At 36.4% G+C, this 72,089-nt stretch overlaps 1 pseudogene; it reads left to right on the top strand.

The window, feature by feature from the left end:
• Positions 1-33,749: 33,749 nt before the first annotated feature.
• LOC123583043 lies at positions 33,750-35,204 on the top strand (annotated as a pseudogene).
• Positions 35,205-72,089: the final 36,885 nt, after the last annotated feature.

Raw genomic sequence — 72,089 nt, 5'->3', positions numbered from 1 at the left:
AAATCCCTGCCGATTTCTTGTAGAAATTGTTAAAAGTGATTCTAAATTTCATATGAAAATGCAAGGAAACCAGAGTGGCCCAAACAATCTTAAAATAGAAGAAAAAATTTGGAGGACCCACATTTCCTGACTTCAAGATTTACTTACAAAGCTACAATAAATAAGCCAGTGTGGTATTGGCATATGGGGGAAACATAGATCATTGAAATAGAATTGAGAGTCTAAAAACAAACCCTTACATGTACAGCCAATGGATTACAAGCAAGGGTGGAAGATCATTCAATGAGAAACGAATAGCCTTTTCTACAAATATTCCTAGAAAGTTTGGATATCCAGCTGCAAAATAACGAAGTCAGATCTTTTCCACGATTCATATACAAAAGACCAAAGGGATGATAAAGTAAATGTAAGTACTAAAATTATAAAACACATAGAAAAAAAAAACTCAAAGAAATAAATCCTCATTTTATCTGGTTAGACAATGTTTTCTCATATACATCACCCAAAAAGTACAACTGAAAAATTAAAAATAAAGTGGTGTCCATGAAAATTCATAACTTATGTGCTGTACCCAATGGCATCTCAGAAGAGAAAAGACATCTCCCAGAAAGAAAGAAAATATATGCAATGACTTCTGGATTTATGCATTCTGGAGTTATAAATTTATCAGAATACATAATTATTAAACTCAATAATAAAAAATCGCCTCTTTTAAAAAATGGGCAAAAATCTATACAGACATTTCTCCACCGAAGATATATAAATGATCAATAAGCATATACAAAGATGTTCAACATCACTAGTCATTAAGGAAATAAAATGAAACTATGAGATGCCACTTTGTATCCACTAGGGAGGCTTTATTCCAAAGGACATAACAATAAGTGTTGACAAGGCTATAAAGAATTTGAACAGTCGTATTTTTCTTGTGGAAATGTAAAATGGGGTGCTTTGGAAACTGTTTGATATTTCCTCAAAATTTAAGCATAATATCCACCTATGATGTAGTTTTTCCACTTCTAGTTATATACCTAAGAGAAATAAAAACATATCCATTTACCTAGTTATATACTTAAGAGAAATAAAAACATATCCATTAAAAAAAAGTTGCATAGAAATATTCCTAGTAGCATTATTCACCCTAGCTGAAATATGAGGGGGCGGGAACCCTGAACATATATCAACTGATAAATGGACAAATACAATGTGGTTTATACATCCAGTGGAATATGTACCCATACAATGTGAATAAAGTATTGATACATGCTGCAGACTACCTACTGTATGATCCCATTCAAATGAAATGTCCACAACAGGAGAATCTATAGAGACAGAAAGATCTCCCAGATCTGGAGGGATGTCAGATAAACAGCAGTAACTGCTGATGTCATCTCTTCACAACTCTGTGTATATATTAAAAAAAACTGAATTGCACATTTAAATGAGTATAATTTATGGCATTTAAATTATATCTCATTACATATGTCTAATGATTCAATTGAAATTGTTGTATTGATTTTTAAATCAATTTAATACATTTCCCTATGGGATATTCATCCTTTCTGTTAGATATGAGTTTACATATGTCAAATCTTTTTGACATAATTTACTGCAAAATACTTAGATGAGTCCCAGCAAGGACACTGGAAAACTGTGAAATCTTAGTGGTTATGGAAGTTAGGCTTTGATTATATGAACTCTGCTGCTTTAAAAATTCATTTATAAATCATACTGAAGAGAAAGAAAAGTCAGCACACATTTCTTTTTCGAGATAAATATTTTTGTATCTCTTTATCAGGGAGATAGGATTGAATGAAAGACTGCTAATCACATTAGTTCCTAGTAGTGTATTTTCATTTCACACTTGTTTATTTGTGCATCTGTGTTGACATACAGCAAACCACAGACATCTGCAGCAGGGTAAGTATATCGTGAGCTTCAGAGACAGGCAGATCTGGAGTGAAATACCACCTTTGGCACTCACAAGGCTGTGCAAGCTATTTAACCGATGAATCTCAGGGTCCTTGTCCTTATTCGTTAAATGGATAAAAGAGGGCATACACTGCAAAACCAAACCCAGACTCGTAGATACCGAGAACATACTGGTGGCCAGAGGTGGAGGGATGTTGGAGGACAAAATGGATGAACAGAATCAAGTACAAACCTACAGTTATAAAATAAATAAGTCGTGGGATGGAATGCACAGCATGGACAATATAGTCAATAACATTGTACTAACTTTGTATGGTACCAGATGGTAGTTGGACTTACTGTACTGATCATTTCACAAGGTACACAAATATTGAATCACTATGTTGCACACCTGAAACTAATAGAATATTGTATGCCAATTACACCTCAATTAATTTTTAAAAAAGAATGTATACACTGCAATATTGCTAGGTTGAAATTAAATGGTGAGTACTTACACAATATCCCCACACAGATCTTTGCCATTTAAGGAAGATTGACTTTGCAAGTGTGGGTGTGGCTATATGTGAATGTGTTTATACGCATATGTAAAGCACCTATATGTTTTTAATTGTATATTCAATTTTACATCTCTTAATTAAGATATCTAAGTATCCAAAACATTTACTGAAAATTTAGATATTGTTCTGAAGTCTGTTTAATTCTTGAAGCGTAAAAGCTTGTGACTATATTTTCATAGCTTATCGTCTGGTTTTGTTATTCTTGCTTTTGACTATTAAGGTAATGCTTTGGCTTAGCCAAAGTACAAATGTTTGAGAATTTATCACCATTGTATACTTTATCAAATAATCATGAGTTTATTTTTACCATCATAATTTATCTGAAAATAGAATAGCTTGTATCTATCTTAAATGGTTAGCTATTTAATGCCTACCACGATTTTAAACTGGATACAATTTTGCTTATTGATAAAAACGTACATGACATTTATTATGTTAATTAGCTAAATAATCTGAGTTAATATCTGAAACTTTAAGAGTTTTAAAGCCTGCAAAATCCATTATCAGCTGTTGATTAAGAATCATTTTACCTTGAATTTTCTAAAATAATATTTATTAGTCCAAAGTCAATCTTTTCAGAAGTAAGTGAAGCAAATCTATTTCCCAAGAGATAGTCCGTCATACAGCGTTGGAACACAAACACAAAAAACTGACAGTGTATTTACATTTGCCTCAGGAGAACAGGTACTTCCAAATTTTGTGACACAATCTAATCCTTTGAAGGAAATTTGATCTTTTTGACAGTTCTACTGAGTTATCATCTCAAAAGCAGAAAGAATTTTGCCACTTTCAGGAAGTCAGGGCAATTTATTTGTAGATAAGAAAACATGAATTTTTTTTTTTCTTCATGATATTCAGTACAATGTTTCTTTCTCTTTCGGACTTTAAACATTTCATTTGGCAATTTTGTTACATATTAAGCAGTTCATTTTTTTCAGTTAATGTCATTTAGTTATTATTATGCGGGTTTTTTCATGAGTTAGAGAAAGAAAAGAAAGAGAGGGAGGGAAAGAGAGAGAGGGAACGAGAAAAGTCATTCACAATCATTTAAAATGATGGCAAAATGCATATTTTTTCATGTATTTTCCATATGTAAAACATTCACATTTTGTACACTTCAATTTTCTTATGTTTTAAAGTTTATAAATGAAATGCTTGGGGCGCCTGGGTGGCGCAGTCGGAAGCGTCCGACTTCAGCCAGGTCACGATCTCGCGGTCCGGGAGTTCGAGCCCCGCGTCAGGCTCTGGGCTGATGGCTCAGAGCCTGGAGCCTGTTTCCGATTCTGTGTCTCCCTCTCTCTCTGCCCCTCCCCCGTTCATGCTCTGTCTCTCTCTGTCCCAAAAATAAATAAACGTTGAAAAAAAAAATTAAAAAAAAAATAATAAAAAATAAATGAAATGCTTATTTTCCATTCACTTTTAAATGAGATAAACCTTGTCATTTCCAAAAGGTAGAATTTCTAGCACATACGCATGATGTATTAAATGATGATTGCTCTTTGGATGTATTATAAATTCCCATTTTCCTGCATTCAGCATACTAGGGAGTAAGATAAGATCCTGTGGGTGGACATCCTGGGAAGGATGTATGCCTATGTATATGCATGCCTATGTTCAAGACAAAGTATCAGGGGACTCTAGAACAGGATGAAAAATTGTATGGAGCCTACAGATGTGACAAAAAAATGACTATAAAATATGGCTCCAAATAAAATTTAAATTGCAGTCTGGAAACATGCATAGAATACACCAAAAGAAAACAGTCTAGATGTGGTACAGACTAGAATAAGCCCTTGAAGAGACTGTTGCCTGAAAGAACTAAGTGTTCTTTATGTTAGAGACTACCCTTCCAATAAGTACCTTAAAAAATTAGACTATTAGGTACATGACGATGATTAGTATACATTATAGTATTTGCCAAAGAAGGAAGTGTAAAATAATGAAAAACATTTTACCCTTAGAATTAAATGACCTTAGATGATTTCCCCTTTTATTTATTTATTTTTAGTTGGGTTTCACTGAAATATGATTTTAAAATAGCCATATTTTTTGAATATACTCTATGATAATTTTTTTAAATGCTTGCAATCATTTAATTACTACTACATCATAATGGAGATCATTTCTGTCACCCTAAATGGTCTGTCACATCTTTTTCCAATCAATCTCCTCCCGATATCCTTTTACTATCAGCAGTCAATAAATTTATTTCTGGGGTGTCTGGGTGGCTCAGTCAGTTAGGCATCTAACTCTTGCTTTCAGCTCAAGTCATAATCTCACAATCTTGAGACTGAGTCCCATGTTGGGCTCCATATTGAGTAGGGAGCATGCTTAAGATTCTCTCTCTCTCTCTCTCTCTCTCTCTCTCTCTCTCTCTCTCTCTCTCCCTCCTGTTGCTTCTCCCCTGCTCACACACTCTCTCACAAAATAAATAAACATTTAAAAAGCTGCTTTCTATCATTATATTGAATAAAATACATAATATGTAGTCTTTAGGGGCTAGCTTCTTTCATATGCCTTTGAGATTATCTATGTCTTTTTGGATTCCTGGACCCATTCCCACACATGTGTGTATGTCATGGTAGGGGTGTCCTACAATTTAACTCAATTCAGACTACGTACACAGAGATTGGGTCAGATTCCACAGGCTGAGGGCTCAGTTACACAAGACTACCTTCCCTGCCTACCCAATTACAATGCCAGTCACAAGACCAAGCGATTACCTGTATTTTCGCCCAACTAGCTTATAAATAATAGGTTTGCACAACCCCCTTCCTCAAGTTTGATTAATGGCAAGAGTGGCTTACAGAACTCAGAGAAATATTTCACTTACTAGGTGACTAGTTTACTATAAAAGGATATAACTCGGGAACAACCAGATGGAAGTGATACTTTGGGCAAGGTATGGGGAAGGGTTGCAAAGCTTCATGCCCTCTCTAGGTGAGCCCCTCTCCCTGAATCTCCACCTGTTCACCAATCTGGAAGTTATCTGAACGCTGTCCTTTGGGTTTTTTATGGAGGCTTTGTTACATAGACAAGACTGATAAAATTATTAATCACATAGTTGGTTCTGCTCACAGCCAACCCCTATCCTTAGGTGGTGGCCAAAAGTTACCTTAGTGACATAACAAGAGACAACCTTTGTGGTTTTCATTACTTAGGGAATTCCAAAGGTTTTAGGAGCTCGGTGCCATAACTGGGGATGAAAACCACGTATATATTTTCTACTATAAATTACAACATAACCCCGTGCTATTGTATATATCAGAAGTCAATTCATGTTTGGCATTGATTTGGATTCCATTACATGTTTAGAAACAATTTATTTATCAAATTTTCCGATAGTATGAAGAAAGCCACTATAAATGTTTGCATTCTTGTCTTTGGAGTACACAGGTTTCAATTTAGTTTGGTAATTATCTATGAATGAAATTACTGGTTCTATGGTAATCATAAGTTTAACTTTGTAGGAAACTGTCAAATTATTTTTGAAAGCGGCCAGCCCATTTTGCGTGGCAATACATGAGAGTTCTTCACCAATATGTGATAATAGTCTTAACATTTAATTATTGGGTAGGGATGTAGAGGTGTCTTATTATTAATATGCATTTTCTAATGACTAATAACAACGAGTGCCTTTTTTTATGGGCTTAATTATCACCCAAATGCCTTATTTGGTGAAGTGTAGGTTCAACTATTTTATCAAGTTTTACTGCATCATCTTTCTTTTTATTAAAACCTTGTAAGAGGTTTTTATGTATTCTGGATGCAAGCTCCTTGTCAAATATTTGGTGTTCAGATAGCTCACTCCAGTCTTAACATTAAGTATAACGTTAGCTTGTAGTATTTTAGAGTATGCCTTAATTAGGATGAGAACGTTTTCTTTTTTCTATTGCTGTTTTGTAAAGATTTTGACCATAAATTAATATAGAAGTTTATCAAATTCATGAGGTTTTAATGATATTAAAACTTGGTTGCTGGAAAGGAATGAAACATTCATATGCCATCAGCCTCTGAGCTATAGCACTAGATTATCAAAGAGAATATTAGAAAAAGTATCTTTTTGTAAAAATTATTCCAACTGATAAATAAAAATAAATGTTTAAAATAAAACATCTCCCTTTTTAAAACCCCAGTTCATGAATAAGGAAAATAAAGTACTTTATTTTATTTCTATTTATTCTTTCTCTGACATTCTTTCTTTCACTATGTAGATCAGAGTTTCTCACTTCTATCGTTTTCTTTCTCTCCACAGGCCTTATTTTGACATTTCTTGCAAGGAACTCCTACGGGTGAAAAAGTCCTTCAATTTTTACTTGTCTCAGCGACTCTTGCTCCTTGACTTTTGAAAGACAATTTCACTGGCTACGAACTAGTTTGGTGAGAGTGTTTCTTTTATCACTTTAAATATTTCACACTACTCTCTTCTTGATTGCTTGGTTTCTAAAGATCAGTAGAATAAAATTCTTATTCTTGCTCCTTTGTAGATTCAGGGTTTCTTCTTTTCCCACTTTTCTCAAGCTAGTCTACACTCAGCCTCCAGCAACCCATCAGTTACAATCTAAAGTGTCTACGGATAGGAACTCCACCTGGAGGCTTCTGTCCCTGGGCTCAGCTCCTATAAGCCGTCATTTTCCGTATCTGTCTGTCCGTCCGTCCGTCCAGTTTTTTTTTTTTTTTTTTCAACGTTTATTTATTTTTGGGACAGAGAGAGACAGAGCATGAACGGGGGAGGGGCAGAGAGAGAGGGAGACACAGAATCGGAAACAGGCTCCAGGCTCTGAGCCATCAGCCCAGAGCCTGACGCGGGGCTCGAACTCCCGGACCGCGAGATCGTGACCTGGCTGAAGTCGGACGCTTAACCGACTGCGCCACCCAGTCGCCCCTTGTCCGTCCAGTTTTTAGGACAGCAGTTGCCCTTTTACGTCAATTCTCTGATGAATCTAGGAAGTCCTGCTGATTTCCAGTTTGTTCAGCTTTGTCTTGGTGTGAGCACAGGAGTGAGGCTCTCTCCAAGCTCCTTATAAGTCAGACCAGAAACTTAAAAACAAATGTAAAACAAAATTATAGAACTTATACCTGATAACGAGGAGAAAACTTTAGGTGACCTTGGGTTTGGCAATGAGTTTTTAGGTAGAAACCTTAAGCCATAATGCATGGGGAGGGAAAGACAACAACAATAACAAAAAATAAAACTGATGTTAGACTACATTAACGAAAACCACTACTCTACTAAAGACACCATTAACAGAAGGATAACACAAGCTACTGACTTGGAGCAAATATTTGCAAAAGAGATATCTGATAAAGGACTTGCATCTGAAAAATACAAATACCTCTTAAAATTCCACAGTAAGCAAACAAATAATCCAATCAAAAAGTGGACAGAGTTTCTGAAAAGAAACCTCATTGCTGAAGACAGGCAGATGGTAAATAAGAATATACAAATATGCTCAATATCACATGTCATTAGTGAATTATGGGTTAAAACAAGATACCTGGACACACTGATTCGTGTGACTGAACTCCAAAAACATGACAATACCAAATGCTGGAGGGGATGTGGAGCAAAAAAGAACTCTCGTTAATTGCCTAATAGAAATGAAAAATGGTACAGCCGCCTTGAAAGACGGTTTGGACGTCTCTTACACAGTTGAGCATAGTCTTACCCAAAGGTTCCTGCAATTGCACCCTTAGGTGTTATTAACCTTAAAAAGTAAAAACTGCCAGTTGTTTTACCGGCAGCAGATGGATTTATTCAGGAAGAAAGGAGAATTGCAATCTGGGACAAACAAGCTGTGGCAAAACCGTAGGCAAGAGTGGGAAGCAAAGGAGAGGTACGCTTTTTTAAGGAGAAAAGAGGTGACTTGGGAAGGTTGTTATGAACTAAAAGCCCACTGGAGTACATTGGAAGTTCCTAATATGGTGGCTTTTCATTGGCAGAGCCGTTGCCCTTAGGGATGAGGAGAATGTCTCTTCCTCCCACTGGAATAGTGAAGTAGTCATCTGCGTGCAAGGTGAGGTCCGAGAGCAGTAGGGTGTGAGAATTCCCCCTGCCGAAACATGCCAACTCCATCCTAGTGAGGTTTGCCATCACTAATGTTTGCAGTATTTAGCAAAAAAACAAAACAAAACAAAACAAAAAAAAACATGCACACAAATTTTAGAGCAACCTGATGATTGTCGAAAGCTGGAAGCAGCTAAGATATTAGGTGAATTGATAAATACACTGTGGGGCATTCATACAGTGGAATACTATCCATCAACATAGAGAAATGAGCTATCAAGTCATGAATAAACATAGAGAAACCTTCGATCATATTGCTAAGTGAAAGAAGGCAGTCTGAGAAGACTAAATACCCCGTGGTTCCAATGACATGACATTCTGGAAAAGACAGAACTGTAAAGAAAGTAAAAGAATCAGTTATTGCCAGAGATTGTGGGTAGGGAAAAAACAAAAGATAAATAAATCAAAGGCAGAAGAATTTCAGGACAAGAAAGTTATTCTGTATAATACTGTAAGTGGAGGGGCGCCTGGGTGGCGCAGTCGGTTAAGCGTCCGACTTCAGCCAGGTCACGATCTCGCGGTCTGTGAGTTCGAGCCCGGCGTCGAGCCTGTTTCCGATTCTGTGTCTCCCTCTCTCTCTGCCCCTCCCCCGTTCATGCTCTGTCTCTCTCTGTCCCCCCAAAAATAAAAAAAATAAAAAAAATACTGTAAGTGGATACGTGACATTACACATTTGGCATAAACCATCAAGTGTCAAAGACAAATAGTAAACCTTAATGTAAACTGTAGAAAATTTAGTTAATACTAGTGTATCAATACTGGTTCATCAACTGCAGCAAATGTACTAAACTTATTCAAAATCTTAATAATAGGGGAAACTGGATGGAAGGAGGAGTAGATGGGAATTCTCTGTACTTGTGTTCAATTTTCCGTAAACCTAAAAATGCTCTAAGCAATCAGATCCATTAATTATAAAGATAAACACATAAACGTCCTGAGGCCATAAATATTAAGAAGACAATTGTGTTTTTTTTTTAATTTTTGTAAGCATTTATGTATTTTTCGAGAGACAGAGGGAGACAGAGTGTGAGTGGGGAAGGGGCAGAGAGAGAGGGAGACACAGATTCCGAAGCAGGCTTCAGGTTCTGAGCTGTCAGCACAGAGCCCAGCATGGGGCTCGAACCCACGAACCAAACTGTGAGATCATAACCTGGTGAAGACGGATGCTTAACCGACTGAGTCACCCCAGCACCCTAAAGAAGACAATTCTTAAGTTTCCTAACCTTGAATCTTCTGACCAACAGATGTATATCATAAATGAGGTTTAAGACATTGACTAAATCTCTGGATCTGTGTGAAAACTTCATATCCGTGTAATTTAACATTTGCATGACATTCTCATTATAGACATTGACCCCCAAATTTTGAAACTCATATTAAAGACAAAAATGTTAACATTCATGTTAATTCTGAAGTCTATAATTATTATACCCTTATATTTATTTCTTAAGCTAGTTTTCTCATATGTAAAACATTTTATTCACCGATAATTCATTTTTAAAAGTCTTGGCACAATAATTCAATTATAGAAATTCCTTCCAAAACATTAGTAACTAATACAGAAAAAAAACCCACAAAACTCTTATCCAAATTTTATACAGTCATGTATTTACCACTGTTTTCTTCTTTAACGCCATTATCAGCTTACATGGCATTTTTTACTTCTTCAGTGATCTTTGCTGAAGTTTATTTTATCTCAGTTTGATTTTTGGTAGACATATTTCCATCTAACCCTTGGTATTCATTCCTTGAAGAATCCTGGCAGCAACATCACGCTGATTAGACTAGGAAGTTCATTTCTGCATCAGTTGGATGCACCAAAATCTTGACTTCACATTTGCTGTGGCTGTAGTGCAATGAAGATAGATGGTTCAAGCTATTTCTATTAAAAGTTCCGATTAGAGTTACATAATGGTTTGGCCACTGTAAATGTGAAAAAGGCTAAATGAATTACTACACATGAACTCCATCAACTTCATCTTGTTTATATCCAGGCTCCTCTCCAACTCATCAAGGTCATTTTGAATTTTAATCCAGTTCTTAAATGTGCTAATTGTCCTACCAAATTGGTGTCATCAGCAAATTTAATAAAGACACTCTGGTTCATCACCCCAATCATTAATTTTAAAAATGTTTAATAGTAGCAGACTAAGTAATGACCCCTGCAAAACTATACTTAGCACTTAAATTTTCAAAAGATAATACTGTATAATCAATTTCCTGACAAGTTGATGCTTTAACCACAAGTTGATGGTGGTTAAAGGCATTGTATATATATTATACATAGTAATGTATAGTGATGTATAATAATGTGTATATATATATATATATATATATATGGATATTATATACAGAAAAATAATATATCAATTTAGGTTTATATATGTGTCAGTGCTAGTGTCAAACATTTTGACCTTAGAGCTTGAAAGTAGGGAATATGTCTATATCACTCCTTCCTGATATTTTGAAACAATATCACTTTTATTTGAAATTCCTGAAATCAAATTGTACCACCTACCATGTTTCCTACTTTCCTTCTTAAGCGACCTCACTTTTACAGCTCCCCATGCCCATCAAAACATTCAGCAGTTTGTGTTTCACCATTGCACCTGCTTTAATTGTCCCAATATCCCATTATTCTCACCTTCCAGAAACCTATGATTGTTCACTTCATCTTTCGCAGACAAAACACGCACATGGTCATACTTCAGAACTTGCCATTAGTTATTGATTAAATATTATGGAAATATACTAATATCTTAAGAAATAAAAAGGGATATATAATTATTAATGTGATAGATATTAGAACAAAACCATAAATCCATGTATACCAATGAATTTGCAAATGCACAAATACGTAAAAATACAAATATTAAAACTGACTCAGGGAGAAGTGGTCTACTTCTATACACTTAATCGTTGATGCTAAATCAGTCAAAAACTTCCTCCCACTAAAAATTTAAAAACATAAAAAGATGGGTATTGAGGAGGGCACCTTTTGGGATGAGCACTGGGTGTTGTATGGAAACCAATTTGACAATAAATTTCATATATTGAAAAAAAATTAAAAAAAGAAAAAAAAAGAAAAAAAAGAAAAAGATAAACAAAATGCATACACAAAGCGAGCCTGATGATTTTATAGATATGTTCTATAAGATATTCAAGAAAAAGATAATTCAGATGTCATTAAACTTTCTCAAAGAATACAAAAGACAGTCTTGCTTTGATGATTACCTATGAGACTTCTGTAACATTAATGCCAAAATTACTGGTTACTGTAGAAAAGCTGAAATTAAATCCTAATCTTACTTCTTGAGCATATTTGCAAAAATCCTAAACAATATATTATCAAAACAAACACAATCCAAAAAAGCATTTTCTAATATAAAACAATAAAGTTGAGTAAATTGTAGGCATAGACTGGTTCATATTAGAAAATATATTAATATAATTAACCACATTATTGATTGAAAGAGAAACCTCATATGATCATCTCATTAAAAATGTACTTACATGATTCTACAACTGATATTTAGAAATTAAAGGAAGACACGGTTTTACATTTCACCATATGCATTCCTCGGCCCAGAACTACCATAATTTGAATGACTAGAGATCCGTAATAATTATTTAAGAAAATATAAAGTGGCTTCAACTGCACAGATACTTTGAATTTCACTTTTGAATCCAAAGTAGGAGAACTCATGATTAAGGGATGCTCTGGCAGGTATATGTAACAGGTGTTGACTACGATGCCAATCATTACACAAGGGTTGGCACGTGGATTTTATGTTACCTTTAGACTGGCTCTCAGTCATGTTGATAATAAGCTGAGGATAATACAAATACATACACTTTACCTCTCCTCTACCTCTCATTGAACCATGTTCTATCTCTATCTGATCAAAATTATATATCCACAAACACTAACTAAAAAAAAAAAAAAAAAAGGCTATACGTCTAATAAATGGTCCAGCTTTCTGGATTGCCCAAATGAGAAGCTCTTAAAAGCAGTAAATTGAGTACCTTATCTGCAGTTCTAAAGCGGATGCTATGATAATTTTATTTCTTAAAATGTGAAAAATTCAAAAGTAAAATATGAGCAAGGACCCACAATGAATTAAAGTATTTACCTACTTAATAGCTGCATTTAAGTCAAGGTTCTGGACAAAAATGAATGAAACACTCAAATTTGGTGTTTTGTGTAACTTGAGGGCGATTTAAAGGGGTTATTTACAGAGACATGAGTTAGTTGTAGAAATCTCAAAAAAGAATATAGCAGCTTGTATGATAACTTGAAGATATTAACAGCTGTGAATCATATCTAATATTAAGCCTGAAGGGTAAAAAAGGCATGGAGCGACTGCCTGAAACGATTGTACTAGAACAATCTAAAGACAGAGAGAGCTGTGAGGAGGGAGGCATCTCTTCTCCGGTGGAAGAGTATATCCATATCTCATTGCCATCCTATGACCATCCATAGACCACTTGTATGGCCTATAAGACCTGTACAAGATGGCCTTATAAAGGGCACAGAATATAGCAGAAAGACCTAGAAGGGATCACAGAAGAAATCTACCACTTCTGAAAAACCCTATTTGATAAAATTTATATATATATATATATATATATATATATATATATACACACACACACACACACACACACATATATATGTATGTATATGTTTATATATATGTATGTTTAAATATTTATATTTATATTTATTTTATATATATATATATATATATATATATATATATATATATATATATTACAAATGCTTGGAAAAATAGAAATTGATGAGCATTTCTTAATCGTGCACATGCATGTGAGTGTCTGTATGTGTGTGTGTTTGGAGCATGTGTGTATAATCAGGGGTAGGTCAGATGATATTAACAGTCAACAAGACTTTCTATGCAAATTTAACTTCTGTCTGTTCCACTTTTCATTTTTTTTGTATTAAATTAGAAAAATTGAAACTATTCTAGGGGTGAGGACATCTCTGTCATGGTCATCCTTTCCCTGTCACATAGCTTAGTATGTATCTAAAATAGTTCCCCACATCATTATTGGGCATTTGCAGATTGACCCTTGGTACTCATTGCAAAGACTATTAAGGAAAAAGTTGTTTGAGGCTGGACACCAAGGGAATGCCAGTGTAGATGATGCATATTGAGAAATAGAGGTCGTTGTAAGAGCTGATTGCAGGGAGGGAAAAATTTAAGATTGCACATGGCTTTGTTGGAATGACAATGATTTTGAACTTTATCCTAAGTATAAGAGAAACCATTGGATGATTCTGAACTGTGAGGTGACCAAATCTGACACATTTAAAAATGATCCCTTTAGTAATGTGTGAAAACTAGACTTAGGATAGATCTAAAGTGGAAGCAGGGAGATTAGTGAATGGCTATGTCGATATTCTAGGAAAGAGATGGTTGGTGGCTTTAAACAGAGTGGTTATAGCAGACGTGGTGAACAGTGGTCAGATTTGGTCATGGAATAGTATGGAGTTGGAAATATCAAAACAATTACTGATGTTTATATTATATTTGATGCTATTAAACATTTATATGAAAATTGAGTTTAGGAGTGGTAGTTGTATCTGGATTTCCTACAAGAGGTTCTGGCTGAAGCTACAAACTATAATTTATCAGCATGTACGTGCTGATGAAAGAGGCTAATGAGAGAACTTGGATAGAAACTAGAAGAGCTAATACTGTGCCCAGAAAATCAACAAAAGTTCAAATTTGGGGAAATTAACAGGGTGCACAAGGAATCCTGGGAAGTAACAACCGATGAGGTAAGTCAGTAATTGAAAAAGGAAATAATGTCCTGAAAAATAAGGTAAGAGCAGTTTTTCAGGAAGGATGAAGTGATAGACTTATCTTACGTACTGGCAACAGGTTAACAAAGCTGTAGACTTAGAATTTTGCTTTATAAATGTCAAGGGTGATTTTGTCAAGACACGTTTTGAGGGAGAGTAAGAACAAAAGTTGGACTGCAAAATATTTGAGAAGGCATGAGAGAGAAGAGGAAGCTGAATGGCATATAAATTTAGGTGAAACAAAATTTCCAGGTAAAACTTTCAAAAAGAGGGGCACAGTAAATTAAGCTGTGATAAAAGAGCTTAAACTGGACTTGTCAGCCATGTTCAAAAAAGCAAAATATGAATATAGCATCTATTTGACAATTACTTTACTGCATTGTTTATAACAAGATAATATATAGATACAGCTCTACTTTAAAGAGACCCATTATTTTTCATTCTTTTTAGAGAGAGAGAGAGAGAGAGAGAGAATGAGCAGGGAAGAGGGGCAGAGGGAGGGGGGAGAGAGAGAGAGAAACAGAGAGAGAGAGAGAGAGAGAGAGAGAGAATCTTAAGCAAGCTCCATGCTCAGTGCAGGGCTGGATGTGGGGCTCCATCCCAAGACCCTGAGATCATGACCTGAGCCAAAATCAAGAGTCAGATGTTCAACCAATTGAGCCACTCAGGCACCCCTAAAGATTTCCATTCTTTTTTTTTTAATGTTTATTTATATTTTTGAGAGAGAGAGAGAAAGAGAGAGAGAGAACCAGCAGGGCAGGGCAGAGAAAGATGGAGACAGAATCTGAAGCAGGCTCCAGGCTCTGAGCTGTCAGCACAGAGCCTGACATGGGGCTCGAACTCACAAGCTGTGAGATCATGACCTGAGACAAAGTCAGATGCTTAACCTACTGAGCAACCCAGGTTCCCCTAGAGATCCATTCTTGAAAGCTACTCAATGTTATCTTTTTTTATAGATGATGTATTAATGCTTATATTTTTGAGTCAGACTAATAATATATATAAAATTACTATTTATGAGGAATCCTTCCATTATTTAATCTGAGAAAACTGCCTACACTTCTACATATTCTTTAAAGTACGGGCTTAATCTTTTTTTTTTTTTGTTTTTGAAACTTAGCTTGTAACATACTACTTGATACATAAAAGACATTTAATATTGAACTGCAAGTAAATTAATTTTAATATGTTACAGTGTTAGAAAAAAAATTGCATGGAATATGATTATTTAATTGAATTTTAGTTGTTTTATAACGTAAGTGTTCCTTGAAAGAACTGAGCAGATATCAACAATATACGTTCACAGATAAATAGACCAAGAATGAGACATACAGGTATTATACCTTAATACATTTAATGGGGCTACTGTTTAATTCCTAAACCTCATGGTACTTTATAATATAGACAATTATACTATAACAATGGTTCAGTGTTTTTCATAACCATCTTTTTTCATAGAGAACCATTGATATAAATTAAAAGTCAAGATCATCTGATAATGGGTGCCATTACTATGTCAACATTTTAATGTAATAAATCATAAACTAACTCAAATTTTAAAATTATATTCAATATGAATTATATACAACACTTCCATTTAGCATAATACTAAGATAACTACTTTATAAACCTTAATATGTGATAGTTACAGATTTGTTTTTTTCTATTAATTTCCACTTAGAAATACAGACGGGTGTTTCTAGATATATTTTATCTTCCTCTATCTGCTAAAACCGTTTATGATAGATGGAGAATTAGGCACGCTAGTTTCTATGGCATTTCTGAAAGGACCAGCATTCTCATTATTTGACTAACTAGGACTTCACCTATCAACCCCTCCTGGCTATGTATATATACAAATGACTTGTTTTATATTTAATTGTACTCATGGGAATATATTAGTGGTTCTAACTTTAATAACTTCTGATCCCCAATAGGTGACTTTTTCTATTTTATTTGCCCCTTTAATCATATTCAGTGGACATAATGTATAAAAGAAATAACATGTCTTTTATACTGGTGCTAATGCCTACCATTGTGAAGAAAATAATATTCTTAATTATTTCAATAAATACGCAGAAATGTATAAACATACAAACACGTATACACCAAAAATGAGTAATCTTTTCAAACTGAGATGTGCAATTTCATAAATCATACCTATGTTTATTTTTTTCTTAATGTTAAAGACATATAAGTAAGTATATTTTAGCAGCAGCATGATGTAAGTTCAATCTGGTCAAAACCTCCATGCACATACACATACATACACATATATAATTACATACAATTGATGTGACCTCTTTGTTTTCTCATAAGAAAGTATTTTACTGACCAACAAGTATACACACACACACAAACATAACTGGAGAATCTAACTATATGAAATAACTTCTGAATTACAGAATAGAACAATGTTTGTTCCATCTATATAGAGGTTTGTTTTTTTTTTAAGTCACATATGTTTATTTCAACATATCCTCCAACAAAGCTATTTGTGGCCTCAGCATTACCCAAGGCAACAATTGTGTTCACCTGCTCCCCTACTCTGTCCCTTCTTCCCAGATGTCTGATTACATCTGGAAAGATACTATTTTTGTTAATGTACAAAAGGAGGGCCACTGGAAGGCAAGGAAGTGAACAATGGTAACTGCCAAAGTTCTAGTCTTTTCATCCTAGAAAGGTTGCCCGAGCCACTCCTGGCCCTCCTGTTATATTCCTTCATGGTTGCCAGTTAACTTTTCCCAGTGCTCAATCAATATAGAGATTTTTATGATGAAAAATTAAGAACACTATATGAAAGCTTTCTATCAAATATAAAAACAAACTAAAAATAATTGTTTTATATTACACAAATACAATATTGGATGAAACATTAATAAAGAATCCCCCCTCCCCTAAAAGAAGTTGCCGAATGATATACATAGTGCACAAAAAATAGGATTTTGAAAACCTACATTAAGGAAATGAGTGAAAATATATTCAAGAATTTGGGGATTCAGTGCCTAAATCCTAAATACTAAATCCTACTACGGTACCTAGTGACGTTACGACTTTTTTTCCAAGTCGCTTAATTGAAAGTTACTTTTGGTATGATCAAGAAAGAGAACAGGAAGATAAAATTAGAGGAAATTATTCCTTTTCTGATAGTCAACTCCAGGAAAGATGGAGTCAAGCCATAAAAAGAACAAATTCCAGATTTGCATTCCTCTCTTGTGAGGAGAGTCAGTAAGATATTAGTGATAAGGCTGATTTTGGTAAAAGGCCCAAGCTTATTCAAGATAGAGCTAAAATTTCATCACATGATATTTTGTGGAAATTGTAGGTAATGGAAAGATACAGCTTTCTGTAATGCATGAAGGAATTAGGTTTCTTTCAACGTTTATTTATTTTTGGGACAGAGAGAGACAGAGCATGAACGGGGGAGGGGCAGAGAGAGAGGGAGACACAGAATCTGAAACAGGCTCCAGGCTCTGAGCCATCAGCCCAGAGCCCAACGCGGGGCTCGAACTCACGGACCGCGAGATCGTGACCTGGCTGAAGTCGGACGCTTAACCGACTGCGCCACCCAGGCGCCCCAGGAATTAGGTTTCTTAAATTCAGTAAGGATACAGATAATTATCACATTTTATTTATTAAATAAACTCCAAATCTGATGTTATGGCTATTGAAGTGAAAGAGATTACTTATACTCATCCTTCAAGGTTTAAAAAGTTATATACAATATACATATAACTACAGAAAATAAAATGTTGCATACAGATGATATGTTTTACATATGAAGAAAACTAAAAATCATCTACAGAAATATAAATAAAATAAGTACATTGGACATTTAAAACTGGTCTCTAGTTCCAATTTGGAGTATTTTTTAAATAGTAAAATTAATTTATTCCATATTATAGTGCTGGCATTAAACTTTTTAATTGTAATGTTTCTGACATTAAACTTTTGGTTGCAGAAGCATCCATTTCTAGACATCCATCTTGAATGAACATATTGCCAGCTGTATGACACAGCTACTAACATAAAACTAGATCAGGAATCAGGCTGATAACAAAGTTATCACTTTATTTATCAAGTTGTTTATCACCACTGCCAATAAAGTTCCCCTACTCAAGAGCCCTGGATAACCTAGATACTCTTGAATGACTTGAACCTCAAGGTTATTTTGAAGAGTTGTTCTTCAAAATCACCCGATGGTTTTGCTGAAGTACATCGCTCAATCATAATAAAAACCACAAGGACGAGCCATCCACGACATCAATGCCATGGTGGTGGGAGAATGTCTGTGGGGCTTTCTGTGATTAAAACGGGCCTAGGTGAGTGCACTTAGGCATTTCTAGTCAAAAATATCCATATCAGTAGTCTGGGAGCCAAATAACACACATATATAGGAAAATACATTTTTAATGCATCTCTGGGATCAGAAGCAGGAATGTATGGAGGTCAACAAGCAAATGAAAGATGTTCAATATCACAAATCCTTAGATAAATGCAAATCAAAATCAAATGATACATCATTGCATAACCATTAAGATGGCTACTATCAAAAATACAACTAGAAAATAATGTGTTGTTAAAAATGTGGAAAAATTGGAAACGTTATGCACTCTTGATGGGGATGCAAAATGGTGTAGCCATTATGTAAAAACCATATGACAATGACTCAAAAAATTAAAAAATATAAGTATTACATATTCCAGCAATTCCACTTTTGGGTATATTTCTGAAAGAATGGAAACAGAATCTCAAAGAGATATTTGCCCAACCCTGTTCATAGCAGCACTATTTATAATAGTCAAAATATGAAGCCAAACAAATGTCTTTCAATGGGTCAATGAATAAATAAAATGTGGTATACACATATAATGGAATATTATTCAGCCATAAAAAGGAAGGCGGTTCTGAAACATGCTGCATGAATGAATCTTGAGGAAATTATGTTTAATGAAATATGTCATTCAGAAAAGAAAATAAAAATTGTATGATTCCACTTATACAAAATACCTAGGGTATTCAAGTTCATTGAGACATTTCCCCCAGAGGTAGGGGGAAATGGGGAGTTGTTCAATCAGTATCGAGTGTCAGTTGTGCAAGATGATAAAGTTCTACAAATTGGTTTCACAGCAACGTGAATATTTAACACTACTGAACTGAATGATTAAAATGATTAAGATGGTAAATTTTGTGCTATGTTTGATTTACCAATATTTAAGAGAGAAAGAGAGATAAAGGAGGAAAGAAGAAAAGATAGAAATGGAAGGAAGGAGGAGAGGAAAGAAAGAAAGAAAGAAAGAAAGAAAGAAAGAAAGAAAGAAAGAAAGAAAGAAAGAAAGAAAGAAGGAAAGAAAAAGAGGGAGAGAAAAAGAGAGAAAGGGAAAGAGAAGAAGGAAGGAAGGAAGGAAGGAAGGAAAGTAGGAAGGTAGGAAGGAAGGAAGGGAGGGGAGCCTACAGTAGTGAATAGACATAAAATCATGACTTTAGGCTTTAAATGCACAATGGGATAGGAACTATATGTCAGAATATTTGGGGCATATTGAATAGTGCTCAGAATATAAAGACAATAGTCTAGAAAGGGTGATCCCTTTAGAAAAAGTAAACCAAACAAACAAAAATTAAATTACATTATTTTTAAAAATATAGTATGATTTATGGGTATTCATAGGCTCACACTTTCGTTTGAAAGACACCAAATATTTACAGAATGTAAGTTATTTTTTTATAATTTTATGTGGAAATACTGCAATGTATAAAATTATAATTTTGTATACAGAGAATCAAGTTTTTAAATGTTCATATAATTGTCCTTTTTTACAAGAATATACCCCCACTGAAATGTTGAATTTTATATAGACATTAGCTATTGCTAACTTTTAATATTTTTAAAAATCAAAGCATTAAAAATATTTCTATTATTTGTTATTGTTATGCATTATTGAGATACTCTATTTAGAACAGAAAAACATGGTTACAAGAAAGATTATATATCACTGTTTCTTATGCTGAAATATGAACTGCTTCCATTATTCCTGTTCTGCTATTTTTTTCACTTTATAAAAAGTGTTCTTTTTATATACATGTGTTCTGAGGAAACTTACATAAATAAAATATTGACTTTTTTGCAAATTTAGAAAATAATATGAATGAATCATAATAAAAAGTCCTCTATATTCTGTTAAAACATGATTCATATTTGGGGATTTAATGAATGTTGGGTGTGATTATTTTATAAAATGCTCTGCAAGATTACATGTTAATTCTTGGAAATTTAAGAATATTTCTACTTTATAATTAAACACTTCAAAGTGGTAGGAAATCACTAAAGAAAGCAACTGATCCTTTTTTTTAAATTAAATTAAATTTAATTACTATTTTTTTTATATATGTATATGGTTTATTGTCAAGTTAGCTAACTTACAGCGTATATAGTGTGCTCTTGGCTTCCGGCCAAGTAGATTCCCATGATTCATCGCTTACATACAACACCCAGTGCTCATCCCAGCAAGCGCCCTCTTACAATGCCCATCACCCATTTACCCCCTTCCCTACCACCCCATCAACCCTCAGCTTGGTCTCTGTATTTAGAGTCTCTTATGGTTTGCCTCCCTCTCAGTTTGAAACTATTTTTTCCCTTCCCTTTCCCCATGGTCTTCTGTTAAGTTTCTCAAGTGTCACATGAGTGAAAGCATATGATATCTATCTTTCTCTGTCTGACCGAAACAAGGACGCTGCTTCCCCTCTCACTCCATCTGCCCTGACAAATTCCACAAAGTAAAACGATGAAGCCGTAAAAAAGGAAACGTTTCGGGTCATGTCTTCACAAAATGTGGCATATCGTTTCACTGATGTGCAAACAGCAATATCAAATTCCATTCATGCCAAAGTGGCCTTTTTAAATAATTTTAAACAATATGCTTCTAATCCTTTTAAATGGCACATTTCATTTAATAACTGCCTGGAATACTTCTCTCTTAGTTACTAAAACTCCAAAAAACAAAGACTTTTTTTTACTCATCCTCATTAGAGTATCTCATATGTAAGATTTTTGATTGATTCATTTTTGCTTTTGTTTACACTTTTTGCACGAAGTTTCTGTTATCAAACTTATTTTCTCTTATTTTCAAGTAACTTTACTATATTTTTCAATTGTAAGATTCCTCGAAATAATAGAAGAGGTAGAATTTCCCTTAGGACTGAAAGACTATCAAAGTAGGGCCTCTAGTTCAGTTAGTTCAGTTAAGAAGCGTTGTACAAAATTTAGTTTAAAATGTCTGAGGTGTCTGAAGCTTTATCTGCTATTTGCACATGTGGTATCTATGCAAATTTCTCTGAGCAGATGTTGAGAAAGTAGCAACATTCTTTTCAATAGGATCATTCAGAAGTTCAGTCTGGTCTTTGTAAATATAATCCAACATAAATGATGCATAGAGTCCTAGCTCTGTCCCTTACGTGCTGCAGTCAGATCAAACAGCCCTTGGGACAAGACATCTGGAAGTATGTGCCATTGTATTTGACTAATCTTCCTCCTAGATTCCACCTGAAATTTGCCATGTATTCCAAGAAATTCAGCAGAGCGTGCACACACACACAAACCCAGAGCTAGAATGAAGAATACCTTATATTGTAATATTGTGCATGTCATGTTATTATGTTATGTCATATTATATACAATAAACAAATCTATATTTACATATATTTTAATGTATGGTGATATACTTCTGTTCGGTGAATTGCACACACATGTATAGTTTAGATATGACACTAATTTTCTATTTTATATAATTTCCTATTCAGACCATAAAGTAAAATATTTACTGTGGAATTCTAAGATATGAGCCATGTTAGCAAATGTTTATAATATTGAAAAGTTAGGGGCACCTGGGTGTCTCCATTAGTAGAGGATCTGACTCTTGATTTTGGTTCAGGTCATGATCTCAGGGTCATGGGATTGAGCCCTGCATCAGGCTCCGTGGTGTACATGGGATCATGCCTGAGATTTTTCTCTCTCTCTCTCTTCCCCTCTGTCCATCTCCCCCACTATCTCTCTGTAAAGTAAAATTTAAAAAAAATTCAAATATTGAAAGCTATTTATCAAATTCACAAAATGACCAGAATTTCTGTTGCTATATTTTAGATGCTTGATTTTTTTTGATTTTTTCCTTTAAATTTTATAAAGCTTCATCTGTCAATCAGAAATAGCAATTAAATGTATCCTTACATAGATATATTTGGATAGATGTTACCAGTGTTCACTACTATTGTGTTTCCTTTCAATTTGGATGATGTATGGGGGTCCTTACTTCCCAACATCATTTTAGTTAGCAGAACTGCTATGGATAGAATTTTTGTGTCCCTCCAAAATTCATATGTTGAAATCCTAACTGTCAGTGTGATGGTATTAGAAAGTGGGGACTCTGGGAAGTAGTTAGGTCATGAGGGTGGAGCTCTTGGGAATAGGATTAGTGTCCTTATAGACAGAATCAAAGGAACTCTCCCCTTATGTCTTTGGAGAGGTTAAGAACAAGGGAAGCAATCACTGAGGCTGGCAGAGTGTTTTAATGTAATGCTGTGAACAAAATATTTACTAATTTTGTCGTCTGATCAAGTTGCAAGAATCATATAGGACTACTAAAACTAAAATTTTAGAGATAAATGCTGGAAAACAGAAGTTGAGGTGGAAAAAATGCTGTCGCTGTTGGCTGCGTCTGGCAAAATATTACAAGAAAGACATGACCTCGGGGTGGGGGGGGGAATGGTACAATTTGCAAACAGAAGGCAAAGGAAGTAAAGACAAGTTACACGGCTAACTACTTTTAGCCCCCAGAAGATAAAAGGTTTAAGTGAGGTTTGAATGAAAAATACTTCAGGGGCACCTGGGAGACTCAGTTGGTTAAGCATCCAACTTCAGCTCAGGTCATGATCTCATGTCTGGTGAGTTCAAGCCCCATGTCCAGCTCTGTGCTGACAGCTCAGAGCTTGGAGCCTTCCTCAGATTCTGTCTCTACCTTTCTCTCTGCCCCTCTCCTGTTCACTCTCTGTCTCTCTCTCTCTCTCAAAAGTAAATGAATATAAAAAAAAAAAATACTTCAGTCTAGTATATGCCTAAATTGCAAGGATTATTAGTCCAAGGACTGGTGCTAAATGAAATTGCTTGAATAAAAATACTTATGACAAAGTTTAGGTCAAGGGTATTATATTAGTTTCCTAAGGCTGTCATAACAAAATACTGCAAAGTGGCTTAAAACAAAGAATTTATTCTCCTACAGTTCTAGAGGCTAGAAGTCCAAAATCAACAAAGTATCAACAAGATTAGTGCCTTCTGGAAGCTCTGAGGGATACCATGTTCCATGCTTGTCTCTCAGTTCCCAGTAGGATGACAATCCTTATCAAGTAGATTCAAAACTCCAATCTTTGCCTCTGTTTTCACATGCCATTATCTCTGTGTGTCTCTGGTCTCTTCTTCTAAGACCATCAGTGATTAGATTTTGGACAAGTCCTGAATCTTAAGACCTCTTTTTGACTTACATCTTAATTCTATCTGCAATGACTCTATTTCCAATTGAAATCACACATTGATAATTAAGAATTGAGCATACATTTTGGCAGTGAGATTCAATCCACAACAGTGTATTATCTTTACATTGAAGCCCTATAGGCTCCAAGTAGTTGCCATGAAGTTGAGAGAAAGCAATATGGGTTAAAAAGATGAGTAAATTGAGCTCATAATGATATCTAATACAGACTTTAGATGTGGCCATTGTGTGTGGAACTGACTGGAAGCAAATGATTAGAACCCAACTAAGTTTTATTTATTTATTTTGTTTTTAAGGCAAATGTTGTGGCAGATTAATTAAAAATACACTTATATTTTACTTATCAATTATTGGCCCTAGCAATTTTAAGTCATGTAATCTTAGGTAGTTTAATTACTCTCCTATACTTCAGTCTTTGTGTCTTCAAAGTGAAAATAATCATAATGTATAACTCATATAGATTTTGAGGGCACTAAAAGCATTTAGAAATCTGAAGGAAGCCCTTAGAATAGTTCTTGACAAACAGTAAGATGTCAATAGATGCTGGCCATCCTTATTGTAGTATATTTATGACAAATTCAATCTGTAATTCTGTCTACACCTTTAAAAGTGAAGGTGAACAGGCTGTGTTATGACAAACATATCTGACATACCAGAAGCTGATCATATTGAAGTTGATTTCTCACAAAAAATCTGTGTTACATCCAAACATTTGGAGGCCGTATTTATGGTAGTCATTGGAAATACACCATCCTTGGAAGCTGCATTATTTTCTCAGTCCTCTTAGAATCCTGAGCATTTACATCTCATGGTTTTCATGGAGAAACAAGTGTAGTAGTCAGTTACTGCTTTGTAACAAATAACACTATTTGTGGGGTAAAACAATTATTTTGCCTAGGATTCTGTTGCTTGGCAATTTAATTTGGGATTAGTTTAATCTATTCTCCTGGTCTTGGCCAATTTGAGCTGAGAGTCCTCAAGCTTCTACAGTGTTTCAGATGGGTTGGCAAAGGGATAACCTGTTTTGGTTGATCTCCGCTACAATTCCTCTTCTCTGCTCCATGCCTCTCTTAGGCTGGCCTGAGCATATTTCCATTGCAAAACCAGATTCAATCACATTTCTGTTACTAAAGACGAATTCAGTGAATGAGGAAGTAGACACCACCTATGGATTGGAAAGACTGGAAAGTCACATCTAACTTGCAAAGTTAGTAGTAAAAAAGACCCTAACTAGTAACAATAATAGGCATTGCTTGAAACAGAAAATAAATCGGGAAAATTCTGATAGCTAATAGCTAATAGAATAGCTAATAGAATAGATGAAGCCAATAGAATAAATGAAGATATTTTAGAATTAAGAATGATAATTGTTTGCAGTCCTTTATATATGGCTCTAAAATTCATCCTGCCTTCTTCTTAAATATCTTATTTGTTTTGTGTTACTGCTTTAATAAATTATCAGAAAATTCTTGTGTTAAAAATAATGCAAATGTATTACTTTATAACGTTGGAATTTAGAACGTTTAAGATCAAGGTATTGGCAAAGTTATTTCCCTTCTAGATTCTCTGGGGGAAGAATCAATCTTCTTGTTTTATGCGGTGTTTAGAAGCTGCCCACATTCCCTGGCTCATGCCCCTTATCATCCACCTCTGTTTCTTCTCTTTTCTCTCATTCCTACCCTCCCGACTTCCCCTTAGGATTACGCTGGGCCTACTCCAATAATCTAGAATAATCTCTCCATTGCAAAGTCTTAGTTTAATTAGATATGCCATGTCCTGTTAGCCACTTTAGGGATATAATCACAGGTTTCAAAGACCAGGGTGCGGATTTTGGAGGCGGGGGTGGGGGGGCGGGGGTATTGGGTAGTAATATTCTACTTACTAAAAATACTACATCATTGGGTCTTTAGACGAACAGGCTGAGGTGCAGATAGCCTTAAATAGCTGAACATATTCTATTTATGGTTCTTAGACGCTTCTAGTACCTTTGTGCTATGCTAGTGTTACATATGTGCACAAACTGAAAGAAGTCCTATACAGGTAAATTTTTTATTTATTTTTTTTTTATTTTTTATTTTTATTTATTTTAATATATGAAATTTATTGTCAAATTGGTTTCCATACAACACCCAGTGCTCATCACAAAAGGTGCCCTCCTCGATACCCATCACCCACACTCCCCTTCCTCCCACCCCGCATCAACCCTCAGTTTGTTCTCAGTTTTTAACAGTCTCTTATGTTTTGGCTCTCTCCCACTCTAACCTCTTTTTTTTTTTCCTTCCCTTCCCCCATGGGTTTCTGTTAAGTTTCTTAGGATCCACATAAGAGTGAAACCATATGGTATCTGTCTTTCTCTGTATGGCTTATTTCACTTAGCATCACACTCTCCAGTTCCATCCACGTTGCTACAAAAGGCCATATTTCATTCTTTCTCATTGCCACGTAGTATTCCATTGTTTATACAAACCACAATTAATTTATCCATTCATCAGTTGATGGACATTTAGGCTCTTTCCATAATTTGGCTATTGTTGAGAGTGCTGCTATGAACATTGGGGTACAAGTGCCCCTATGCATCAATACTCCTGTATCCCTTGGATAAATTCCTAGCAGTGCTATTGCTGGGTCATAGGGTAGGTCTATTTTTAATTTTCTGAGGAACCTCCACACTGCTTCCCAGAGCGGCTGCACCAATTTGCATTCCCACCAACAGTGCAAGAGGGTTCCCGTTTCTCCACATCCTCGCCAGCATCTATAGTCTCCTGATTTGTTCATTTTGCCACTCTGACTGGCGTGAGGTGATATCTGAGTGTGGTTTTGATTTGTATTTCCCTGATAAGGAGCGACGTTGAACATCTTTTCATGTGCCTGTTGGCCATCCAGATGTCTTCTTTAGAGAAGTGTCTATTCATGTTTTCTGCCCATTTCTTCACTGGGTTATTTGTTTTTCAGGTGTGGAGTTTGGTGAGCTCTTTATAGATTTTGGATACTAGCCCTTTGTCCGATATGTCATTTGCAAATATCTTTTCCCATTCCGTTGGTTGCCTTTTAGTTTTGTTGGTTGTTTCCTTTGCTGTGCAGGAGCTTTTTATCTTCATAAGGTCCCAGTAATTCACTTTTGCTTTTAATTCCCTTGCCTTTGGGGATGTGTCGAGTAAGAGATTGCTACGGCTGAGGTCAGAGAGGTCTTTTCCTGCTTTCTCCTCTAGGGTTTTGATGGTTTCCTGTCTCACATTCAGGTCCTTTATCCATCTTGAGTTTATTTTTGTGAATGGTGTGAGAAAGTGGTCTAGTTTCAACCTTCTGCATGTTGCTGTCCAGTTCTCCCAGCACCATTTGTTAAAGAGACTGTCTTTTTTCCATTGGATGTTCTTTCCTGCTTTGTCAAAGATGAGTTGGCCATACGTTTGTGGGTCTAGTTCTGGGGTTTCTATTCTATTCCATTGGTCTATGTGTCTGTTTTTGTGCCAATACCATGCAGTCTTGATAATGACAGCTTTGTAGTAGAGGCTAAAGTCTGGGATTGTGATGCCTCCTGCTTTGGTCTTCTTCAAAATTCCTTTGGCTATTCGGGGCCTTTTGTGGTTCCATATGAATTTTAGGATTGCTTGTTCTAGTTTCGAGAAGAATGCTGGTGCAATTTTGATTGGGATTGCATTGAATGTGTAGATAGCTTTGGGTAGTATTGACATTTTGACAATATTTATTCTTCCAATCCATGAGCAGGGAATGTCTTTCCATTTCTTTAAATCTTCTTCAATTTCCTTCATAAGCTTTCTATAATTTTCAGCATACAGATCTTTTACATCTTTGGTTAGATTTATTCCTAGGTATTTTATGCTTCTTGGTGCAATTGTGAATGGGATCAGTTTCTTTATTTGTCTTTCTGTTGCTTCATTGTTAGTGTATAAGAATGCAACTGATTTCTGTACATTGATTTTGTATCCTGCAACTTTGCCGAATTCATGTATCAGTTCTAGCAGACTTTTGGTGGAGTCTATCGGATTTTCCATGTATAGTATCATGTCATCCGCAAAAAGCGAAAGCTTGACTTCATCTTTGCCAATTTTGATGCCTTTGATTTCCTTTTGTTGTCTGATTGCTGATGCTAGAACTTCCAGCACTATGTTAAAGAACAGCGGTGAGAGTGGGCATCCCTGTCGTGTTCCTGATCTCAGGGAAAAAGCTCTCAGTTTTTCCCCGTTGAGGATGATGTTAGCTGTGGGCTTTTCATAAATGGCTTTTATGATCTTTAAGTATGTTCCTTCTATCCCGACCTTCTCAAGGGTTTTTATTAAGAAAGGGTGCTGGATTTTCTCAAAGGCCTTTTCTGCATCGATTGACAGGATCATATGGTTCTTCTCTTTTTTTTTGTTAATGTGATGTATCACGTTGATTGATTTGCGAATGTTGAACCAGCCCTGCATCCCAGGAATGAATCCCACTTGATCATGGTGAATAATTCTTTTTATATGCCGTTGAATTCGATTTGCTAGTATCTTATTGAGAATTTTTGCATCCATATTCATCAGGGATATTGGCCGGTAGTTCTCTTTTTTTTCTGGGTCTCTGTCTGGTTTAGGAATCAAAGTAATACTGGCTTCATAGAATGAGTCTGGAAGTTTTCCTTCCCTTTCTATTTCTTGGAATAGCTTGAGAAGGATAGGTATTATCTCTGCTTTAAACGTCTGGTAGAACTCCCCTGGAAAGCCATCTGGTCCTGGACTCTTATTTGTTGGGAGATTTTTGATAACCGATTCAATTTCTTCGCTGGTTATGGGTCTGTTCAAGCTTTCTATTTCCTCCTGATTGAGTTTTGGGAGAGTGTGGGTGTTTAGGAATTTGTCCATTTCTTCCAGGTTGTCCAATTTGTTGGCATATAATTTTTCATAGTATTCCCTGATAATTGTTTGTATCTCTGAGGGATTGGTTTTAGTAATTCCATTTTCATTCATGATTTTATCTATTTGGGTCATCTCCCTTTTCTTTTTGAGAAGCCTGGCTAGAGGTTTGTCAATTTTGTTTATTTTTTCAAAAAACCAACTCTTGGTTTCGTTGATCTGCTCTACAGTTTTTTTAGATTCTATATTGTTTATTTCTGCTCTGATCTTTATTATTTCTCTTCTTCTGCTGGGTTTAGGCTGCCTTTGCTGTTCTGCTTCTATTTCCTTTAGGTGTGCTGTTAGATTTTGTATTTGGGATTTTTCTTGTTTCTTGAGATAGGCCTGGATTGCAATGTATTTTCCTCTCAGGACTGCCTTCGCTGCGTCCCAAAGCGTTTGGATTGTTGTATTTTCATTTTCGTTTGTTTCCATATATTTTTTAATTTCTTCTCTAATTGGCCGGTTGACCCACTCATTCTTTAGTAGGGTGTTCTTTAACCTCCATGCTTTTGGAGGTTTTCCAGACTTTTTTCCTGTGGTTGATTTCAAGCTTCATAGCATTGTGGTCTGAAAGTATGCATGGTATGATTTCAATTCTTGTAAACTTATGAAGGGCTGTTTTGTGACCCAGTATGTGATCTATCTTGGAGAATGTTCCATGTGCACTCGAGAAGAAAGTATATTCTGTTGCTTTGGGATGCAGAGTTCTAAATATATCTGTCAAGTCCATCTGATCCAATGTATCATTCAGGGCCCTTGTTTCTTTATTGAGCTTGTGTCTAGATGATCTATCCATTTCTGTAAGTGGGGTGTTAAAGTCCCCTGCAATTACCACATTCTTATCAATAAGGTTGCTTATGTTTATGAGTAATTGTTTTATATATTTGGGGGCTCCGGTATTCGGCACATAGACATTTATAATTGTTAGCTCTTCCTGACGGATAGACCCTGTAATTATTATATAATGCCCTTCTTCATCCCTTGTTACAGCCTTTAATTTAAAGTCTAGTTTGTCTGATATAAGTATGGCTACTCCAGCTTTCTTTTGGCTTCCAGTAGCATGATAAATAGTTCTCCATCCCCTTACTCTCAATCTAAAGGTGTCCTCAGATCTAAAATGAGTCTCTTGTAGACAGCAAATAGATGGGTCTTGTTTTTTTATCCATTCTGATACCCTATGTCTTTTGGTTGGCGCATTTAATCCATTTACATTCAGTGTTATTATAGAAAGATACGGGTTTAGAATCATTGTGATGTCTGTATGTTTTATGCTTGTAGTGATGTCTCTTGTACTTTGTCTCACAGGATCCCCCTTAGGATCTCTTGTAGGGCTGGTTCAGTGGTGACAAATTCCTTTAGTTTTTGTTTGTTTGGGAAGACCTTTATCTCTCCTTCTATTCTAAATGACAGACTTGCTGGATAAAGTATTCTCGGCTGCATATTTTTTCTGTCTAGCACACTGAAAATATCGTGCCAATCCTTTCTGGCCTGCCAAGTTTCAAAAGAGAGATCAGTCACGAGTCTTATAGGTCTCCCTTTATATGTGAGGGCACGTTTATACCTTGCTGCTTTCAGAATTTTCTCTTTATCCTTGTATTTTGCCAGTTTCACTATGATATGTCGTGCAGAAGATCGATTCAAGTTACGTCTGAAGGGAGTTCTCTGTGCCTCTTGGATTTCAATGCCTCTTTCCTTCCCCAGTTCAGGGAAGTTCTCAGCTATAATTTCTTCAAGTACCCCTTCAGCACCTTTCCCTCTCTCTTCCTCCTCTGGGATACCAATTATGCGTATATTATTTCTTTTTAGTGTATCACTTAGTTCTCTAATTTTCCCCTCATACTCCTGGATTTTTTTATCTCTCTTTCTCTCAGCTTCCTCTTTTTCCATAACTTTATCTTCTAGTTCACCTATTCTCTCCCTGCCTCTTCAATCCGAGCTGTCGTCGTTACCATTTTGTTTTGCATTTTGTTTAAAGCGCTTTTCAGCTCCTCGTGACTGTTCCTTAGTCCCTTGATCTCTGTAGCAAGAGATTCTCTGCTGTCCTCTATACTGTTTTCAAGCCCAGCGATTAATTTTATGACTATTATTCTAAATTCACTTTCTGTTATATTATTTAAATCCTTTTTGATCAGCTCATTAGCTGTTGTTATTTCCTGGAGATTCTTCTGAGGGGAATTCTTCTGCTTGGTCATTTTGAATAGTCCCTGGCGTGGTGAGGACCTGCAGGGCACTTCCCCTGTGCTGTGGTGTATAACTGCAGTTGGTGGGCGGGGCTGCAGTCAGATCTGATGTCTGCCCCCAGCCCACAGATCGGGCCACAGGCAGACTGGTGTGTGCCTTCTCTTCCCCTCTCCTAGGGGCGGGATTCACTGTGGGGTGGCGTGGCCCATATGGGCTACTTGCACACTGCCAAGCTTGTGGTGCTGGGGATCTGGCGTATTAGCTGGGGTGGGTAGGCAAGGTGCACGGGGGGAGGAGGGGCAGGCTTAGCTTGCTTCTCCTTAGGTGATCCACTTCAGGAGGGGCCCTGTGGCAGCGGGAGGGAGTCAGATCCGCTGCCAGAGGTTTGGCTCCGCAGAAGCACAGAGTTGGGTGTTTGCGCGGAGCGAGCAAGTTCCCTGGAAGGAACTGGTTCTCTTTGGGATTTTGGCTGAGGGATGGGCGGGGGAGATGGCGCTGGCGAGCGCCTTTGTTCCCCACCAAACTGAGCTCTGTCGTCCGGGGGCTCAGCAGCTCTCCCTCCCTTTGTCCTCCAGCCTTCCCGCTTTCCGAGCAGAGCTGTTAACTTATGACCTCCCAGACGCTAAGTCGCGCTTGCTGTCGGAACTCAGTCCGTCAGGCCCCTCCGCTTTTGCCAGCCAGACTCGGGGGCTCTGCTTGGCCGGGAGCCACCCCTCCGCCCCGGCTCCCTCCCGCCAGTCCGTGGAGCGCGCACCGCCTCGCCGCCCTTCCTACCCTCTTCCGTGGGCCCCTTGTCTGCGCTTGGTTCCAGAGACTCAGTTCTGCTAATCCTCTGGCGGTTTTCTGGGTTATTTAGGCAGGTGTAGGTGGAATCTAAGTGATCAGCAGGACGCGCGGTGAGCCCAGCGTTCTCCTACGCCGCCATCTTCTTCCCGCCTCCAGGTAAATTTTTTTTTAAATGGTAAAGTCCATCACTTGCCTTTGCCTTATACATTTCTAGTTAGTTTTATGGAAATGTTAATTTTAATTTTTTTCCGGCTTCACTGAAATGTAATTGATATATGGTGTTGTGCAAGTTTTTGTTATACAATGTGTTGATTTGATATACTCACATATTAAAATGAGTACCACCATAACATTAGCTAACACCTGCATCATACGGCATAATTACCATTTAACGTGGTGAGAATATTAAAGATCTACTTTCTTAGCAACTTTCAAGTATATAATACAGTGCTATTAACTGTAATCATTACGTTGTGCATGAGATTCCTGGAGAAAATTCCAATTTTAATAATTTTAATATTCAAAATAGAAAATGGTGTGTAATACAAAATTGAAAAACATCATTTAAAGATGGAAATAAAATATTGAATATATTCTAACACATTTCCTTAACCCCATTTGAAAAATCCCATACTAGGAAAAGATAAAATATGTTGCTTAATTGTGGTGTTCTCAAAAAATGCTATTACCTTTTAGAGAGAACTCTTAGAATGCGTGATTTAAATTTGCCTTCACTGTCCCAATCTTGATTATAGAAAATAAGATTATGTGATCAATAACTTTTGAGGTTAAAAATAATTTTTAAAACTTTTGATAACTTTTCCTTCATATAAATTCTCCAAGGCATTTAGAAATAAAAGAGAAAAGTTTAGTAAGTCTTTGTCAAATCACTGTATTTTTCCTATCACCTGATTATAAGACACTCTTGGATTTCAAAGTTTTTGTTTCTCTAGTTTTTTTTTTTTTTTTCCAGTTTAAGAGTTATCAATACTACCATGTGGTTAATCTAAGACAAAACTGAGCTAAATTTTCTGTGATGTGTTAATAAAAGTCAAGCTGAAACATGAATTGTGCAGACTAAGGGTTTAGTCATCTGTTAGGAAGAAAATAAAAGCTTTTTCTTTCTTGTTTTTCTTAACTCGAAACCATGTTTTACATCAGGTAACATCTGAGGCTACAGAGAAAAAACAACAGGTTGGTGCACTTTCTAAATACGGGAATTGTTTTTTTGCTTTGTTTTTAAATGCCAACTTCATATATGCGCAGTAAGAGTTATAGGTCTTAATACAGTGAAACATTTCATCTAATGAACAGTTTTACCTTTTTCATAGCTGCCCTTTATCTAGCACTGAGGCCACTCTACCCTATGGGAATTGGGCCAATGGTTTCTAAATTTTTTTTTTTAATTTTTTAAAATGTTTTATTTATTTATTTATTTATTTATTTGAGACAGAGAGAGACAGAGCATGAGCAGGGGAGGGGCAGAGAGAGAGGGAGACACAGAATCCGAAGCAGGCTCCAGGCTCCGAGCTGTCAGCACAGAGCCTGACGTGGGGCTGGAACACACAAACTGCGAGATCATGACCTGAGCCGAAGTCGGACGCTTAACCGACTGAGCCACACAGGCACCCCCTTTTTTTTTTTAATTTTTTAAATTTTTTAAATTTTTTATTTATTTTTTTATGTTTTTTATTATTTTATTTTACAATTGCCTCTTAATGTAGGTAACACATGTGACATTTTTCATTGCCCATGTTGCCTTCATTTTATCTTTTCCTTGAAAAAGGACATATGTAAATCCTAACATATATATTGCATTAAATATGAAATATACTATCAACAGAATCTACTCTCAGTATTCAACTATCATTGCGTTGTCCATCTTACTTTCTAGAAAAATCAAATGTAAACTTTGCTAAGAAGGGTGAGTTTCCTGAATCATTACCATCTAATATGTCAGTGAAGGAATGAAAAATGGGACTGGTCACCGAGGTTTACGCTTCTCTTTTAGTGGGTAAGATCTTTTAGCCAAATTTAGGTCATGATTTGCAAGTAAATATTCTATTTCTCATGGAATCAAGGGGGGAAATGTAAACTTCCTTGCTCTGATTTGAGGGCTCCAGCTGGACCCAGCTGCATGCAGGCAGACCCAAGATGGTGTGCCTGGGATGCCTGCAGAGAGAGCTGCTCCAGCTCGAGTCCCTGTTCACCCCTCGCCACCCCTTGTGCCCATGGCCTGTGGCGGGATCTGTGAATTATGCAGGGTATCATCTGCTGGCAGGGGGCTACCCCTCCATATGCACCAGGTGGTGGTGACTGAGGAGGTGATAGCCACCCCCCCCCAACATACACACATGCCCCCCATCAGGCTGGATAATGTGGCAAACTACGCAGGGCAATTCAACCAGAACTACCAACATGTCTGGAACATTCAGAGGAACCAAAGTGCCCAGCTTGTACTCTGAGACCCTCTAGTACTCCCTGGGGGTTTTAGGTAGCCCTCTTCATCCAGCAGCCCGTTCCTCCATGTGGATGTACCTGTACCTTGGGGGAAACCCACACTCAGGGTCCCCAGTGTCAGGCCTGCCTAGTTGTCCCCTGGACAACTGCCAATGCCACCTCCTGGACAGCAACAACAGCTGGTACCAAGCTGCCCAAGATACCTGTGGTTCCACTGTGCCTCAAGCACACTCTGAAAATCGAGGCACCATCACATATGCTCCTGTCTTTCACCCCCTAAGAGATGATGAGATCCTGTGGGAGGCTGGGAAAGGCTGTCGGCTTGAGGAGCCAGCCTTCACAGGCTGCCCGGAGCCCTGCTCCAACAAGTGATGGCAGAAGATCTTCCAGTCCTTCCCGATGGCCCCAAGATTGGATCAAAGATCTGAAATCTGAACTGTCAGGAAACTTTGCGAAGGCAGCTTGGCTCTGATGAAAATCCCATCGTCTTTGAGGTTTGTGAGGGAAGGGAAGCCATCGAGAAGGCCCATGCCACCGGAGCCTGCCCGATTGAAATCCACACGTCCCGTGGCAGTGGGCACACCCGGGAAGTGAGCGGAGCCCACAGAACAGAATTGAAAACGACCTTGGAGGAGGCTATTCCACACAAGTCAGGACACCTCCAGAGGCCCCTCATCACTCTCTGTCAGGAAAACCGGGACGGAAGGGCTACGGTGGGCATGCCATGTGCCCAGAGACATGCGGAGCAGGTGTAAGTGGCTGGGGAGAGCCGCCTGGGAACACGGGAGTCCAAATCAGCACAGTTCTGTGCTTGCAGAGCCAGACCCACCTGGTACCGTTTTCAATGAGTATCAGGGAAGGGCAGGTGCGGGCACTAAGAGCATCTGCAGGGAGATGTCTGGGAACCCGGAGCAAGCAACCCTGGCTGTGGGGAAATGTCTCGGGAATACGCCAGCCTGTTTTTGCTGAAAGGCCTGTGGGAAATCAAATAGCTCTGTCCTGGGTTAGGGGATTATAGGGAACACATTGCAAAGCAGAGCACTGCTTTCTGGCCTTGCTGAAAACAGCGGCTATGCTTCGCTTATCTAGTTAATGTACTTCTAGGGGCACTCACTTGCCTTATCTGGTTAATGTATATCTAGGGGTTAGGTCCTGCCTGTGCTCATAAATCCCTTAGACCATGTTATCTCATGGAATATTTTACCCTGTCTTAACTTGTTTTTCTGCACGTTTTCTATATATTCTTATCGGCACGTGGCTCACTGAGTATCGTGCAAGACTTCCCTGAGCCTCCCTCTCACCTCTCTTGACTTGCGCGGAATCTTGAGTAATGCTTTCTGCCATCCTGGGCTTTACTGGACAAAGCCGAAAGCCGAACCCACACGTGCCCAACAAGGCCATGAGGGGAGCAAGAACAAAAGACTGGGCCCTGAATGGCATCCTGGAATCTTGCAGAGAGATTGACCACTCATCAGACATCAGATTGGAGAATAAGTGGCTGTATGGCAAGTTGCTCCTCCACGGCATTTTAGGAGACACTTCAGGGGATTACTGGAATATTCTGCTGAAGATCCGTGGTGGCAATGACTAAGCAGTGACCGATGACTCGCTTCTATTCACCTGCTGGTAGCAAGCAGACCAGGAAAAGGCCAAAAAGATGTCTATGTGTTTCCCCAAAATCCACAGAATAGCCCTTGAGATGTCCCAGGGCAGACCATCCATTGAGCCATGGCTCTCCCCTCCTCCTGCCCCTCCTGATCGTATACACTGCTGGTGCTGAAGGACCCGGATCAGTCCCAAACTCTCTCAGGATGCCTTTTCCTCCCCAGGCCTCACAGCCTCTTGCTGCTAAAGTAGATGTTTAATTTGCTCACTCATGCAGTCATTACCCTTTGCTTATGGCTGAGACACTTGGTTTTATTTTGGGCATATAATTTTATATTTTATTTGGACACACACACACACATATGTAACTGCTAGACAGATGCATATAAGTCTCTTTACTGCAGACTCATTTTGGGTGAGAGAGGTTGGGTGTGGGAGCACCACATCCCGAAGGAATAGTAAAAAGGAAGACCTTTAAGGGTTATCTTTGCATTTCTGGTGAGAATGTGTCATGAGCTTTGTTATTGTCATGTTCACTCCTTTCGAGAAAATAAAAGACAAAGAAAAGTTCAGAAAGTCATCTATTCCTTCTTCCATGAAAAACCAAGAGAACACGGTAATTTGTGTAATTTTGAGTGTTCCTTAAACATGAATGTCTATAGCCAAAAGCTGTTTTATAATTAAAGTCAGTCAGGTCTGGAGTGTTGGGGGCGGGGGACAGGTAAAACATGTAATACATATGAAAATTTTATATTTTTAATTTAAAATATTTATATATATATATATATATATATATATATATATATATAAAAATCAGTACTCATGTTTATTAAAAAAACACACACAAAATAAATGGATCCGTATCAGACACCTTAGAATAGTGGTCATTCTATTCTAGTCATAGTGGTCATATCTATTAATAGTAGATAATTAGAAGAGAGGAATAGACTGTTCTCAGCCCCTGCTGCACCAAGGTCACTCTCTAAAGCCAGAGCCACCACTAGCTCGCCAAGGCTTCAGGTGAAGGAGAAGCTGGGTGAATAAGGAGGTGTCTACACCATGCATGGCTCCCGCAAAGCTGACTGCCCACAAATCCACCAGTGGTAAACCTCCAAGAAGCAACTGGCTACTAAGGCCATTTGCAAGAGTGCACCCTCTACTGGAGGGGTGAAGAAACCTCATCGTTATAGGCCTGGTACTGGGAGGCTCTGTGAAATTAGACGTTATCAGAAGTCCCCCTGAACTTCTGCACTTCTAGGGTTCAGCTATTGGTGCATTCCAGGAGGCAAGTGAGGTCTATCTGGTGGGCCTTTTTGAGGACCCCAGCCTGTGTGCTAGCCATGCAAAATGTTACCAGTTGTGCTGAAAGCCATCCGGCTAGCACACTGCACGTGTAGAGAACATGCTGAAGAATCCACTATGATGGAAAACATTTTATTCTTTTTTAAAATTTTTTCCACTTATTTATTTTTGAAAGACAGAGAGAGACAGAGCACAAGTGGGGGAGGAGCAGAGAGAGAACGAGATACAGAATCCGAAGCAGGCTCCAGGCTCCAAGCTGTCAGCACTGAGCCCGACGTGGGGCTTGAACGGACAAACCATGAGATCATGACCCGAGCCAAAGTGCGACACTTAACCGACTGAGCCACCCAGGTGCCCCAACATATTATTCTTTAAAAAAATTTTTCTCTTCTTGTTCTTGGTAGTTCTGAACATTAGGTATTTCCCCCCATGGGGTCAAAATGTACCTAAGTATAAGATTGCAAGTAGAAAAATAGGGCACAGAAATTGGCAGTTTTTCATTTGCATTTGTATGTGATTTTTTTTAATATAAATGCGGGGTCATAAGGCATTAATGCAAGTCAAACTGGTTCAGTGAACACGTTTCAGTAGTTCAACATTGTAACAATTATAAGTAAATCTGTTAAATTTATTCTAGGAAAAAAAGAAGAAAGGAATAGAGATAAAAAGGAACAAAGAGAAATGAATAAAATGAGAGAGGTGTTGGGTGAAGGGGGTGAAAATGTGCAAAGTTTTAGTTATAAGATAAATAAACCAGCCACAATTCTTAAGTAATTCTTTAGTATTATTGTGCATTTTATAAATTTATTTAGCCTTACACTTGATCGTTACCCCCACCCCAGGTGCAAAATCCCAGTTTCAGAATAATTACCCACTAAGAATGCAATTTAAAATCCAGCGCTACCGGGGCTCCTGGGTGGCGCAGTCGGTTAAGCGTCCGACTTCAGCCAGGTCACGATCTCGCGGTCCGTGAGTTCGAGCCCCGCGTCAGGCTCTGGGCTGATGGCTCAGAGCCTGGAGCCTGTTTCCGATTCTGTGTCTCCCTCTCTCTCTGCCCCTCCCCCATTCATGCTCTGTCTCTCTCTGTCCCAAAAATAAATAAACGTTGAAAAAAAAATTTAAAAAAAAAAATAAAATAAAATCCAGCGCTACCAAAACAAAACAAAACAAAAAAACATGGCACCAATATGTATCTCACTTATTTGTAAATACCTGTTGATTGTAGTTTTCTGATATTAATGGCCCTAGAGTTTGTGTTATCTGTTTGATTACTATTTCCTTGTTTTCTCTTTCTGGAATATCCATTATAGGAATTTTACATCTATTGGTCTGCGTCTTCCTGTGTGTTCACTTTTCTTTCTTACAGTCCGTATCTTCTCATTTACTTCTACCTTTGGTGAGGGGAAGTTTTCATGAACTTTGCTATCCAGCCCTTGTATACATTTTTTTAATTTTAGCAACCATTTTCATTTTACAATTTTAGGAACCCCTTCTTGTTCCCTGATGGTCCCTATTGCCTATCATTATTTTTCCTTATTTCTTTAAATGATACCGTATCTTTTCAGATTTCTCTTATTAGTTGGCTTCCTGGCATGTTAAGTTGACTCATTGAGAATAATGGCATGTATTTTCTCTGCTGTTCTGTTGTTCTCCCTTTGAAGAGAATTTAGCTGTGCCCTGCCTACCTAAATTGTCTTTCAGATGTAGGGTCTGCGAGCCCTCTCTGTCCATCAGCCAGGCCCCTCGTTTAGGTAAAAATCAGTTTTTTACCTTTTTTTATACCTACTCGGCATAAATACAAGGACATTGATGGGTCTCTCCTGAGAGGAAAGGCTACACCATTGTCTTGTCAGTGCAGTGGACTAGAACTTGTGTCTTTTAGTTTATCTGTCAATAAAATTCAGTTTGTATAAAGTCATCCATAAATTCTTCAGTCTGGTTTACTTACATTCCATCATTATCATTATGATTTTATTGCAACCTTTACTACTTTACTGTCATTTCACTGTGATTTTATGGGAGGGATACAGATAATAACAATAGCAAAACACACGCACACATGTCCCATATACAGCAAACATGTATACACAGACACACACCCATAGACACACCCATAGACACACAATAGTGTATTAGTCAGTGTTTTCCAGAGAAATGGAACCAATAGGATGGATGGAGAGATGGATAGATACATAGATAAGATAGATTCAGAGTTTTGTTATAAGGAATCGACTCATACAATTATGAACGTCGACAAGTCCCAAGATCTGCAGTCTGCAAACGGGACACCCAGAAGAGCCAATGTGTGCTTCTAGTCTGAATCCAAAGGTCTGAGATGCAGGAGAGCTGATGCTATAAGTTTCAGCCTGAAAGGTGGCAGATCCAACCACAAGAAGAGCCAAAATTTCAGTTTGAATCTGAAGCCAGAAAAGACCAATGCATCAGCTCATATCAGTCAGGCAGAAAGGGGTTCCTCTCACTCAGATTGTTTGTCCTATTTGGGTCTTCCGTGGATTGGATGAGACCCACTCACAATAGGAAGGGAAATCGGCCTTTTTCAGTCTACCAGTTCAAATGTTAATTAAACTCATCCAGAAACTTCTTCGCAGACACACCCAGAATATGTTCAGCCAAATGTCTGGAGATATCGTTATTATATATTTCATAGTATATTATGTTTTATAAATATATGGTGGATTCTTGTTATTTACAGTATTACGTTCTAGAATGTCACTGCAAACAGAATTGGTGAACACCGAATCTTTTCCCCTGGGAAGAATACAAGGTTAAGTTTCGGTGACCTCTAGTCCGAACATTTTAGGCAAACATTTAATATATACCCTTGTTTCATATGTGCTTCTTTTTAAAGGTATCCTATTTAATACACACTCTGATCCATAAACATTGAACTCGTGGCCCACAGAGCTATAACACATGCCTTACGAAAACTACTCTAACAAACGAAGAGTGTATATGTTTTCTCTGTCAAGTACACCACACTCGTGCACAGGAGCATTAGACAGCACCTCAGTCCTACGCCGGGGTCACTTTATTTTTGAACTTATTTTTATTTATTTAATTTATTTTTTAATGAAATTTATTGTCAATACAGTGTATTGTCCATACAACACCCAGTGCTTATCCCAATGGGGTCATTTTAAACAGCGAAATTACCCACAAAAACTACAAAGATGCAAAAACTGTGACACTAAAATAGGCTGCCAAGAGGATACTTGTTTATAGCATAAGACCTGATGCCAGAAGGCAGAATGTCCCCTTGCTGGACCTCAGATGAAAATGCGCATGTCAGGTCATTCACATTTTTTACCACCCGGTACATGTTCGCCACTGATCACGAAAGTGCTGTGAGTGTTGATTTGGGATTTAGACACATGTTTTGGACTGAATGGGTGAATGGCAAAGACAGACTATATATCTACCAACTGTAAGTTGCTGTTATTAGCACGAATGTCCTTTAACCCGCAAGAACCTTGGGATGGTTCTCTAGCTGCTTGGGCTCCATATCTCCCCTCTTATCTACTCTGCCTCTCGGAAAACAATTTCCATCAACCAGAAAACAATTTCTTTACTTTTTTTTTTTTCAACGTTTATTTATTTTGGGGACAGAGAGAGACAGAGCATGAACGGGGGAGGGGCAGAGAGAGAGGGAGACACAGAATCGGAAACAGGCTCCAGGCTCTGAGCCGTCAGCCCAGAGCCCGACGCGGGGCTCGAACTCACGGACCGCGAGATCGTGACCTGGCTGAAGTCGGACGCTTAACCGACTGCACCACCCAGGCGCCCCAACAATTTCTTTACTTTTAACAAAGTGTTTGATTCCAAATATTTTATCCAGATCTCTAGATTACGATATGTTGCCATGATTTAAATACCATAAGGGGCAGTGTTGGATTTTGTTAATAATTTGTTGATAAATACAAAAATGTATTTGAAAACTGGGATCTCATTTAATATTTTGTAATCAGCTCTCGCAAACTCCCTTGTAATCATTTCATAATTTATAGCAGTGAAATAAAGCCTTTAAACCAACTGGAAAAAAAAAAAAAAACCGGAATTGTTGCTTAGGTAGAAGTTTTACAAATTTCATTGAGAATGTATTAATAAGCACACCTTACATGTAAATGTTGAATTGTTTGTTTTTGCTGTTCATGGAGATCTGACACGATCCGTTTTCTTATATGCTCTTTATAAAGTAGTTTGGATGCATGGCTAAGGAGGCAAACAGCTTCTTTCTTTCCAGACAGCATCCTCTCTGCCACCAAGCAGTTGCTTTCACTGCTTTTTATCCTTCTCCTCTGGCTGCATTCTTCCAGCTCCTGAGGAGGTGGGAATGTGCCTCACTCTCTTCAATATCAGCTTCAATCCTAGGAACTTCGCTCTTAAAATAGCAGTGAACATAAACCATCTGCATTTAAGTACTTGACATTTTGGTAAAATATGACAGCTATACCAAAAACTCCAACTGTTTGACTTGAATTTCTTTGATCTTCTTTTTTTTTTCTTTCTATTTTTATGGGGCAAAGGTTCAAAAACAGCACAGTTACTGTTTAATGAAAACAGCAGGCAATGCTTTTCACAAACAGAGAACTACTCTCCTATTCCCATTTGAGAGACCTGAATTTTAAAAATCTCAATTCCTCCTTGGAAATCATCCTACTTTTTATTCAAATTACAAACATTCAGGTTACCAACTGTTTGAAGAATCGAAAGAGATTTTCAATTTGAAATTGACATAAGAATCCTTTTTGTTCCAACTGGGAAAAGAAATTCAGCTTGGTGCTTATGAATTCCATGTAACATAACACCTTTCCAAATAAGGCAAAATGCATTCCCTAATGCTATTTCCATTCTTCCTTTCCTTCCTTTCTTCATTCCTTCATTCCTTCCTTTGCCCCCTCTGTCTCTCTCTCCCTTGATACTTTTTTGTTCCCTTCTTCCATGACCTTTCTTTCCAAAATTATGCAGTCATTTCTATGGGTATAAGTATTTGACTCTATCATTCACTCTTTACATATTCATTGACTGTATATATGCACTGAGAGCCCAATCAGTACCTGGACCCATTCTATGTGCTGTGGACAATGCCTGGAAACCCTTGACTTCATACAGTCTACATTCAAGTAGGAGGAAAGTGTATTAGACTAAATAAAAAATTAAATGTTTTTTTTAAACTCAATACAATAAAAGAATTTATACTTTTGTTTGGGGAAGAATAAAGTAGCATATATTTTCCTAATCATCACTATTTCTTATTTTGAATGAGAAATAAATATTCCTAATTATAAATACAACAGAGTTAAACATATTTAAAAGCGATTATTCAGTTACCCCTACCACAATTTAAATTTGAGGCATTTTCTAAATGATTTAAGCAGCTTATCTGAATTCAGCAGAAGGAACCAATTAAGTAAGTCTGTAACCAGTTTGGAAATCTGAAAAGCACTGGTCTTCTGACCAAACACAGACCAAGGAAGCCAAACTTGAGACAATATCACACTAAGTGGTACCTTAATGATTCAGTTATGTCCACCTTATGGCTGACCCTATCTCTTTCCCTTTCTCTCTTCCTCTGAACAGACATGCCTGAATATGTAGAATGAATACCATTAGGCCCCCAACAGAATGCCTGGACAATGTTTCCTGTCATTTCATTTAAATGTAAAATAAAATTATGGATATAGCATTGCATAATCTTTATCTACATATACAGATATATTGTATTCACACCATCCTGTAATTATTCAGTCTCTTTTCATTTATATGCCCACTTATTTAGTGTTATTGTTCTTTTTTTTAATGTTTATTTATTTTTGAGAGAGAGAGAGAGAGGGAAGGAGAGAGCGTGCAAGTGCGTGCATGTGTGGGGGAGGGGCAGGCAGAGAGGGAGGGAGAGAATCCCAGACAGGATCCGCACGTCAGTGCAGAGACTTTCAAGACCCTCGAAGCTCAATCTCACAATGGTGAGATCGTGACCCGAGCCAAAATCAAGGGCTGAACGCTTAACCGACTGAGCCACCCGGGTGCCCTTGTTAGTTTTTGATTCACACCAGTAAAAATAACACTGGCTTTTGATAATTTTTATTTTATTCTTCTTTTTAGTTTTAACAGACCTGGATTTCTGCAAATTGTTCTAGGAAATTTTATTTTATGAGACTTCTATTTTATTTTATTTTTATTTTCTTAGAATTTTGATTTGATTTTATTTTAATTCCAGTGTAGCTAACACACAGTGTTATATTAGTTTCAGGTGCACAATACTGAGACATTCTAGCAAATTATCCAGTTTGTTTTTAGACGATAACATGGCTGAACCTGAAAGATATCGTGCTAAGTGAAATAAGCCAAATGAATGACAAATATTGCATGATTCTAATTCTCTGAGGAATCTAAGATTCGCACCCTCATAAAAACAGAGTAGAATGGTTGCTGCCAGCTGTTGGGGGCAGGGGATACAGAAGAGGCTGTTCAACAGGTATTGAGTTTCAACTATCCAAGATGGGTACGTTCTAGAGATCTGCTGTACATTTCCCTATCTGGTATCCATCCTGTATTGTATTATGTACCCCTTTCTTTTCCATTGTGATTTAACTTTCTCTGTGGTGTTGTTCTATGCCGTCATAGCATCTCTGCAACTACATTTAACATCTGTACTTGTATTTTCAAGGTGTCCATTCTCATTGTTCACTTCCCTTGAATTTTAATGTAAAAATGACTTTCATAATTGCTTCCTGTTTCTTTGTGTTAATTCCAAATACATTCTTTTTATATCTGCCCAAGAGCCCTCATTATTTGATTTTTTACAGGCTCAAGAGGACTCCCTCCGCAGACTTTTCTTCTTCAGAGTTTGCTTAGGGTCGTTCTAATCTTTCTTGACTTGCCTGAATCAGGAAACGTAGAATGCCCCAGCAGCCATACAATTGGGACTACTTATGATCTATATGGGAGGATTGGCAAACTACGGGAGGGCCAAAATTAGGATGAATAGTGAAACTGGTGTGTGAGATCACGGTCTTTCAACAGGTTATTGCCATGTGGGCAGGTGGCACGGTTGTTCACTAGGTGCTGGCAATATTCACTCAACTGGGCCAGCTGGGCATTTTCACACAACATCCAGTTTGGTGATTTTTTTTCTCTCTTTTCTTCCAGAGGGTTTGCCGTCTCCAGGGTGTTTCATAAATATTATCATATTTATAGTTATGAGTTACAGTTATGAAAGAGAGACTATTTAAATCGAGATTTATCCCGTGATCACTTCACAATGCATATAAATGTTGAATCACTATGTGGTACACTTGAAACTTATATAATATTGTATGTCAAACACTTCAATTAAACAGATAAATAAATAAATAAATGTTATCAATTTTCTAGGCATTAAAAAAGAGAGAGAGAGAGAAAAGACATTCTTTCCCAAATACAATCTGCTTTAGATATTTCACATGCAATTTTCTATATACATGTATTAGTCCTAAGCCAAATATATACGTTTTAATGACTTCTTAAATAGTACATTTTTAAAATTATAAATGGCATTCTTAGAAATATAGAAAACAATGAAAATCATGTTATAATATCTTTAAGGTAATATAATTTATATATAGCTGTAACTATATTTAATACATATGCATACACACATACTTTTGCAACATTTAAATCATAAGTACCGGAAAAGATATATGCTGTATAAATTGTGTGTATGTTTCAGATTTCTTATAAATATATTCCAATCAAATCATGTAAAAATATGTATGATTTTAAATTATCTTTAAAATTAGCCATATTGCATTTTACATATAATTTTAACAATAATCTCTAATATGTTAACTATCTTTGCCTGTTTTAAGGAATAATATTAGGCATACATAAAAATAAGCACATACTGCATTAAAAAGTTATGACTCCCATTCCTTATACCGTCCGTTATTTCTGAGTATAGTCTTAATAACCTAATTTTTGATTGGCAATTAGTTTCATGGGTTCTTTTTTAGGAAAAGTCAGGTTTTTAGTTGAGACCAAGAATTATCTTATCATCATTTAGTGACAATGCATAATGAAAAGAATATCAGTGTAATATCAAAAGAGATTTTTATGAACTTTCATCAGGAACCTATTAGAATTCATTTGAAGAAACTGACATGTAGCATATTACTGCAATTTACCTTTGTGCCTATGAGAATGAAATTCAACTTCCAAAACCTATTGAAGAATTGGGGGAAAACTCAGGTACAAATCAAAAGCAAGACAAGACAAAGAAATCTGGGGTCCCAGGTCAGACAGTAATGTGGGGGAATTATTTGTGGACAACAGATTGATGGTATTTGTGATCAGCTGTTGGAACAATAGCATCTCCAGCAGCTATAATTGGAAGAGTCTCCTAACTACATTATAATACCTGAAGTTATTAGTATTTTTGAGATGTTTAAATCCTATTTCTAAATAATAAAATTCTCATTAGGGTATTTTTCATAAGACTATATTTTAGTGGGAATTCTATATTTACAGAAATAAATCAATTTTTAAACTACTTCAACTTTAAATACAGTGTTCCACAGAAAGAACTTATTGCTACTTTACATAGTCTAACAAACTCAGCTTCAATGAAGCATAATTTATATAGCAGAAAGGCCAGGATACTTGAATTGATTTGACAAATATAAGCCAAGTAGCCTTGAAGAAGTTGCTTAACCCATTTGAAACTCATTTTCTCAAGTGCAACTTAGGAATTGTGGACTCCATGAAAATAAATGAAATAGTGTTTGTGAAATGCTGTTTCTCTAATATAGCAGTCAACGAACCCCACTTCTCCTTCTTTCCCTCAACGGACCCACCTCTCTCCTTCTCTCTCTCTAACACACACACAAACACACACACACACTCACACATCATACCAATCCAATGAACAGAAAAGCTAAATAATTAATGAGACATGTTTAGGAATAGTAAAACTCACACTACATGCTTGCCTACAAAAGAGTCACAACAATTCACCTGGACTAAATGCCTTTGCAGTCGACCCTCACTGGGGAAATGAAGCAAATACTAGAAGCAAAAATTAGAAGAAGGTCTAGTAGATGAGAAACATTACTCTTTTCTGTTTTTCTCTGTTGCATACTATTGGTTCTTAATTTTTTTGAAATACTTTAAATCATTTTTATTGGCCAACGATAATGGTATTTACTCATAGCTGGTGATTATAAGAGAGATACAAATGGTTTCCTTCAAGCTATAATTTTATTAGCATATTTGTCCCCATCTTATATTGGCCAACCCCTTTCTTCTTCTTTTTTTCTCATCAGTTAAACTCATTTTCATGTGCATGACCAAACAAACTTATTGTAGCCCCTATAAAATATATATAGTAGCACAAGGTGGTTAGCATATTCTTATGCAGATACAAGTATAGATATCTTGTCCGTTTTTCATGGCCTCATATTTTACTGAACCATAGAGTGCTGCTTGGACAGCTTGCCACTATTAGCAGAAAGCCTTGGAATCTCACTTGTATAGCCTACTGTCTGTTATAGGAAGAAACTGATGCCATCAGAACCTATTTTTTGTTGTTGTTTTTCATTTTTAAACAAGTGAAAAACTGATAAGGCATATATACACTCCTTGCTTACTGGGAGAATAGCAGGAAATTCACATAGTGCTAGTTACCATGTGGATTTGAGTTTCCATACAAAAAAATGCAGAAGAAGATCAGGGGCATTCTCCTATTTCAAAAACTAAATTATCTTTATGCAGTCTACATGCACGCACACACACACACACACACACACACACAGATACATAAGACTTGGCAAAGGCCTTAGTAAAAAATTAACTCACTCTTTTTTCTAGTGAGGTGGGAAATACTGGCTATTTTTATCACAAATACAACAAAGGGAGGCATAGAACCTCAATTATTGAAAAAAAAAAAAGTGACTGTGTACCTTATACGGATACTTAATATTAGAAAGGATCATGGAATCTCATTTTATATTTTTGTTGAGCTCTTTAGCTAATGGCATGCTGACCTGTATTCTGCTTTTATTATTTCTTTTCTTGTTTAAAATGGATAATCTAGAAAGCTTCTTATGTAACCTCTCTAATAACTTTCTATAACTTTTTTCAGTGAGTCATTAGAAGGACAAGGAATAAAATCCATAGTTAATGAAGATCACTTAGAGAAGACAAACCATCCTGCTTTGACAAGGTTCAATGTTCTTTGAATTGAATCTGGGATGTTTTCCAAATCTTATATGTAAAGATATAAAGTTCCCTTCTTCAATTTTCTATTAATAGAGAAACTTTTGTCTTACATTTTTTCTTTATTTTAACATTGGTAAATGAGAGGTCTTTCTTCATGTAACTGACTATTTTCTGCACATTTAATGTGAATTTACACATTTTATAAAGCTTTTTCGAAAGTAATGTCACATAAAAAAAGATAATGTTACATAATAATAATCTATAAATTGCAAGGTATGAACCCCAAATATATATCTAACAGCACAGAGCCCTGGTGTGAGTTCTGTTTAATTTACAGCTCCATTGTGACAGCCACAATTCATTTATGACAGAGCTATATAGGTCTTCACTAATACTGTGATATATTTAGCTGTCTGGATTCTGCTGCACTAATATGGAGAATGAAAAATAAGTTGATAAAAGTCCAATTTAAATTCAACAACTAATAAAGACAGGGTAAAATTTTAGTATTGGAAAAAATCCTCAAATATGATACTTGAAAGTCTGTTATTTTGTAGCTCATTTACATAAAGGGGATAGTATGGTAGGAGTGTAAGCCATAGGTTTAACAACTTTTGTGACCTAACTCAAATGAAATTGGTAATATTTTTATTTCTTTATTATGAATAATTTTTGCTGTATTTTTGAAATAAAAACAATAAAAAATTACACACTTATTTTCAATTATTATAGAAAAAATAAATTTGCATTAACAGGGTATGTCTCTGACAAATGGAATCAAGGGATTTTCTAGAATTTTCCTGTAATTCATGTCTCTAATCCAGTAAGTGAGTCACCATACAAATATTTCTTGGATATGGTATTTTTGTTAAGTTCCTAATTGAAAAAATCGTCAGTAAAAAAAAATAAATACCATTTTTCAATCTACACTTGATTTCAGGGCACTGAAATATGTTATATTTATGTAATAAATCAGCATCTCTCTCACACACACATGTACATGAAAACACACACACACACACACACACACACACACACACACACACACAAGAATGAATCCAAAGTGGATAAACAAGTATACCGTGGAAGTTTCCATTGTTGATGTCCAATCGATAGATTAGTCATGAACTGAAGTTCTCCAGTCAGTGGGGAAAGTGATAACAGATTATCACAGAATACTGAACGTTCATTTCATTTTCAAATTCCTACCAAATCATTTGCTCCTCTTCTAAAACAATTTCCACAAGTTGTGTTTGATAATATCAGTATGAAATTAATTTATACATATTTCTTAAACAACTGAATTGAACATTATATATATAACTGAATAGAGGTCAAAGGTAGAGTTCAATTTTTTGTGGAAATAATCGTATGGATAGCACTCCCTAAAGATGAAAATCTCCCCTCAAAAATTCTATATGATTACTATAGGGAAGTCTACTATAAGACTGCATTTTCAATGCAGACAAATATTGGTCTCCTAAAGAGACCAGTATTGGTCCTTGTGGTGATGTGAGAAATTATCATTTTTATGTATAAAGTGCAAGTATGCACGTAGTATACAAAAAGATACACAATAGCATATGCTTGACATTAAAATTTCGTGACAAATTAGGGGAAAATATCACAGAAATCGTGAAAGGGAGAATATTTTAAGTTGAGAAACACTACTCTAAAAGTGTTTGTTTTAATCTTTAAAATATTTTGAGGTTGAATTATTTTTAAGTGGTTCATTTGTTATACAGTAGTGAATCATACAAAATCTTAGAAAATGAAATATGATTAATATTTGTGCAAGAGTATCAATCAAAACTCCAGTCAGTAGACCCACACTCCAATAAAAGGCCCTCAATCTAGCATTAAAGATTTTCTAAATATGAACTATTGCAATCATCTGACCAATCATCCAGAAATTTAAGAGCCATCTTTGACAATTTGGTTTCATTCTAAATTCCATAAAGAAATGATGATGGATTTTTGTCAATCTTAGCCATCACATACTTCAGTAATTACTTCTAACCATTTTAAGTGTTACTACCCATATCCAAGTACTGAAAGCCTGGGCTACTGCATTTTATTTTCTTTCAATTTATCTCATCTTGCTCAAATACAGTTCCCTTCCCCCCATCCCAAGTATAGTTAGATTGTAATATTGGTAAGACTATAGATTAGTAATCAGTATTTCTATTATTACAACAATCTGAATATTGCTTACATCTAAGTCAGAGTACTCGGTAATATAGTTTTCTTTTTTTGGTAGAAATTCATGATTTCCCTAGACTTGATAATTATCATGTTTTTGTTTGCTTACTTTCTGTATCTATAAGTTTCCTATAGTTGCCGTGACTAGCTACCAAAAATTTGTCTTTAAAAGATCAGATATTTATTATTTCAGATTTCTTGAGACCAGTAGTCTGAAATCAAGATGTTGGCTGGGCCACTCTCCCTCTGAAGGCTCTGGGGGAGAAATAATCATTTTCACCTCTTCCAGCTGCTGGAGGCTCTTGGTGTTCCTTGGTTCATGGCAGCATAACTCCAGTTTCTGCCTCCATCTTGACAGGACCTTCTTCCATCTGTCTCTATGTCTCAAACCTTTCTCTTCTTTCCCTTACAAAAACACCAGACATTGGATTTAGGCTCCACTTTGGAGTTACTATCTCAAGAACCTAACATGAGTATATCTGCAAAAACTTTATTTCCAAACAGGTATGAGGGATAAGGACTTGGATACCACTTTGAGGGGCACAGTTGAAATCTACAACATAAAATGTTTATAAGCCCATTAGGTATTTTATCAAGTTCATCACTTTAAGCAAATCTCTTTCACAGACTCCAGACCTGCTCCAATCTGGATGGTTGGTTCTCTATGCAGCTTCCTGTTCTCATTTTAGAAATTCAGTTCACAATCAGCCAGGGAATTGCCTTCCTCTTTGTTTTGTTAAGTTTCCTGTTTTCTGAATTTAGTGTCTAACTTTGTTGGTTTATATTCTTTGGTTTTTGAATAGTAGTCCTCCAATAGTTCCTTGGAAAGCTAAAATTATGATATTTTCTATGTCTAAAAACACCTTAACTCCTTTGCCTTACCTTTAGTTGTAAGCATGAATCCATAGGTTAGATAATGTGTAAGCAATGGGTTAACTTTCAAATAGTTTGTGATAACCTGCTTATCACATGGAGCCATTATATCACAGTTTGCCCAAGGTAGGAATAGGATATACTGGTGACAGTATCTTAAATTACAAAACACCCTTGTAGGCATTAAATACCAGCTTATTTACATTATTTATTGAAAATACATTGTTTGGGGCGCCTGGGTGGCGCAGTCGGTGAAGCGTCCGACTTCAGCCAGGTCAGATCTCGCGGTCCTTGAGTTCGAGCCCCGCATCAGGCTCTGGGCTGATGGCTCGGAGCCTGGAGCCTGTTTCCGATTCTGTGTCTCCCTCTCTCTCTGCCCCTCCCCCGTTCATGCTCTGTCTCTCTCTGTCCCAAAAATAAATAAACAATGAAAAAAAATTAAAAAAAAAAAAAAAGAAAATACATTGTTTGATGTTCTTCAACTGAGTTTACTTATTATGAGATCAGGCAGTCTGAGCTTCCTGGAATCCAAGATATCTCACACATATTTTAGTGGCCTGGAATCTGAATCCTTTGCAACTCTGAGGTAGAACACTAGAAGCTCTGCTTGGGTGCCCCAGTGCTTTCTACTGCTCATTTATGCATCTTTGGCCCTGGTGCTATGTATCCTGTGCCTGCAATTAAACTTGCCGTGTTATAATCCGATGAGTCCTGTTGATTACCCCAACTGCCATGGATACTGCCTTCTATTAAGTTTTGAAAACACACCCCCATGTTCCAATTTCCATTGTCTTTTTGAGGAATCATTTCAAATATTCTTATTCTTTATCTTTGACGAAGCCCATTATTTTTCTTAAAGCTTGTGGGCTCTAATTTTCATATCAACTGATCTGAAATGTCAGGATGACATGATTGGTGCAGAATTATTTTTATACATCCAGCTAGACACCTGGTTTCTCTTTTTAATCTATAGATATCTGTCCTTGGCATTGGCAACATGTTCTTAAATTATCTATTCAATGATGTTCTCTGATCTAATTTTGCTTTTATTATTTTCTGAGATTCCTATTTGTTAGGTTTTTGGACCACCTAGGCTTGTTATTTTCTTTTAGTTTTCCATCTCTTTTGTATTTTTATACAAGACTTATTCAACATTAGCTATATGTTGTTTTGGTTATCAAATAATTATTTTACAAAAATTGCTTTTCTCCCTCTGGATGTTCTTTCCCATAGCATCCAGACTTAAATAGCTTTTTATACCTCTTTATGAGAATATCTGTGAGGAGTCTCGCTCCTGGTTAAAAATCTATGTGTGATTTTTCAAGCTTGACAATAGACAATTACTAAGGCTTTGCCCGACAGGCCTCAAACTGCCCTCCCCCAGCCAGACTTGATGCACAGGAAGTGCACCGCAATCTCTGAAGGGACTTGCAATCAATGTCCCAGGCCCTTCTGACTGGTCATGCTCTTTGCTGGTCCAGGCTAGTTGAGGCTGGTCCTGGTGACTTCATTCCTGGGTGTCTTTATCTGAGACCTTGCTAGAGGTTATCTTCGGGCTGGTCTGCCGAGACATCCTAAAGGGGGTTGGACAGGAGAACCACTTTTCCTCACTCTGGCTCAGTACCCAGTGTTTTTTCACTCCTATCCCTCTCTTTGCCCATCCCACCAAGCCTCTTGGTCCTTAAAACTGCTGAAGCCTTTTGTTCAGGCTTCCCCAACAGTGAGAGAATCCCTACAGCTGTGCTGATCTGCTTGACCCTCTGCCACACTGCACCATTCTATGTGGGAAATGGAACATGGGGAGTTAGCTTTCTCCAGTTTTAATCTCTTGCTTATACCATCACAGTAAGTGATTAGAGGCTTACCACTCATTTTTGACTTAGTGCTTTAATTGGATACGAAGGTATCTGACAGATAGAAAAGTGCTTCTGCAAGCCCAGCTGGGCTCCTGACAATTTGAAATATATGTTTTGAAATTTCATTCTATCTAAAAACTTTATGTTCTGGGGTGCCTTGGTGACTCAGTCGGTTAAACATCTGACTTTGGCTCAGGTCATGATCTCATGGTTTGTGGGTTTGAGCACCACATTGGGCTCTGTGCTGACATCTTAGAGCCTGGAGCCTGTTTCAGATTCTGTGTCTCCCTCTCTCTCTGCCCCTCCTCCACTTATGCTCTGCCTCTTCCTTTCTATCAAAAATGAATAAACATTTAAAAAATTTAAAAAAATTAAAAAGTCTATGTTCTTTCATGTTACATTTTTCTCTGTTTGGATCAATCATAAAGATCTACCAAAATGTCCTTCTGCAATGTAGGACATTAGTAAAAGCTCTGCGTTGGAGATGGGGGTGATCAATTTAAAGTCTTTACTGCAGAGTTTACAAGTTTCTTTTTCTTGGGGAATTCAAGATGGTAGAAAGCCCTTCTCAAAAGGGAAATTTATTGAACTCTATTGACTTGGAAGGTATAGGCATGGCTGTCAGTGATTTGGGAATCAATATCAGAATAAGAGGTGCCTAACCATTTAATGCAGGAGTTCTTACATTATAGTATTTTCAGTTCTGTCTCCCTACTCTCAACTGTGCCTGATATCTTTCATGTGGAGACTATAGTTTTATACTCTTTAGGAAATACATTTTCAAACTTCGAATGAGACGGGGAAGGGACAATCACATGGCTGCTAGAATGCTGAAAGACACTTTTTTTTCTTAGAAATACTTCAAGCAATTATTTAATTTTCTTTCCCTTACTTTATTTTTCATTTCTAAGGGAAACTGGTGAAATAATTTTTGAGCCTCTTGGGAGTCCAATGATGTATTTACATCTCACTTTTCCCTCATGCTAAGTCAGTTAACACCTCTGCTTTCCCAATGTTTGCTGCTATCAAATTTTTTACATTCTCTGTGCCCTGGTGGAATAGTCTAGCAATGGTTTCACAGTTAGTGATATTTTAAATTTGTGTTTATCCTCTTACAAAAGATGCTGATCTTACTGTAATTTTATTTTATCCTCCACCTATTTCCAAACACTTATTTTATTTATACAATACCCAGTCTTAATTGCTTTAAAATACAGTGGTTAAGAAGTTTCCTAAAGTGGTGAAAAGCATTACGTCACAGAGTCAATGAGCACAACATTATATATGAAAACCAAACATATGCACATGCACGTGCGCGCGCGCGCACACACACACACACACAAACACATTCATACATACCAAGGAACATTATAATCAAACTGCTGAATATACAAGACACAGAACATATATGAAAGAACATTTAAAAGGAAAGAGACATAATTAAAGAAATTTAAAGTTCTATCTTCCTCAGTACTCCTACAGGTAACACCAAAATTGTTAACAACATATTGTCTGGCATATGTGTGCATGTGCTTGTGTGTATGTATGCAGACACATTAATTTTGTATCAACACATACATATATAGGTTCATGACATGATATCTTGAAATAAACAGTTCAAATACTGTTGTATCTTAAGACATTTCATAGTATATTCACATAGGAATTTTGCAAAGGTAAAATGAATTCAATTGAATTGGACTGAATCCAAACATCTCCAGTTTTGTTTTTATAAGATTCACTCTCCAAGAGGCTCTAGAACCTTTGGAGTTTAAGGAAGAGATGGTTCTTTCTATGTTTCTCTGTGTAATAATTCAACTAATTCTGGTGAACTTCATTTATGTTTTTTAGCGTCAGTGATGACTTTTCTCAGTTTGTTTGTATTTGTCCAAAAGGTATTTACTCTTCAATCTGATATATTTTCTTCTAGCTGTATAAATATAAATTAAATTTTGTTTTCACAAATTTGCTTTTTTATTTCCAATAGTTTCTATTGAAAAGTCAGCCCCTTGTCTTATTATTTCATTTTAAATTAGTATTGTTCTTCCCTGGCTGCTTTTAAAAGTGTTCTGTGCTTGGATATTCAGCAGTTTGATCATGATGTGCCTTGATATGTATGAATGTGTGTGTGTGTGTGTGTGTGCACGTGTGCATATGTTTGGTTTTCATATATAGTGTGAATTGTGTTCATTCACTCTGTGATGTAATGCTTTTCCTCACTTTAGGAAACTTCTTAATCACCACTTTGTCAAATACCTTTGTTATTCTCTTTCTCTCTTCTTTTTGTGATTCCAATTACATACATGTTAGGCGTGTTGACCCTGATCTACATGGATCTTACACGGTCTGTTTGTTTTCTGTCTCCTACTTCAGTTTGGATATGTTCTATGGATGGTTCATTGGGCATAGTCATTCACTTTCCCATTTTGTGCAGTATACTGTAAAGCACAACTGCAGATTATTTATATTCAGTTATTGAATACACAAATGAATCTCTCCGATAGATTGCTCTGTTGAAAGCATTGAACGTTTCCATTTTCTTCAGGTTGATCATTATTTTCTCATGGTTATTTTAAAGCACTTTCTTCAAATCCCAATACCCGGATTATCTATGAATCTGATTCTATATTTTTGTTTGCTTCATTATCAGTCACTCTTTTGTACCTTTTCCCATACTTTGTGTGCTGGGAATGTTGTGTAAAAGAATCATAGAGGATCAAGATGAAATTTTTCAAAATAGCCAGGTTCACTCTGCCCCACTAACAAGAAAAAAAAAGTAATAAGTCATTCTCAATATAAAGAATAAGATTCATTCAATCTTATTAATTCCAGAATATTCTTCCCAGGCTTCTGGTCAATAACTGGTAGAACTTTGTTTCTTTATATGGGAAAGACAGGGGAGATTTAGTTCTGTCCTGATAGATTGTGAGCTGTACTCACAGACCTCTCGGGAGAAAGAGTTTCAACTTTTATCACATATTTGTAACAGATTCACTCTCTTCATCAGGACTTTGTGTACTCTTAACTTTGAGGCTGAAGACAAACTCATATAACGATTTAAAAGCTTGTGTTATAGAATCCACAGCCTCCAGTATGTTCCCCAAAAGTCCCAAAGGGGACACTAACTGTGCAATGGTGGACTCCTTTCATTTCTAAAAGTCTCCATGTTTTGCCCATTTCCAATTCATATCCTTATCAGTCCTCAGAACTGATAATAACACCTGCAAACAAAGCATCTAGTGATATGCATCTCACCGTGGACAGGCACGTTCTCCCTAAAATATTAGTTTACCATTTTCGTGCTGTCTTACAGCTCCTTGATGTTTTATATATATTAATAAATTATTATATATATGAATAAATTACTATATATATTAAATAATATATACTTATCTACCTATATCATCTATATCTATATCTTGTCATTTAATTGGCTGGTTCTAGCTAATGCAGAAGTTTGGATCCTCGAGAATCTACTATAGATAATCTGGCTACAGAAGTCTCCTTTCCACATGAGTTAGTTAAAAATGAGAAGTATGTTGTAAAGTACCCATTTTATACATTTTGTTTAAATGCCCAGCCTTTATTTTTTTCCTTCAGGTCCTCTGCTGTGACTTGCTAAAGACTTGCTTCACTTTTATGATGTCTCACAACAAATTAAACATCTCGTTAAGTCCAGGGATGGCTACTACTCATATATACCTGTTTAACAGGACATACACACAGAGTGTTTTCTTTCTAGCCCAAATTCAATGACAAAGTTGGTTTGCCTGCCACTGAATCTTTGAGATTCTACTAGATCCTATACAAATCTTACTCTGAATGTTTATACTTTGAATTTCACCAGCTTTCAGAATGAACCATAGACATTAGAGTCTTGTGAACATGTTTGTGTTAATAGATGAATTGCAAACGTCCTCATCTAGTAAGGGATTTTGTTTCCAAAGTTCATGTGGGGATCTTATAAACATTGTAGCTCTCGCTATGGTGCTAAATAAATGCACATTTTATGCTGAACGGATTGCTAAGCAAGCTCCCACTTCTTCATGTGATCAAGATACCCTCTATTACATAGATGAGGCAAGTCCGCAAGACACCTTTCCTCAGGTATTTTTCATTGTCGTTCTTAACGCTCACCTTTTTTATTTATTTTATACCAATTAAGATCATAAGATTTCTCTGCCACCTCATCTTTCTCCTTCTTCAAACATCTCTATTTGTGTTTTCTGCTTTCTCTTATTCTAGAGTGTAGGAGGCTGACAAAAAACGTTCTCCTTCAGAGTTTGTTCCTTAAGGGAGTCTGTTCTATTATTTCTACATTTACCTCAACTGCGGAGTTGCCTTCAGCAGATATCTGCACTGAGACTGTCTTTTATCTATCCACAGTGACTACTCCTTGAAAACTAAGTAGAAACATTTGGATTTCAGGAAAATGCGATTTCTCTCAATATTTGATTTTTTAAAATTCTTTCAGTATTAAGTAATTCATTCCATTTCAATGGTATCATTAACAGTCCTTCCTGTTCTATCTTGTACTATGGGATATTGCTACCTCTGTCATTCTTCACATGTATACTTTTTTGTTTCTCCTTTTCTTTCAAAGAGGTACAAGCGGTCCGTGATTATATACCTTTGCCTTAAATTGTATCTTAAGTTGTATGTACATTTCATTCCGTGTGCACTCTCCAATGGATCCAAGACCTTCCTGTTTTCCTTTTGCATTCCCTTTGCTTTTAGATAAAACAGTAATTTGTTTAATAGCGTCATCTAGGATCTTCTTTATCGGTTCCTGTGAGTAATATAAGGTAATGAACTTAAAGTCCATCTAAAATTAAATCATTTTTCAAATGAATCCTACCCATGTCTACCGATTATGAGGGTAATTTGACTATATTCATCCTTCTAAACTGTAGCTCAAATCTGAAATCAGTCATCATCCTTCCTGCTCCCTTTCAGTATGTTAGCTCTTCGGTGCACTTTGCCATAGAATCCTAATGCCATAACATTAGGAAGACTGCTTCCCTCATGAAAATGGCCATACTCGTACCCTTACATGCAATAAACATCCTCTTTTAAAAATGTAATGATGTTAGAGATTATGAGCAATAATAAAAATAATTATAACTATTATGTTAATACTTATTTGATACCAGATATTATTACATACAATTTCTCATTGCATTTAAACCACAACTCTAGGAAGCAGACCCAATTACTTTCTAAGCTAAAACCCATAGACATTAAATAATGCACCTAGCTCCATTGCTAGGCCATAGAAAACTAAAATTGTACCTGGGCACTTGGATTCCGATACCTTTGCTCTCATACTGTACTACAAGTGCTGTGATTTCTATTACATCCCATTTGATACTCTTGGTCAGCCAATGGAAAAGACAGATGGATCTGGGGTAATGGAAATGTGTTTACTTAAGCTTAATGAAGTTAAGATTCCATTTGCAGCTATGGCCTCCTTAATGGTGAAATCAATACATCCCTGGCTCCTGTAAGCAGCTATTGACATAGTGAATCTATTTTGTCCATTCTGTTAAATAGAAAACACATAAGTAGTACCCTTTAACCTAGTACATCATTACAACCCTACAAAGGAAAAAAGACACTCATTTTTTTCCCAAGGACAGGAGCAAAAATAAGTCAGTAAATAAATAAAGAAGTATGTAAATATTTATTCATTTATTTATTTATTTATTTATTTATTTACTGTATCATGACTTTCTTGCCAAAAATCCCTCTATGAGGAGAGTCTAATGCTCTTATTCTATGGGTCCTAGCTAATAGTTATGGGAGAAAAAAATGTGTGTGTGTTCATGTGCATGTGTAACAGTATATCCGTAGACTATAATCACAAATTATACAAAATGAAAGATATCTTTTTAAAAAATATTATTTAATACAGGATCATTTGCTACTTGCTTAATATATATATCAGAGTGACAATTTTAATGATGGATATCCAAATTATAGTTTTTAAAACCATAATGACTCACACATTTCAACATGTGATGAGAAAGATTTCAACCTCGGGCTGAAAATTTTCTCAGCAGGAGACCATTGTCAATTTTGTGCCTAAGGGGGCAAGGCTGAACAAACAGTGAGTCAGGGGGAAAAATCCCATCTTCAAAAGGTGGAGGGTAAAGAATGTCCAAATAGCATATTGGACATTAGTCCAATAGTAGTCCAATATTAGTCCAAATAGTACTTTAGGAGGTGGGAAATGTTGTAATAATAAAAAATGCTGAGTGCGACGGCACTAAACAGTATGTATTGATATAATTGGGGGACACTCTGGGAGTGTTCCCAAGAGTTATACTAGAGTGACAGTACAACACACATAAAGTGTGTTTAAAATTGCATTGTTGAAAGACTTGTATTTCTTTTTTTTTTTTTTAATTTTTTTTTTCAACGTTTATTTATTTTTGGGACAGAGAGAGACAGAGCATGAACGGGGGAGGGGCAGAGAGAGAGGGAGACACAGAATCGGAAACAGGCTCCAGGCTCCGAGCCATCAGCCCAGAGCCCGACGCCGGGCTCGAACTCACGGACCGCGAGATCGTGACCTGGCTGAAGTCGGACGCTTAACCGACTGCGCCACCCAGGCGCCCGGAAAGACTTGTATTTCTTAAGAAAAGGTCCAAGAAATCAGACTTTGCTGGGTAACATACGGATCACAGTGAAAGCAGTCAGATTTCTTTCTGACCTTTATTATTTACCGACATGAAATGTACTGTCATCTAAATGCCAGTAGGTAGACAGGAACATGTTAAAAAAAAAAAAAAAAAATCCTGAATGTTCAGGAGATACCTGCTTACATTCTGCTGTTTGGGAACTGACATTGCCTGTTTGTGTATCTACTGTTTGGGAACTCCAGTTATGTCACACCTTTACAACAGCAGGGCTAATTTATTCACTCACGTTATTCGTGTGCTTGGTATTTCTTACCAGGAATGCTTGCTGAATGCCGTCTTGCGGAGACTGTGATAGGTTCCTCAACATGAATCCACGTCAAGTGTTCCTCAAATTGATCTACAGGTTCTATACAATCTTTATCAAAGTATTAGGTGCCTGGCTTTCAGAAACTGCCAAGCTTATCCTAAAATTCATGTGTAAAGAGAAAGGATTAAGTGTAGCCAAACCACTCTTTAAAAAAAAAAAAACAGGTGTGCCTGGGTGGCTCAGTCAGTTAAGCTTCTGACTTAGGCTCAGGTCATGATCTCATGGTTTGTGGGTTTTAGCCCTTTGTTGGGCTCTGTGCTGACAGCTCAGGGCTTCAACCCGGCTTCAGATACTGTGTCTGCCTCTCTCTCTGCCCCTCCCCTGCTCACACTCTGTCTCTGTTTCTATCTCAAAAATAAATACATGTTTAAAAAAAAAATAAAATACATAAAAATAAAAAGAATGAATTTGGAAGATTCACACTTCTCAAAATCAAAATTTACCACAAAGCTAGATTAATCAAGACTTTGTAGTGCTGACATATCATATATCAATGGAATAGTGAGAGTCCACAAATAAGCTGATTATGTTTTAGTACTTTTTTTTTTCCTCACTTTGGTTGTAGGACCTGTAGGCTATTTGGTCTTTCCAGATGTTTGAGGATTCAGAGCAGCTGGAAGTTCTATATGAATGATTCTTAAATTTAAGTAGCTCTGAATAGAGGACCGTTGTACAATTTTAATTACATAAGTACTTGAAAGATTCTTCTAAGCAAAACTAAAAGGCAAAATAAAATACACATACAAGTCAGACAATTAATTGTTCCTTACTTGTTCAAACTATAAAATAAAAGCATCAAGAATATGTGAGTAATTTTTGCATTATTTCATTTCATGCTATCTTGGTATTACATGCCCATTAAAGTTGTAATCAGAGCAGTTGATTAGATTAGGTTTTAGTTTATAGCTTTTTGAAAGAGGTTATTGTATTTATTTCACATAAGCCAAAAATAAATCTCATTAGATTTAAATTTCTACTTTCCTTAATTGAGCCACTAAGGCTAAATGATTGACGCATAATCCTAAATGTGGTATAGCTTCTTAGAATCTTCAAAAACAAAGACTTCCTGGAATTATATTCAGATGTATTGATTGTACTGCTGCTGAAGGGAAGTGCTGATCAGGCAGTGGTGATTCATTCAACTTTAGCTGGTGGCATATATTCAGCCCAGAACAGAGCACGTCAGCCATCGTCTATAATATTAGAGCAGCAGAAGGTCTTTATTACTCTGTCTCACAGAAGGCTGCCGCCCCCCTTCTATTCTTATACCCTGCACCTCTGATGCAAACTTCACGCATGGCTTTCCAATCAGGAATAACATTAATCTTTGTTTCATATTCATGAATATGATTGTATTTCATATGCACAGATGACAGCTTTAAGGTTTTCACTCCAAAATGATGGGAGCAAAGAAATCAGTGTTTTGAGTATATATATATATTTTTTGCAATGATTGTTTTAAGAATTGAATTCGCATTGAAACTTGTTTTTTGCCAGGCTGTAGAAAGAGATCTATAATTGCCCAGCAGTTATTGCCAATAAAATTATTCTTATGTGGTATTTCTTTGGTTTTATTTCACACTCAGAAACCTTAATTGTTCACCGACTGTCTCTGTATACAATGTGATCATTTTATAAGTGTGCTGATATCTATTTTAAAATATATAAACCATATGGATATCTCTTCACTATGACTTTGTTTTTATGTTTTAGTGTAGAAGAACTTATTTCGTGAGTCATTCTGTTTCCCATGTAGGTCAGTTATGTAATACTTCATGGTTCTCATTTAAATGGAGACATATCCTTTAGCATACTATACAAACATAATTCATTATCTCCTGACATGAGCAACTAAGAAATATCCCTTTGTAAGTCACAACACCTTATTTATTTAAAAAAAATATATGTTTTATTTATTTTTCAGAGCAAGAGAGACCGAGCATGAGTGGGGGAGGGACAGAGAAAGAGGGGGAGACCCAGAATCTGAAACAGGCTCCAGGCTCTGAACTGTCAGCACAGAGCCCCATGCAGGGCTCGAACTCAGACCACGAGATGATGACCTGAGCCGAAGTCAGATGCTCAATTGACTGAGCCACCCAGATGCCCCTACGAATCTTATTTTTTTGAATGTTTATTTATTTTTGAAAGAGAGAGAGAGAGAGAGAGAGAGAGAGAGAGAGAGGATGAGTGGGGGATGGGCAGAGAGAGAAGACACAGAATCCGAAGCAGGCTCCAGGCCCTGAGCTGTCGGCCCAGAGCCCAATATGGAGCTCAAACTCACGAACCACAAGATCATGACCTCACCTGAAGTCAGATGCTTAACCAACTGAGCCTCCTAGGTGCCCCGTGTCACATGTTAGAAGTAGCTTATGCCCTCTTTAACTTTTACTTCTTTTTCGATCATTCATCATTTTTCCCATGAGATTTGTCTGAATCCATCATGTTAGTAATGACTGGCTTCATGTAAGAGCCATAAATGTGAGCAGACTTTGTATTCCTGTTAATTTTATGAAAGTAGCACGTGTCCACTGTGTTAAAAACTGAAATTGCATGGTAGGAATGATAGTGAGAAAGACTAGCTCCCCTCTACCCCTGCCTCATGCCCACCCCTTCCCAAATCAACTCCTTTCAATTATTTCTTTCTGTTGTTTAGTCCTCTGGCAATTCAAACTGTGTTTCCAGATAACATTGTATACCGGTATGGCATAATTTCTCAACCTTGTGGTTCCAGAAAGAGTCAGCCCACCTTATACCCTGTCTCTTCTCTCTGCTCTATTTTGTTTTTCTCTTTCCTTTTCTTTCTCCTTTTCTAAGTGCTGTTTCTCTATGGATTACCTTTGTGTATTTAAAATGTATTGAAAATTTAAAATTCATTGACATTTTTAAATTATTTAAGGATCAGCTAACGTTCACACCATGTTTTGTTTCTCCTCTGGTAAAACAAGAATTGTTGCGCCCTACATCACAAAAGTGCTTCTCTTTACCTCTAGGCTCTTTCTTCCTCTCCCCAAGGTGGTCACAGCTGCTTTCCTTTCACGTTGACAGAATCAGGTTGTACGTTGTGATTCTATTTCTTTTTCTTTTTTTCACATGTCATTTTACATTTAGAGATACAGTAGAGTGTTTATACTTTGTAGCTATGCAAGTATAATTTGTTATTGAAACGAATGGTCTGTTACTATTGACTCACTTCTATCCAATGTCTCCAGGCCTTACAAAGTTTATAGAATTAAAAGAAGGTCAAATTGAGTCATCTTTCTTACATACAGCCATTTCTTTAAATATAGCACACTTTCATTTACTTCACATTTTTGTATGGTTGTTTTGATTTGTTTCTTAGCATTTACATTTCTCTTATTTTCTACTTGGGAGGATAAACATATACCTCCTCCAAACTGTTACTGATATCAGCCAGCTTATTATTACTTCTTCCATTGTTAATATTTGATTCCATATAGATATTCTTAATTGAGACAACTAACATGTTTTTCTAAGATAAGATAATAAGATGTCTCTTTAAATTATCCACTGTTTCTTTAATTCTATAACTGCTTTTTTGTTCGTTGTCATAGTTTCATTTTTGGACTATATTTTCAAGTACCATCCCGAGGAAGAAAGAATGGGGAGACCAGTTATTGGTCTACACATGCATTCACAAAAATAAATGGCTATAATTTTTCTTCAAGTATTTGGCACATAAAATAATAGATAGGTCAAGTTAGAAATCACTTCTTTTTTTTCAAAATTTAAAGGTGTCATCAGATGCTAGCACGATTTTTGTCCTTTATAGATGACACTTTCAATATTTTTTGTCTATTTCTCTGTAATTTCTTATTTTTTTTTCCTGTCAACAAGGGTGTGGCATGTTGAGTTTTCTAAGATGGCTACAAAAATGTCTCCCGCCCTACATAGCCTTCTTACTTTGTCACTTTTCCCATCACATGGTGGGGTCTCTGTCCACTCCTCTTTAATATGTGAGAACAAATATTGTGGTGTTTTGATCAATAGAGACAGCAAATATTATGTCATGTGAATTCCAAGACTAGATTCATATAATTCCACACACACTTAAAACTTGTATTATTGGGACCCTCACTCCTGGAACCCAGCTGCTATGCTGTGAAGAAGCCAAAACTAGTCCATCAAAGATATCACATGGAATGAGCACATAGAATTATCCCCACCAAATGGCTGGCCCCTTTTCTGAAGACCTAATGTCTCTTTTCAACATTAGAAAATTATCTATCAGTTTCATTGTAATTTAAATCTCTGAATTCTCTTTGTGACTACTGTTTTTTAGATTTTAGCTTTGGGGTAACATTTCTTATCTTTGCTCTCATTGCTCTTAAATTGTTCATCTCTTTGTTAATTTGCTTTGCATTATCTTGGAAATATTGTATTGCTATTTTGAGTAATACCCTTGATTTCTTAGATATCATTCTTATTCACTATTTTCGGTTTGTTCATTTGTTCCAAAGTTTCTTGTTGTCCTGTGTATAAAAAGATCTCCTAAAGTATCTTAAAAAAAAAAAAAAGCCAAGAGAATGGTTATTTTTGTAGTTTTGATATCTTCTCTGCATTAGTTCTTTCAACTTGAGTCATGTTTTCTGTTTGTTTATCTTACGTTTTTGCCTGTCTAGGTCCTTCAGGCTGCTATAGCAAAAATACCATAGACTGAATGGCTTATAAACAACTTATTTCTACTAGTTCTAGAGGGTGGTAAGTGCAAGATCAGGGTGCTAGTACAGTGGGTGTCTGGCGAGAACCTGCTTTCTGGTTCATAGACTGCTGTCTTCTTTGCATCTTCAGGTGGCAGGAGTAGCCAGGGAACTTTCTGGGGGTCTCTTTTATAAGCCCAAGGTTCTTATCCACGAAGGCTCTACCCTTGTGATCTAATCCTCTCCCAGACCCCATTCTAAATACCATCACACTGAGGGTTAGGATTCAACATATGAATTTTGGAGAGACACATTTTTAACCCAGGTTTTGTTTTCCGTGTGTGTATCTTGGCTTATTTGACTGAATGTTTGATTCCTAAGGTTTTAGGAAGTGAGACTGGAAAATCTGACTCGGCCCTCTATGAACCTGCATAAGTTATTCCACTTGCAAGAGTCATATGAGTCTTTACACATGAGTAACAACACCTACATTAAATGAGTTATTGTTCTTAAGATATTCAATCAAATAATGTAGGAAAGGTGGAAATGACTTTCTCTTAACTTGGGGCATGCTTTTTTTGTTTATTTTTATGCATGTTTGGGAATAAGTAGAGGATTAAATGGTATTTGCCTATCTGTATACAAACCTTAAACTAATTCTTGAATTTTTGGCCATTTTTTAAGCTAGTTATTTGTTGTAGCAAGTCTGTAGTCCATTTGTAATTGTGCCAATATGTAGATTCCTACCACTATTTTTATTTATTTATTTATTATTTTTTTTGAAGGAGAGAGAGACAGAGCATGAGCAGGGGAGGAGCAGAAAGAGAGGGAGACACAGAATTTGAAGCAGGCTCCAGACTCTAAGCTGTCAGCACAGAGCCTGATGCGGGGCTCGAACTCAGAAACTGTGAGATCATGACCTGAGCCAAAGTCAGACTCTTAACCGATTGAGCCACCCAGGTGCCCCGAGATTCCTACCACTCTTGAAGCTCAGCATATATTCCATGTTGTTCTTTTTATTTCTATTTTTAAATTATCCATCAATTATATGATTTCTTAAACATGTATTGAAATTTCTCATGTACCGATGTTCTTTTCTCTAGCATGTGACAGATTTATGGCTTTTTTATATTTAAATAATTTAAACGAGATCTTGCCAGTAAGATGAGTCTCACTGGTGTGCTCAGTTGGACATCTTGAACTGAAAGATGCACACTCTTTAAACTGTTCATTTCCACCTCTCATTTAGGCAATACTTATGAAGTAAACTACAGGACCATTACCTTTTAATTAACCAATACAAGTAAGTTAATTATTTTGATGACTAAGGCCACATAAGTTCATTAGTCATTAGGCAAGAAGGGATTCTATTCAAATGTTATATTTGTTGTTTCATGCCTACTTGATATACCCACTAATGTATTATATTTTTCATCACTGAAACTAGGTTGAATAGCCAGATTCAAGTCAGCTCTGGAATTTCCATATGCCATAAAATCCTACTACTTGACTTTGCACACTCACCCAGAATAATTTCATATGTGTAAATCCAGCAAAGTAATATATTAAATCCTCTAGAATTCTAACCTGTTTTTGTCAGAACAGAACACACTCAAGTCCGGATGACTTAAATAGTGGCCCTCCATATTTTATTATAAATGATATGAAATGAAATGGTAGCAAGTATAGGCATTCAATTGTACATGCAGAATCGGCAACTAACTGTGAATCAAGGAGGTAAAGGAAAGAGACTATTTATATTAGAGCTTAATGAAAATAATTTTATTTTCAATCATCCATCACATACAAGGCGAAGATAAAGTAAAGACAAGTAGACTTTTTCTACAGACAGACAAAGTAATCTTCTCTCATTCCCCAGGGCTTTTTTGTTCTGAGATTTAAAGAATGAGGTAATTTTACATGGAGGCAAGTTGGATGAATGGCAGTGTTCCCAGCTGAACACGTTGCCTATATTTGGTAATAGGACTTCAAATGATGTTCCTGATTATGCATGTTAATAGGTCCATGCATTCAGTTTTAGAAAAAGTAATACTTATTGAAAGTAAATTCGAATCAATAGACTTGGAAACATTAGAGATTACATTTCCAGTAATCACTCCTTTCTGTAGTAAGCAGTCTATCAGATTCCTTCATTTTGGCTGACAGTTTCTCGAACATGGCAATAAATGTGACAGGCGATGCCTTGGCGGTCAAAGATAGGAGATGCAGACTTAATAGAAGGCATTAATGTTGTGATAAGAAGCTTATGTGTTGCCCTTCTCCAATTACATATCTATAAAGATGAAATAACCTACAGTATATGCTGAATAAAACAAATACTAAAATTACATTTCTGCATTTCTCCAATTACTAAAAATATACCAAACCAAGTCAATTCAGATAATTGAAAGCATTTAATGACCATTGATTTCCAAATCTGTTGGGAGTCATCATTTGTCAAAGAAATTTCATGACTAAATAGCAAATTTTCTACACGATCTGTTGAAAAAAATCCAAGACCATTTGAAAATTGAGACAGGCAATTTTTGTAGACGATATGTCTAAGCTATTATGTGTCTAGAATATCATTAAAATATATTTTGCTTTGGAAATTTTACAGCAGGGTCCATTTGAACCATAGTAAGTGGAATATGAAACAATCACTTAGTTATAAGCTTCAAAGTGACATGAAATAAACACAGAAACCACTTGTCCTCTCTTCCTAGGATGTATCAAATGTTAAAGTAAATCGTCCTTTAAATTAGTATGGATCATTTTCCTGAAGAGTCAGTACACTTAAAACAAATTAAATCATCTGTATATCACCTCATTTATTGATGAAAAAATAAGTCTGCTGCAATTACGCTTTTAAAAATTGGCAAAAGTAGAGCAAAGCCTAATATCTGTATTTGTATTTAAATATTCCAGGATTATGATAAAGACTTTTAAAAACTCATACTATTTATGTATGCTAGAAAATGTTTCATATTCAGCACGTTTAAATCATTCTACTCAGTGACTCCTATTATAATGAGATATTGCTAGTGGCTTAGGACTTGGCTTAAAATTCCTTTCTGTGTTTAAAGTGATGCATTTTTTTTTATCATTATTCAGAGAATTCAATTAAGTTAGATCTGCGATTTCTCGCTCTGACAAACTGCCTCAGTTCACTCCTGTTTCCTTGTAATTATCTTAATGGTTTAGCTGCTGGGTGTTATCCCTGGAAACCTGAGACACTAGTTAAATTTCTCCTGCAAAGCTTCTCATTGTAAAAGCTTGTTAACCCAATGTCAGGCCTCATTGAAGACTCTGAGTAAGACAAGAATAAGCAGAAAAATAAAATGTGGTCTCTTATAAATATCTCTAATTGCTAAATGTAAGTAACATTCAGTGGCAAATGTAAGTTTACAGTGGAAGAAAAGCAGGCAGTAGATATATTTTTTATGACCAACAGAAGTTCAGATCAGAACAATACTCTCCTTTTCCCTCAATCATAGCTAAATGTCAAAAGGTTAGGTTTATGTCACCTGAGAGGTGACAACGGATGAACCACACAGTGCCACCCGACCGAAATATCTGTGTAAATACCTACGCAGGGTACAGTATTCAGATATTTCATAGAATCTAATTAGTTGCTGTCAGAAAAATAAATGGAAAGATAAATATTGCATTGATGGTCACCAAAATCATTACTATTATTTCACATGATAATTTTAATATGTATAATTGAACTAAGGAATTTTCATCCTTCTAATTATTGAGGCAGGCAAAAAGTAGTTGGATCCTTAACAATAACCGTATAGTGTAAAATTGATCGTGAGCAGTTCTTGTAATTGTAGCACTGACTAGGATGAGATCATACCTGTTACCTAATCCATTTGTTCTGCTTCCAAAATTATCATTGCATGTTTCAGATTAATAGCGTCAGGCAAATAACGTACACAATACAACGCCAGAAAGTGATAAGTGCATTATGAAGAAAATTAGCGCAGGGGAAAAGTCATGACCAGTGATTATTTTGATAGGTTTCTGAGTGACGAACTCCTTATGGAAGTGACATATAAAGAGAGATAAGAATTAAAGGAGGATGAAGCTACATATAAATGTTGACAGAGACAGAGCGGTGAGCCAGAGAGAAGTGCACATTCTAAGGCATTTTCTGCTTTGTACCTCAGAGGATAGAAATGATAGTAATGTCTTCTAGACACATCAACGTCAGTATTTAGCATATGACCATTTTTCTGAGATATAATGTCTCACTTATATTTTTAAGACCTCTCCTAACTATGGTAAAGTCTGCAGGAATAAAATAATTGCTTATTACTGATCTTTCTTCTTCTCACCTTGCCTTTCAAAAACCTTTGTTCTTAAATTCTTTATCCAGAGTAGTGACATTACCGTATCCCTACTCGTACCCAGCAATAAAATATTACATAGGAATGCCTGGGTGGCTCAGTAGGTTAAGCATTTGACTTCAGCTCAGGTCTTGATCTCACAGTTCGTGAGTTCGAGCCCTGCGTTGGGCTCTGTGCTGACAGCTCAGAGCCTGGAGCCTGTTTCAGATTCTGTGTCTCCCTCTCTCTTTGCCCCTCTCCCTCACCTGTGCTCTCTCCCTCTCTATCAAAAATAAATAAATTGAAAATATTTAAAAAATTAAAAAATACTGCATATGCAGTTATTGACTCATATCCCCCCTCATATTCTGTGGGCATATTTCTTTTCCTCTTGTGGTCACTAACCGTCTCCCAGTCTGTGAGTCTAAGAAGATATCCACCATACTAACCACAGCAAATCGTGGCTAATGAGAAATCCTACTCCTTCGATGTTGACCAAACAAATTGATGTGCATTAGTAATTTAAGACTTCTAAGTATTCCTATGCCAGCACTGCAGTCTAGCCCGGCCCTCGACTGGCATTGAATCCTTGGGGTCAATGTACGCCTTTAAATAGTATTCTTATTCTTTCTGAGCTACTTAAAGCCATTGGGTTTGGATGCATCTTGAAAACACATGGGGTACATTGTGTCAGAGAATTGTTTAGCCAGATGTTTGATTACTGAGACACATTACTGATGTTTCAGCCGAATTTTCATCTTCTTACACGTGAACACAATCTCTGTGCCCTCATCTTAGATACGGGACTTTCCTTCATTCCTGTCATGCTTCTCCCTTGCCTCAATCTGTCTTTGCATTATCACTGACACCATATAGACTAGATGAATATATAAAAATTATTGATTGGATTAATGAGGTCATGATCTCATTATGAGGTTCATAGGTTTGAGCCCCGCGTTGGGCTCTGTGCTGCCAGCTCAGAGCCTGGAGCCTGCTTTGGATTCTGTGTCTCCCTCTGTCTCTGGCCCTCCCTTGCTCATGTTCTGTTTCTCTCTCAAAAATATATAAACATTAAAACAAATGTGTCTAGGATAGTGTAAGAGCTTAAATAATTTGTTGAATAAATAAAGAAGTAATCGTTGAGCTAAGAATGGTCCTCACCTACCTGTACACTTGCTCAAACATCTCAGGCATCCTTTCTGTCTTCACTTCCCATGTCTGAATCTTCATTGCGTTTCATTGTGAATATTGGGAAACACTCTTAGTTGGTCTTTGTATGACCTGAATTCCGCTCTCCATTCCAGTTCATGTCAGCGTCCACAGAACTGATCTCTGTAAATGTCAAATTAAATCATAATAAGCCCCTATTTTAACATTTTAAAAAGTTTTGAATACTGATTGGATCATTCCGGTGTTTTCTTTTGAGAAAAAGTGTCTTTGCAAATATATTCCCAGTCTCACTTTCCAGCTATAATAACCATGTGCACCTTCTATGACACAGCTTCTCTGGACATTGTGATATTTCCCCAGAAAACCCGGAACTGTACAATTTGTTTGTGGCTAGGATAAATCAGATATTTTTCACCAGATGTTGCCTGTATCTTGAAACTTCTTCCGCTCCCACCATAAATTTTCTTATTTCTATAGTGCGATTGTCTTGATTCTAGAATGACAATTCTAATACAATTTCAAATATAAATATACGGATACAGCTGCATCATCTGATTTATTTATTTGTTTCAAGATCAAACAGATTTTTTCTGTTCAGCTTTACTGAGGTATACCCGGTATACAAAAAACTGCCCGTAATGTATACAGTTAATTAACGTATAATTGATTAATATACACAATTGGGTGAGCTTTGACATACGTAGTGACTTGTGTTGCCATCAACATCATGTGTTTTAACATATAAGTAAAGCATAAATCATAGTAAGGTATCATAGGATTGAATATTCAAAATGACAAAAGATTATGAGTCAGAGATTCAGAGAATTTAGCTAATAAGACTCCAAATCTAAAATAAGCTGATCCCAAAGTAAAATACCTCAAGTCTGCTTTGGTCTTTTTTTTTTTTTTTTTTTTTTTTTTTTCAGTTTGTTTGTTTTTAGTAATTCTAAATGACTCATGATGCCAAATATGGCCAAAAAATAAATTCTATTGAGAAATAAAGCCAAAAGTTTTTGTATTCACCTTGATATATATATTGGATCCATAGAAGATTTGGGGGATTAAAGGAAATAATTATACTGACATTTAAATGACAGAAAATTTTTCTCAACATTCAGGAAACAGTACTTGATATATCTTAATAAAGCAAAATAGGAAAGAGATTCTCCATAAAAAATAATGTTCAACTTACACTCGACCTCCGATAATCTGTTTATACCCAAATTATGTATAGTTTGTATTTTTTATTAAAAATTCTGTAAAAAAATGAACATGTATATAAAAGACAAAATAGTTTTACTACCACAAGAAATATTGGTTTAGTAGCCTTAATCTGCCATCTTGTGGTATGATAGCTTCATCTCACGTATTCACACACATTCACCAGGCAATTCATAATAGTTTCTTAGAAATATAGAATACATGTAAGAGCTTACTTCTGTGAATCTGATTTTTTAAAACAGAACCTTTTGTAGGTACATTTTAAAATTTGCATAGACTTCTTTGTCTTGAAACTAATGTATGCTAAAAGCGATACTAGTTCAGCTAATCTTCCAATAAGAGCATTTAGGATTTAAATAGAATAATGCATAGCAACAAACGTTTTACCTGGTCAAACCACACTAAAAACATGCTGAAAATAAATAGTTCACATCACATAGCAGGAGTTAACATATTTTTTCCATCTTGCCCTTAATAAGACAGTTTTGCCACTAAGACATACTAACTTTAACTTCTATAAACCTATGTAAAGACAACAATTTTGTGTAGAAATAAGTGTATTTTGATTTCCATTCATGACCTCAATAATCTGTAATATATAATTGTGAATTGAGAAACTGGATCGCCAGGGTGAGCAAGTTGAGCCTTTAGGTAAGTATTGTATAGAATTAAATATACTCATTTGATTTACCCTAATTTATTAATCTATTATTATAAATCATTAGCTAAGAATACAATTACAATGTGAACATTAAATATCTGGACTTCAAGATCAGTTTTAAGGCATTGATTTCTAGGGGTTGAATTAGTAAGAAGGATATTTACACTGCTTAACATAAGTGTTATGTATTTTGTTTGCTCCTTTTTTTTTTCTTTTTTGCCCTATGGAATCCAGACATGACATCACCAACAATCATAAATTCCTTGAAAAAACATTTCAGGAGAGTCTACTAGCTCACCCTGATGTGTCATGGTGGGAGTTTTACTTTGAGTAACAGCAGTGAATATTTGTCATTACTTCTATGAGCTGCCTCAACATCCATTCTCATAGGTGAATGTGAATTGTGTTCATGAATTTGCACAGAGTCCTGCAGTTTTCGAGAAAAGTAAATAGGATACTATTGTGACATATATATATATATATATATATATATATATATATATATATATGTGTGTGTGTTTCTATTAGTACATACTAGAGCAAAACATCATGTTGCTCTTTTGTGTGTGTGTTTCTTAATTTTTAATTCAACTGATATAAAAAACCTTATTATAATTCCTGAATCAGCAACTCTCTACTACTTCATACAGAAAACAGTTTAAGGATTTAGTTGAACTATAATAACAATGCCAAAGGATTTTTTAACTTAAAAAAAAATCACAAAAGAGATAACAAATCCTTGGAAGACA

Source organism: Leopardus geoffroyi, chromosome A1 (assembly GCF_018350155.1).
Source record: "Leopardus geoffroyi isolate Oge1 chromosome A1, O.geoffroyi_Oge1_pat1.0, whole genome shotgun sequence".
Taxonomy (NCBI): Eukaryota; Metazoa; Chordata; class Mammalia; order Carnivora; family Felidae; genus Leopardus; species Leopardus geoffroyi.
This window is presented reverse-complemented; position numbering and strand designations above follow the sequence as displayed.